Source organism: Phascolarctos cinereus, unplaced genomic scaffold, assembly GCF_003287225.1.
Source record: "Phascolarctos cinereus isolate Bilbo 61053 unplaced genomic scaffold, phaCin_HiC Scaffold_1;HRSCAF=81, whole genome shotgun sequence".
Taxonomy (NCBI): Eukaryota; Metazoa; Chordata; class Mammalia; order Diprotodontia; family Phascolarctidae; genus Phascolarctos; species Phascolarctos cinereus.
In genome coordinates, this window is record NW_027555514.1 from 266,924,701 (window position 1) to 266,996,789 (window position 72,089).

Here is a 72,089-nt window from a genome sequence, read left to right on the forward strand (position 1 = left end):
ATCCCTTCCCTGATCCATTCCACTGCCCCCAACAAAATTTCTTTGGAAATAAAGTAAAGCTGGAATGGTAGATGAGAGCTAGATTATGAACAATCTCAAATACTTGGCTAAGGGGTTTGGATGCTATCCTATAGGCAAAAGGGAGCCAACACAGGGCATTTGGGGAGTGAAATGATTAGTCCTGTGTTTTCAGAAAATTATTTTGTGAGCTTTGTGCATTATACATAGAATAATGGAGAGTATGGAGGCAAGGAGACCAGTACCACTAGGAAGCCAGTACCACAGTTGAGATCAGAGGCAATGAGATGGTGCTGGTATATTGCTGATTTGTATTTCTGGATATCTAATATGGCTTTAATTCTGCCCCACACTCCACCTGCTTCTTACTTTTAGAATGACCCTTTCACCTCAAATTCTTCAGTAGGGGCCTCTCTACTGGCTTCTGAACCCATTTTGTAGAAGACTAGAATACAACTCCTGGAAGGATCTGACTTCTACCCATTTATAAGTAGATCCAGGAGCAATAGTACAGGCAGCAGCTTAAGGAAAGGTAAAATTAATGACTGAACATCACTAGGATGTACCTCTTGGAGTTTTCAGAAAGTAGAATATAAGATTCAGGATGAGAGAAGTGATAATCTCACTGTGCTTTTGTGGAGATGATCATGATGATAAGGAAGCTCAAAACTATGTCACTGGAAAATTAGTTGAAAAAACTAGTATTATTGAACCTGGGGAAGAGAAAGCTACAGAATTGCACAGTAGAATAAGTAGCCAGCTAGTTAGCTATGGAATCCAGACAACCTAGGGTTCTGTCCCACATTCATGGGGGGGGTAGAAGAGGAGGAAGGGCAGGAGGAGGAGGAGGAGGAGAAGGAGAAGAAGAAGAAGAAGAAGAAGAAGAAGAAGAAGAAGAAGAAAGAAGAAGAAGAAGAAGAAGAAGAAGAAGAAGGAGGAGGAGGAGGAGGAGGAAGAGGAGGAGGGAGGAGGAGAAGACATAAACACACAAACATATAGGAGACATAAACACTGACTATATGAAAAGAAGACTTACCTTTGCCTGTTTGGCCCCATAAGAATAACTAGGATCAAATATCTAGAGCTTTTCTAAGACCATCTAGTCCATACATGAGAACATTGAGGCAGAAGGAAACTTCATGATTTGGCTATAGTTACCCAGTTAGTAAGTGATAGAGCTAGTATTTGAAATTAGATCCTTTGACTCCAAAGCTCTCTCCATGGCACTATGATTCATCAAATATTTGAACCAGATGTTTGACTTAAATTCTTAAATATGATCAATAATTAAACCAAATACAAAATGGAATGAGATACGTTGGAAAGAAATGCATTTCCTGTCATTGAGAGTGTTCATACAATCCCAGATTCTTTAATTTGGAAGCTATCTCAGGGGTCATGTTGTCCATTCCCCGAAGTATGAATCTTACCTACAAGATCTTAAACATGAGATCACAATTTCCATTGTAAATCCTCTGGAGATGAAAAATTCATTGTTTCTTCAGGTGAGTTCTTCCACTTCCAGAAAGCTCTCATGTTTAGGAAGCCCAAATTTGCTTCTTAGTAGCTTCCATCCATTGGTCTGTCTTCTGCCTTCTGGGACTAATTAAAGTAAGTTTACTGTCTTTTCTATGTGATAGCCCTTCAATTCTTTAATTCCTAAAATTGGCCCTTGCTTTAAGAGGTTTTCAAGCCCTTTCCTCGGCATTATGGTTATCTTTCTCTGAATGTGTTCCAGTTTGACAATGACATTCCTTAAAAATGATCCCAGGAGCATAATGCTCCAGATGTGGGCTGGCCTGACACTTTTATTGCCCTTTTTCTAGAAGCTTCACAGTCTGAGAATGCATTAGTTTTTTGACCACCATATCACACTGATAAATACTATTGGGCCAGAAATCCATTATATGATCCATCATATACAGAATTGCTTTCTAGCCACATCTCCCTCTTTGGAGAATTGTGAAGTTGCTTTTTTTCCACCCTCGTGAAGTGCTTTACAACTCACTGTGATTAACTTTCTTTCTAATATATTCAGTCAATCATTCTCTTGTTGCCATCTCTCTGTGTCCCAATTTTGTCATTCAGCATATTAGGAATCCCTCCCAGAATCGTACCACCTTCCAATTTGATAAACGCGATGTTTTGAAATCGAGGTAGGGAATAAATAGCACAGTGGAAAGAGGAGAGTACAGGCTTTGGAGCTAGAAGACTTGGCATGAAAAACGATCTCTGGCATGTGACCTGAGGGACTTTGGGAAGGCCACTTAAAGTCCCCAGGCCACAGTTTCCTGATTTGTAAAATAAAGGTGTTGTACTACACGCTATCTACAGTCCCATCCGGCTCCACATACACCCTAGTATGAACCTATTGGAAGTGGGAAGAAGGGTGAGTCAGGAAAGTGGGAATGACACAGGTTAACTGATACCATAAATCAATCAATGCATATTTATGGAGCACCTACTATGTGCCAAGTACTATGTTATACAGTGAGGATAAAAAACAAAAATGGAACAGTCTCTGCCCTCATGGAGACAAAATATGCATTTATATGCATACATATAAATCTATGTACCTAAAGACTCTATATAAAGTAATTTAAGATTACTTTAATTAAATTACTTTAAAGTAATTTAAGATTACTTGGGAGATTAGCAAAGGCTATAGAATATTGTAGTTGGAAAGGACCTTAGAGGTCATATAATACAACCCCCAAACCAATTCGCACAGACACACACCCTTTTAAATAACATCTCTGTTTATGCCTTCATCAAATCCTCCTTTAAAGTGTTGAACAAAACAAAAGCAGGGACAGAGCTCTGCAACATTCCAATCAAGACTTCCATCAAGGCTGATAGAGCTTCATCAATGAACACATTGGATCCAGGCATTCAAATAGGTCCGAATTCATCTAACTCTACTACCATGCAATCCATATTTCTCCATGTGTCAAAGACAATGCTAAATACATTGTTAAAGTTCAAATACATTATGAGGAATTACTTTGATTTTATGTCTAGTGACCCTATCAAAACAAAAGGAAGTTAACTTTTGCTTTGTTATTTATGAGCCTGTGTTGGCTAATAGTAAATCCCTTTCCAAGCAGTGGCTGGATGCCACCTCCCTTCCTACCAATGGGGTCATTAGTGATGATACTAGGTAGGAGGTTGGACTAGATTATTGCAGAGAGATATTCCATCTCTAAGATTCTGTATGTCTATGGTTTATCTGGAGTGGTAATAAATTATATCAAGCAATCCTTACTCTCCTGCCTGGTCCTTCTTCACTGTACTATATATTTCCTCATAAGGGATCTAGAGGATAGTTGAAATACCATCAATATACTCATATAAAATTTTTCTTCCATGCAAAATTAATTGGCCTGGATGTAAACTAAAATTAGTTCCACCTTCTATCCAACAAGCTAAGCAACCCAGATTATTCCAACTTTTGTGGCATCTCTGATCTCCTGCTAGGTGCTCTTTATTCAGCACTGGCAAATCTACTCTCTCCCAGCAGCCCACTGGGAGGGGTAAGCACCTTTTGCATTACCTGGGTTGACACTCCAGGGCTCCTGTGCATCTAAGCTTTTCGCCTACTTGCCCTAGCCTTTTGATAGCAGCACATCTCCATGGCAGCCACTAGGCAGATAAATCTCATTGTCCATTTGAGAACTATTTCTCTATTTAAAGTGATGCTATTTTTAACACAGCAGTTCACACTGTGGATGGTGTTTTCTTTTCATCTAATTAACAAGATTATAGGGTACAGACTGGGAGGGAATATAGAGATCATGTTCTCTAACTTGTCATCTTACTGATGAGGAAACTGAGGCTCACAGAGATAAAGTGATTTACCCAAGGTTGTTTGTGGCAAATTTGAGATCTGAACTCAGGCCCTCTCCTTCGCAATCCAGTCCTCTTTTCCTCTACATCAATTATCAACAACATTATTTTGTGTCTATTCTTCATCTAATGCACAGATAATAGGTGGGAGAATAAGCAAGGGAAGAAAGGATGGGTAGAGATAGACTCTTGGACCCTCCCTTCTGTCAGAAACCTAAAACCAGATTTCTGCTGAGACAAAGCAGGTGGCTGCCCAATTGGTGATATTTTAGGGCCACTAGAAAGCTCCCTCTCCCACTGACAACCAAAATATCTCTCCCACAGATGCCTGAAATTCTACCACATGAGTTCCTTCCGTTTTAAAGCAAATATTCTCCAGAATACTCTCAAAATTCAAATAATTCTGGAATGGATGGGTTGGGTGAGACAAACAAGGGCAGAAAAATACCATAGGGATGGGATGAAGGAAGTAGGAACCTGGATCTAGGCAAGGGTACAGGGTGATTGTACCACAGGGTGGGAAGGCATAAAGGCTGGTACATAGTGGGTACTTTATAAAGGCATTTTCATTGCTTGTCAGCTCCTTCAGAGTTGTGATTATTTCACTCTTGGCATCTGCATCCTCAGTGCCCAGCATACTTCTTGGAACACAGTGGGGCTTCATAAATACTCATTAATTTATTGATTGAGATAGAAAAAAATGTTGTACAAAGACTTTAGCATAGACAAATGTATTCATTCTCTAGTTCTAAGGGATAAGGGGAGGAGAGGTTAGATGGCAAAGCCATAAATAGTAATTCTGGAACCTTGGGCAAATTCAGTTGAATAGACATGGAATGGGGGAGAAAGCTGGCCCAGTTGTATGCTTCAGGAGTATGTCCCAAACCCGTGAGGAACAACAATATTACCCTAGATTTCTTAACCTCAGAAGGACATGGGGAGTAGGAAACAAGATGGGTGAGACTATAAGGCCAAATAAGTCCCAGGAGAGGGCGACCATGATGAAGGAATACCTGAAAACTCTTTTACTATGTGGTTACTACATAGAAAGCCCTGGGCAATGTAGCGGCAATACAAAAATTAAAAGTGAGACAATTCCTGCTCTCAAGAGGCTCACACTGGTAGAGAGAGAAAAAATCATGAAAGTCCAGGTTAAGGATAGATGGAAGGCCCAAAAGAGCTAGGGTTTTGATAGGGCAGTAGATGTTAAATTCCAAGGGTCTTCAGGTAATATAAGTAATTCAGATGACAGGGTATTAGTGTGGGTCATAGACATAGAGCTGATGGCAAAGATACCAACAAATGGTATCTAGGGATCAAGCAAAGGAACAAAATGGTCGGGCCATAAGGTTAAGGGTCAGTAGAGAACCTCAGGGTGTAGAGGGCTGGAAGGGTAAGAAGTATGCCTCCAGGATGATGGTATCCTTGGTCTTCTGGCCTAAAACTCCAGTTGTCCCTGCCTTGTTGCTGCTCTTGGGGGGTTAGGCTAGGAAGGAGGGAGTAGTAGGGAAAGACTGAAAGAAAAGGATAATATGAAAGGGCATAGAAATGAGAATCAGGGTATTCTTCAGATTAGGATAATATTTTAGTCAGTTCCAAGCTCTGGTCTCCCAAAGTGGTGATAGGCATGTTTGAAACAGAAATAATTTCTTCTGGCATACTTTGACTACTTTCTGTTTGGCCAAAAACTAGTCCTAATATGGAAATCTATAGTTCATTGGACAAATCCAAAGATGGCCTATGGAGTATATGTTTGGACTGGTCTCAAAGTCACCCTGATTCAGAATAACAAAAAACAGGGGTCATAACTGTAGTGCACTAAGTTTGAAAAGTTGCTTATTTACAGAGCATGATATAAGGTAAATTAATATAGTAGTATAGTATAGTATAATATAATATAATATAATATAATATAATATAATATAATATAATATAATATAATATAATATAATATAATATAATATAATATAATATAATATAATATAATGTAATATAATGTAATATAATGTAATATAATGATATAATATAATATAATATAATATAATATAAATAATATAATATAATATAATATAATATAATGTAAAATAATGTAATATAATGTAATATAATGTAATATAATGTAATATAATATAATATAATATAATATAATATAATATAATATAATATAATATAATATAATATAATATAATGTAATATAATGTGATATAATATGATATAATATGATATAATGATATAATATGATATGATATGATATGATATGATATGATATGATATGATATGATATGATAAGATATGATAAGATATGATACGATATGATATAATGCAATATACTATACTATAATATGATATGATGTGCTGTGATGTGATGTGATGTGATATGATACATGATACGATACAATATAATATAATACAATATACTATACTATACTATAATACAATATATAATGTTAAATCTACAAGGTACAATAGGGTAGATTTTAGGGTAAATTCTGAGTGTTTGAATCTGAGGATGAGAATTGGGCTTCCTTCCTGGAAGAGGAGGCCATTCCAGAACAATGAAGAATTCACAGTCTTGATTAGGAAATGTGTTTACTGGAACAGGGAAGGGGATGGAAGAAGTGTTTTTATAGTGCCCACTACACGTCAGGCACGATATTAGGTGCATTTTGCAAATATTATTGCATTTGTTCTACACAAGGCAAGATGTCGACAATGTAAAATCTGACAATGTGGAGCTCAACCAATCAACAAGAATTTATTAAGCACCAACACAATATGCCAGGCATTGCATGAGGTACTAGAGATTCAAATACAAAGAATGAAACAAGTCCTATTTTCAGTGCTTTCAGGATGACATTAAGAGCCAAAGAGAAGCTTTACTTGATTGGGTGGAAAATAACCTGTAACCAGCATCCTTTTATGTACTGATTGCTTCAGCCAAAGCAGACCACTTAACCTCACGGGATCACTTCCCTTGCTTTCCAATCCCTTCTCCCTTGCTCATGTTATTCTCTACAACACTAATTCTGCCACCACCCCTTCATCTTTAGCCATTGAAATTCTACCCATCCTTTAAGATGCAGTTTAAATTCCCTCTCTTCCATGAAAGCAACCTCTAGCCTCAATGATCTCCCAATTCCATTCCACAAACACTTATTGTGCTCTAGATATGGTGAGGCATTAGAAATACAAAGATTAAAATAATAGGTTCCTTCCTTTAAACCTTCGATGTTGACATTCAACATAAACACAGTGGAACGAAACACAAGGCAGAATGGAAGAGCAGCAAAGGAGAGATACAAAATGTTCCAGGACAGTGATTCTTAACCCAGGCACCATGGTCATGCTGTAAAAATATTTTGATAACTATATTTCAGTATAATTAGTCATCCTGGGTATTTTATTTTATACATTTAAAAGCATTATTCCAAGAAACGAGCCAAACTCCACCAAACTACCAGAGGGGTCCATGACATACACAAAAATGTTTATCTCTGCTCTAGGAAAATTTTAGGAAGGAGAGAATACCTTCAGCTAGAAGAATCAGGGAAAGCTTCAAGGAAAGGGTGGAACATTAGGTGAGCCTCAATAAAGGGAAGAATTCAGAAGGGCAGAGAAGAATCTTTCCCCATTCTAGTCCATCTTCTACTCAACTGTCAAACTGATTTTCTGAAAGTACAGGTCTGACCATGTCAATTTGCTAGTCAATATACCATTGTAGCTCCCTATTACCAGCAGGATCAAATATAAAATCCTTTGTTTGACTTTTAAAGTACTTGGTAACCTGATATCTTCCTACCCTTCCATATACTACATTCTACTCAATGCACTCAGAAATCTAGTGACACTGGCCTCCTTGCTGTTCTTCATACAAGATATTCCATTGCCCAATTCCACGTGTTCTCTCTGGTTGTGTCCCATGTCTAGAACTCTCTCTCACATCATCTCTGCCTCTTTACTTCCCTGGCTTTCTTTGAGTCTTGACTAGAGCACCACCTTCTGCAAAAAGCCTTTACCAGTCCTCCTTAATTATAATGTCTTCCCTCTGATATTATCCCCAATTTAGCCTGTGTGTATCTGGCTTGTACATAATTGCTTACATATTGCCTCCCTCATTAGATCACGAGCTCCTTGAGAATATGAAGTTATTTTTTGCCTTTCTCTGAACCCTCAGTGCTGAGCACAGTGCTTGGTATACAGTAAGTGCTTAATAAATGCTTGATGATTGGACTTGAGTGGATGAATGTATATAAGCAGGAGATGGAATGTCAAGTTAAGTGGTTAGCAGGCTAAAAGACCAATGGTCAGATATGTTGTGGTAGGTGTTGTCTTTCAGATATAGGTTAGACTGCATGGCTGCTGAGGTTTCTTGAAATTCTCAAATTCTGCAATTCTCTGCTAGTAAGCCAGTTTAGCTTAAATGTATTGCGTGTGGAGGAACAATGTAAAATTAGACTGAGAAGCTAGGTTTGGAACTATATCTTGGGGTTACAGACCAAGAAGTTTGTTTTTGATTCTAGAGGCAATAGCAAGCTACTGAAGAATTTGAGTGGCATGGTCAAAACTGTATCTTAGGAAAATGAACTGGGTCACTATCCCTCAAGTTGAAACTCTCATAGCATACTGTCTATTCCTCTTACGTACTTTTCATATTCAATATTTCCATATAATTATTTGTGCCCATGTCCTCATCCCTATTTCATTAGAGGTTCTATGATAGCAGGAAGTATACATTATTTACCTTTGTGACTCTCCCAAGACCTGGTAGAGTGTTTTGTCCATTTACAAGAATAGGCTTTTAATAAATGTTTGGTGAAGGAATAAATAAGCATCCAATGCTAGGTGTTCATAAGAGATTTCTGATTAACAATAACTGATATCTACATAGAATTTAAGGTTTACTAGCTGCTGTACATATGTTACTCTTGTGTCAGACACTCTTTCCTGACACATAGGTCTGAGGTACATTTGGAGGCCCTCCCACTTCTCTGGCTTATGGCCCCCACCCAGATGATCTGGGAGCTTTGCTTTCTGCCATTCACCCAAAGTCAAGCACCAGAAACTCTCTTAACTACATAGGCTCACAAGGCACAAAACAGTCACAAAAAAAGTTTTATTTACAAATTACTGGATATAAAAGGAATACATTATTTAAGCCTCTGAAGAATCCTGATAGCCCTTTTCCCATTTGGTAAACCCTTTCTTCAAAGATCTTCATGGTTTTTGTCATTTTCCATACTGCCCTCCAATTGGGATACAGCAGTGAGAAAATCTGGATTTTTTTTTCCTTCATATGAATGTCACCCTTCCCCCAGGATGCCTTTTCATCACTGAATTGCTTTGTCACAAGAAGTTTCTGCCCAGCATTTCCTGGTCACTTTTCCCCAGTAGACTTCTTCTCTTACTATAGGCAGAGAGGTTTGACCTGAAAGCCATCCCTTGTCCTCTGTAGCTTTTCCTCCTGTAGCTAAGCTCCTTGAGGGTATCTACAAATCTGGCCTTCTCCTGCAAATGGCACTTCTTTCCTTCCCAAGGGGACCAGCTCACCAGCTTCTGGATCACACAGAGACCACCCTAGGGCTTCTTGTTTAACTAAGTGGTTTTACAGCTTAGAGATGAACCTATGGACCAGACTGCCTTCAACCTTCTGGAACCTGATTTATACACCTGTGCACCCCTAATACAAGGATCTATGAGACTGTTGCTTTCTTGCAACACTCAGATGAGGTTTCTGTTTTCAAATCCAAAAAGACTTACTATGACTCTTTCCTCTTAATTCTTCAAGTGCCAGTGTGAGATCTCCCAATTGCATCAACTTTTCTCGGTAGTTGTTGTTTGCTTTTGGAGAGGAGGAACAGGATATTCAATTTTCATTGAAAAGAAGGAAAGGAGGAAATAGGGATGAGGACATGGACACAAATTATTATATGGCAATATTGAACATGAAAAGTACATAAGAGGAATAGACAACATGCTATGAGAGTTTCAACTTGAGGGACTGTTAGCCAGTTCATTTTCCTAAGATATATTTGCTCAATTTGCCTTTCTTTCACCCGTGAACCACTTCAGTTATTGGGACAGTTAAAATTACCCATCGACTTCTTTCTGAAAGCTCTTTAAAAAGAGGAGGCAAGAAAAGAATCACTTGCTTCTGGCAATGGAGAGGGAAATATAGAGCATTTGCCATACATAGGTTATCTTATTTAAATCCCACAACAACCCTGTGAAGTACTTACAGATATTGTTATATCCATCCGAGGTTCAGAGAAATTAAGTGATTTATTCACTCATGGAAATGACATTAGTGTTTGAGGTAGAATTCAAACCCAGGTCATTCTACACCCAACATTCTTTTCAGTATATCACAGCATCTCTTCTGCCTCCTTGAAACTTACAATATTTGGAATGGATGATCTACTTATTACAATACGTGGGAACATTCACAACTCTTCTTTCTCCTTTCTCATCCTATACATTTACCTTCCCTATTTCTCTCTCAGCAGTTCAGAGCCATTGTCAATAGCTATTTTACCTATTATGATAAGCTTTCCCAGGTCTAGTGACCATCTGTCTGATTCCCTCCCCTGCCCCCTTTTATTCTTCTCACTCAGGACTTGCAAGGTCCCAGGAGAGCAAAACTCCTACCAGAATACAAAAAACCCTGAGTTCTAGAAGCAATACAAAAAAACCAAAAACATTCTGCCCCAGAACAATGTTCTTTTCCCCAGGATTACTGTTCTCTTTTCATAACTGGTGATCAAATTAAGACTGGAATGTGAGGAAGAAGAGACTGGCAGAAAGGAAAATGCCAAAGACATCTTTTTTTCCCATAAACAACCACATAAAGCTAGAAGTTAACTGTGGAAAAAAAGAAAAGGAGGGAAAAAAAGCAAAAGACTTGGGTGCAATCTACAAAATTAGTTTACTGAGGTTAAAAAAGGGTTGTTTTTAGTGGAGTTTCCTATTATTGAATTTAAAAATTCATCTGCCCAGACAGAATCCATTTTGGCACCTTGCCACTTTATCCCTCCCAGTATTGCTTTCTGGCTGTTTCTGAACTTCTAAGACAGAACTAGGGTTATATATAGACATAAATATATATATACATATATGTATGTATGTATATGTATATATATATATGTATATATATATATATGTGTGTGTATGTATATACACACACATTGTCTATGTGTGTGTGTGTGTCTGTGCCTGTGTGTGTACATATATATATATATAGTGTGTATATATATACATATATATACATACACATACATACATACATACATACATACATACATACATACATACATATGGAGTGTGCTTATCTCTGGACGGTGGGCCAGAGCACCCTTGCTACACTATGATCCATCATCATGGCTGTAAAAAAAAAATAACTTAAACTTCATTTTTTTCCTGATGGTCCGTCAATTGTATCCTCTTTTTGTACAAATGCAACATTATTATTATTGCTTTTATCTTCATTATTATCATAGACTAATTTTGTCTTTGTATTCCCAGCACCAAGCAGAGTGACTTAGAGGGGGCTCTTAATAAATGTTGGAGTGAACCTTCATTATTAACAAGACAACAGTTGGGATTGAAGGTATCAACATGAAAAGGGAAAAAAAAAGACAACATAGAAACTCCTTGCTTATTGACAATGTACCCCACAAATTACAAATTTGGACTCCCAAGACATATGTGTACACGCGCATGCATGTGTGTGTGCAGTGCATGTGCGCATACATGCACATGTGTGTATGCAAGTATGCATGCATATATACACCATATATACATGTGTGTATACCCATATGTATACACGTGTGTATGTGTATATATGTGTGGAAGCATATATATCTGCCTATGTACAATGGACTGCAAAAATCTCATACACACATGTACACGCATACATACATACATACATACATACATACATACATACATACATACATGCACTCTTGACTGATCCTAGAAATTGAAGTGATAGGTGATAGATACATGGATTGATTGCTGGATAGATAGGTAGTAGAAAGATATATAGATAAATACATACATACATAGGTACATAGATAGATAAATAGATGATAAATACCTACATAGGTATGAAGATGATAAGATGAATACATGCATGCATGCATGTATAGACAGAGAAATAGATAAAGCTTTCATTAAGTGCTTACCATGAGCCAGGAACTGGGCTAAGGTACTAAGAGCTTAGGGTACAAATATAAGAAAGCCTTCAAATTGCTTACTTTCTAACTGAGGAAGGCAATACATAAAGTAGAAGAGGGATACAGCTACATTGGCATGATTTGATGACAAGAGAATTTCATGGAAACTCAGTTCCTAGCAAATATAAGGAAAAATTCAGCTATCAGAGTCAGGATACCCACAGGTGAAAGCCAAGGTTCTAGTTAGTGTGGGAGAGGAGGGGGAGAAGTGGAGATCAAGATAACAGCTGGAGTGTAGATTGCATGGGATAGGGATAGTTGGGAAGTAGTGTGGAGACCTGATTCCTAGCAAGAAAAAGCAATCATCTACCAGAGCTGGGAGCCCACATTTAAAGTCATGTTCCTTTAGCTTAAACTACTTGCCCCTCTTAAAATATGCTAGACCCTTAGCACCTCTACTGAGCCTTGAAGTAAGGGAAGGATTTCAACAAAGAGATATAGGAGGTATCCATTTTAGTCATGGCAGACAGCAGGTAGGAAGAGGCAGTGTAAGAATAGGTTATAGCAGTGGTATAGCCTAACTTAAAAGAGTTTTTGAAGGATAAAAAATGTGAACTGAATTAAAAGATAGGTTGGAGTCAGGTCAGGAAGGACCTTGAATGTCAAATTAAGGTTATAATTATTCTAAGATCATGGGGAGCCACTGGAATACATTGGTCTTAAGATTTATGGATGGGGGGGTCATTTAATCCAAAGCTTTCATTTTACAGATGAGAAAACTGAGACCCAAAGACATGATTTGTCCAAGATCACAAAAGTATTAAGCAGCAGATATGGAATTCAGATCCAGGTCCTCTTATTAAAAATCCAGTTTTCTTTGAGCAGATTTGTTCATCAGAATATTTGTTGGTAGACATGTAGAACAACAGTTGGAAAGGGGAAAGGTTACTGGCAGGAGGAATAGTCAAAAGGCTCGTAGGTCAGGGAGAACGAAAGTACGCGCTGTGCTGATGTCAGTGAAAGGAAAATGAAGTGATCAACATTCCAGGGATAAGATGTAGCAACTAAGTGGATATAAGAGGTGAACTAGAAGAGTCAAAGTGGATTTCCAGAGTTTAAGCCTGGATGACTATGTATAGAGGGTTATCATAATTTATTCATGCCTCAATGTAGATGAGTTGTAGAGCTCATCTAGATAGGATTTTGATAGAAAAGAGGAAAAGATATAGAGTGTGAGGATCCTGTATATAGGAGAACCTAGAGTGTCAACAAGAGTAAAAAAGTGAGCCAGGAGGCCAACAGCACCCAAAACAGATGCCATCTACTTCACCTTTTTGATAAATCCCAACCTCTTCTGTAGTATGAGTGATCAATAGGAGGAACCCATTGTCCCTCAATCAACCACAAAATTCCAAGAGTGGAGGTAATTTAGAAACCATCCAGTCTAAGATGTACATATGCCTATATATGTATATATAAGTACATATATTCATATATAGGTACAGCTTTCAAAGGAAAGATTTGAACAATGAACCAGCACTAGTTAAAAGGATAAAGTTCACTATCGTGGACACTGTATATAGGGTATAGATAGATATAAATAGATATATAAAATTACATATCTATATCTATCTCTTTTGAGATAACCCTTTTTTTATAGGCAATTGGGGTTAAGTGACTTGCCCAGGGTCACACAGCTAGTAAGTATCAAGTGTTTGGTCTGAGGCTGGATTTGAACTCAAGTCCTCCTGACTTCAGGGCCAGTGCTCTATCCCACTGCATCTTTTGAGATATTCTTAACAAAGGATCATTCAGCCTCTGCTTGAGGACCTCCAAGAATGGCTCACAAACCACACACACATCCATACAGAGAGAGAAAGAGAAAGAGCTGAAGGGGCTCTAACACCTTTATTTTGTAGGTTAGAAAAACTAAAGTTCACAGAATTTGAGTGCCAAAGGGATCCACAACACAAGAAAAGTTAATAACCCCTTCTCTAAACAATTCTCCTCCTGGTAAACCATTCTTGACAGACAAGAGAAGACAAGGCTGCTCTCTAAGTAAGTTCATAATAGTAAGTTTGGGGTATATTTATCAATTTCAACCATGGGGGCTGGAGAGATAGGAAGAAGTTTTCTCTTAAGAATGTCAGCCTTGTCAAGCTTGTAAGTGAGGGAATCTGAGTGTGGCAGCTCCAGTCGATGGAAATGATAGATTATTTATTTATTTATGCATTTTATTAAGGTCAGTGTATTCATTTCACAGTTGGGAAGGCTGATTTTTGACATTTTCAAAGGAGGGGTTGATTGGTTTGTGTCCATTTTCAAAAATCACCATGGCAAAGATCCATGGTAGAAGCAAACCTAGAGAAAAACAGTTTCTATCTCAGCTGTGCCTATCACCATTTTGAAAGGCATCTGGATCTGCTGGGAAAGGGCAGAAATATTAGCAAATATGAATAATAGCCAACACATACTTTTGTATACCTAAATGTAGTGCAACTGAGAAGCATCAGACCAGTATTTCTGTTGGATTATGTGTTCCATGCAAGTGAACAAAGCCTCTTAAATGTAAAAAGAAGCTTTAGTCTAGAACACTTTTTAGCTTACAAAAATCCTTCTCTATTCCTGGTCATGGAAAATGGAAAGACCTGTGTACCAATACAAAGAAGAAATACAATGAGAGGGTGTTCATGCTAATTCATTCCATGGTTGCCTTCTGTACTGATTTTCTGGATCAATGCATAAAATAAATATGGCTGTAAATATATGAAATGGTTCCTCTCAAAGATTAGATTTCTTGACCCAAGCCTCCAAACATTGGAGGAATTTGGAGCCTTGGACTGAATATGATGTGCCTGACCCAGAATCTATGATAAGAGAGCATGATTTGGAAGAGACATAGAAGTTCATTTAATTGAACACCTGCATTTTAAAAATGAGGAAATTTAGGTCCATGGAGGTCAAGTGACTTTCCCAAGGCCACACAATTGGTAATTATGCTGGGATTTGAACCCAGCTTTTCTGACTCCAGAACCAGTGCTATTTCTGCTATATAATGCCTACAATTATGGAAATCTTAGGAGAAGTGCTTTGGAGAGATCATAGGACACAAGTGAAAGGACTCTTAAAAAATTTATTTTTCTGCTAGCATATGGCTAAAAACCGACAAAGATAGTGAAGGCTATGTATAGATACAGGGAATTATTGCCAATGGTGTTCTATTACTGATTCCTACTCTCATACCTATTGATTCACACACACAATAATCCAATGTGCCATGCTTTATGAATTATTGATACTTCACTGCTACAAGGACCAATACTTTCATTGGGGATGGGAATTCCTTCCTCTGATGTAAATTGCAATATCTCTGTGACTTAGTGGATGGTCTCTGAGAGTTCCTGTGGCCAAGAAAAGTAATTAACTTTGTGCCAAACCGGTAATCAATGAGTTTCTCTAAACTTAGACAGGCCAATCTTTAGTAAAAAAAAAAAAGCATAAATTGTGTTGCCAAGCCCCTACTTGAAGATTTTACAGCATAGGAGGGCCTGTTAGACTTTATACTTCTTTATTATAGCTTTTGAGAACTCAGGGTCACCTCCACATTGTGATAAGGAAGCCGAGAATGACTTGAGTGGAGGTTTATTGATATAAAGTTATACACATTTAGCCAGGGAAAGTGTTTTCCTATAAAATAGCACTTCTCAGTGTTGACTACAGTTTCTGTAATAGCCTTAATAGATCTTGTGCTAAATCTACTTCTTGTTTAACCGAAAGAAGCTTTCAACTTTTATCTTAACAGCACATAGTAGGCAGGGAATAAATGTTTGCTGTTGAATTGAATCAAATCCTAAATTTATCTCAATTTATCAAAGTGCATTCTGGTTTGCATCTATTTAAAAATCATTTGGCATCAGAAAACCTCTGTTTAACTATTTAGATGGGAAACCCAAAAGCATTGAAGCTACTTTGTATGTGTGTCAGCACCATGGCCAGGGGTGGCAGCAAAGAGTAGCAATCCTCTATCGGCACCTTAGCCAGAGAAAAGGAGAGAACTGGCTATGGCCAGGCTGCATGGTGATAACTTTACTAGTTTGTGGAAATGATATATGGTGAGGAAATTTGAGGAAGAGGGAGAGTTTGGGTTACCGCTAGTAGTTTATGAAACTATCCACTATTGTGAAGCCTTTAAACAGAATTAGCTGTCAGAGACATGTTCAGACCTAGGTAATCCTGAGGCATAGATTGCACATGATTACAGGCACACCTCATTTTCCTTGCATTTCACCTTATTGTGCTTCACAGATAGTAAGTTTTCTAGTTGACGAGCATTTTTTTTAAATGTCAGTGTAAAGTAGTGCTTCCTTTTATCTCTCCCTAAATTCACAGAATCATAGATTTAGAGCTAGATAGGACCTTAGAGGATATCAAGTTTACCTCCCACATTTTACACATGAAGAAACTGAGAGGTGGAAAAGTTGTGACTGGTCCAGGATCACACAGGAAAGTTTCACACATGCAAACACACATATTTGTATATGTATATGTATATGTATATGTATATGTATATGTATATGTATATGTATATGTATATGTATATGTATATGTATATGTATATGTATATGTGTATGTGTATGTATGTGTATGTGTATGTATGTGTATGTGTATGTGTATGTGTGTATATGTGTGTGTATATATATGTGTGTATGTGTATATATATGTGTATACACACACACACACACACCACATATTTTCAAAGACCCAATGCCTTCCTTGATCCTTTCCATCTACACAGCCTCCCTTCCCCTCCCAGGAAAATTCATAGGATCATAAATTTAGGGCTGAAAGGGAGCTTCAAGTTCAATCCAATCATTTTACAAATGGGGAATCTGTAATGCAGGGAGGTTAACTGACATGTCCCTGAGTCACACAGCTAGTTAGGTGTCTCAGGTGGGATTTAAATACAGGTTTTCATTTTCAAGTGTAACTAGTCATCTTCCCATCCACCAATTTTCAGCAAAGTACATGGAAAAAAACCTCATCACTGTGCATACTTTCTTGGTGTGCTATAACTGTGCTTTAAAAAAAAAACACCTTGCTCCAGACTAGAAAGTTTCTCTTAATCTAGTATATATTTCCCTAGATTTATTTAGAAATTGAGAACTAGATATCTTGACTATGTCCATGTGGTCCCAAAAGAGAGGAGAAAAATGAGTTATCTCATTAATGTGGTCATGTAGAAAAGTAAACTGTATGTTTGGAGCTCTAGCTGGAGAGTTGCAAGCTGGCACTGACATTTCTTAAGGGGCCCTGGTCATGCTCACTTCACTTCCAGCTCAACTCACCACTTGACTTCTCTACCTCTCCATCTTCCCAGCTCTCCTTTCTACTTCACCTTTGTGTTTTTGTCTTCCTCTAATGTAATGTAAACTCACTGAGGTGAAAGATTATGTTATTTGCAATCTTCAGTACTTAGCACAGACCTGACACATAATAAGTTCTCATTCATTCTCTCTCTCTCTCTCTCTCTCTCTCTCTCTCTCTCTCTCTCTCTCTCTCTCTCTCTCTCTCTCTCTCTTTCTCCCCTTCCCTCCCTCCTCTCACTTTCTTTTTTTTTATTTGGTGACTTGCCCAGGGTCACACAGCTAGTAAGTATCAAGTGTCTGAGGCCAGATTTGAACTCAGAACCTCCTGACTCCAAGGCCAGAGCTCTATCCACTGTGCCACATAGCTGCCTCCCCCCCTTTGCCCCCCCACTCCTCCTTCAGAAAACCAGAAGGTCTTTCGAGAAACATTTTTGATGATGTTGCCAAATAAACATTTATTAATTACCTTTAATGTGCCAGGCTCTGTGTTAAGGGCTCTGGATAGCAAAACAAAAGTCAAGCTATCACTTGAGTTCATGGAGTTTTCATTCTAACAGAGAAGATATCATGTGCATATGCACACATATTACACACATATATAAGTATATAAGCATAAATATTTAACATGTGTCTGTATATAAATATCCATATGTAAGCATACATTTGCCTATGTACACATATACAGACTATATACAAAATGAGTTCTGTCTTCAGTGCTATTTAAGCCATCACATCACCATGAAATTCTACTTGCTTTAATGATAAGCAAAAAACATTTCTACCACCTCCCTCTGTAACCTATTCTAGCATTTAATAAGACCTGCTGTTTGAAAAGTCATCCTTAAAGCTAACCCAGACTTAGGCTGGCATCTGCATGCTCTATTCACAATGGAGATGGAAAATCTTTATTAATCCACTTCAGAAGCCTGGAGAGTATCCAGCACTACCATCTCCATACATTTTCAAATAGTCACTTCATTTAAAATGTATACTTTTTCATCAAGCTAAGTGAAACAGGTCAGTGGTCATGGGGATGATACCTGTTGAGCCACTGCCCACAGAACAAGATCATAGCTAATGAGGCCATTTTTGCTCAGCATCCTAAAGATAACATTGACTCTTCCTCCTCCTCCTCCTCCTCTTCCTCCTCCTCCTCCTCCTCCTCCTCCTCCTCCTCCTCCTCCTCCTCCTCCTCCTCCTCCTCCTCCTCCTCCTCCTCCTTCTTCTTCTTCTTCTTCTTCTTCTTCTTCTTCTTCTTCTTCTTCTTCTTCTTCTTCTTCTTCTTCTTCTTCTTCCCTTTGCCACTTTGGTAACAAGTTTCCAAAATGGTGCCTTAGATGCTAATGAAATAGCAATTTGTATAGGAAGGTTCACTTCCAGTACATTTTACAGCTCAAGAACCTTTCCTGTCATAAAGAGCAGTCTCATGTATATTGATAGGTTTTTGTAACCTAGTCTTTTTTGTAATTTAATAATAATTTTAAAAGCATTCATCAAAAACTCTGTAGTCTCGCCTGACATTTTTCACTTTTACATGGTGAGATACAGAAACAAATCAGCGTAATCAGCTGGCACAGATACAGTGAGGTATCTTCCTCAAGTCTCAAGGTACTGTGATGATAGGCACTGTATAAATACACAGGTAGAGAGACATAAACTGGTAGTTTCTCAAGGGGAATATAAATACGAATACCCAAAATAATATGATACCAACTGTCTCAAGTGATATCAAGGCTTTCTTCCTAGCTGCAGCTCTGACAGCATTCCACTCCCACTATAACCAGGGACAAAGGGACTTAGGAATAAGAAATAGGCAACCTAAATTAATCCAACATTTCCATTTTGATTGTAATATTCCAAATTTTAATAATCAACCTATTTAATGACCATTAGGGAAATACAGTACTTTCAAAGGTCAAGAAATTACACAAAATTACACAGAATCACTGATCTAGAGGTGGAAGGGATATTAGAAGCCTTCTAGTCCAAGCCTACCACTTACATCCTGCTCCTCATTTTACAGATAAGGATGCCAAAGCCCAGAGAAATTAAGTGGCTTGCCTACAGTCACACAGCTAGTGAGTTTCAGAGAGAAAGAATTTGAAATCAGGTCTTTTCACTAAGTTCCAAGTCTTTCTACTTCATACCATTGAGTCCAACTCCTTTATTTTATAGATGAGAAAGTTGGAGCTTGGAGAGGAGAGGCGATTTGTGCAAGTTCATATGGGCAAACCACAGTGATGAGATTGATTCTAGGCCTCTGACTCCAAATCTATAACTGATTCTAGATTGATTCTAGGCCTCTGACTCCAAATCTATAACTGATTCTACCATAAAATTTTAACTCTAGGATTTTGATGATGCAGTCAATAATATTTCATTGTGTCATTTTAGGGCAGCTAGGTGGCTCAGTGGAGCACCAGGCCTGGAGTCAAGAAGACTCATCTTCCTGAGTTCAAATCCAGTCTCAGACACTTTCTAGCTGTGTGACCCTGAGCAAGTTGCTTCATCTTGTTTGCTTTAGCTTCCTCATTTACAAAGTGGGCTAGAGGAGGAAATGGCAAACCACTTCAGTATCTTTGCCAAAAAAAAAAAAACCCAAAAGCAAATGGGGTCACTAAGAGTTAGATGCAACTAAAATTACTGAACAACAAAAATATATGCACACATACATACATACATATACACATTGTCAGTCTGATATATATGTATGTGTGCATACATACACACACATGTACATATATTGCAGTATAATAGGTTTCTTTTGCAATCCCATGTATTTTATTTTATGCATTTAAAATTATTATTCTGAGAAAGAGTCCAAAAGCTTCATTGGATTGCCAAAGGAGTTCATGACACAATTATTTTTAGCCCTAAAGTTTAAGTTACACATGGATGTTAACATTTCCTAAGAACTACCTGGGTTTCCTAAGAGTATATCTTGATTTTTTCCTTTTAATCTTGCCCTGGGATATCACTGGTTTAAGGAGTTCCAGGGAAGGAAACTCTCTACCAAGGCATATTTGCATTTGCTCTGAATATGATCTTCTCTGGGACTCTGAGAAGTTGAGAGACTTTCCCATGGTCACATAGCTGATATGTGCCAAGGGCAAGACTTGAACTCAGGCCTTCCTGACTCCCAGCTGGTATCTATCTGGGATGCCATACCTCACACAATGCATATTTAGATTACTAAGAAAAATACCCCTTGTCTAATGTTGCTACAACTAAATTATGCATCCTCTTTCTGAATAATGAAAGAATTTCGGTGGATTCCCAAAGCTCTGGGATGCCAGTTTTCTCTTCAATTTTAATTCTGTTGTGTTTTTCTTTGTCCCAAGCAGCCCAATTTCCTTTCACCTTGTCTGTGCTTCTACATGACAGCAAGATGCTTTGCCGTTGAGCCTCATGTCTTGACAGTGTTTTCCATCACCGTGTGAGAATTTTTTCATTTTCCCAGGCCCTTGAGATCAGCTCCAGCCCTTGTGTGGAGGATGGGTGTTAAAGACAGCTGAAGTGGGTAAAAGAAGCTGCCCAACACATCAAGGAGGAAGACATGAATGTTTTGCTATCCATGGCATCAGCCTCCCTGAAGTTTAGTATCACAAGTCACCTGTTCTTTGGGGCTCAGCTTGATCTTGTGGAAATGAGGAATGTTCCATCCTCTGAGCTCTGGGATGAGACTGCACCATCATTCAGTGAGCTCTGGGGGCCCATCAAAAAAAAAAAAAAGACGCAAGAGACCAAACCTGCTTTAATCGCAATAGTGGAACCCTCAGGAATAGCATTCCTGACAAGGTCTGACAGCCCCAGCCATCTCTTTCCTGGTCCATTTCGAAACTAAAATGCTGTGACTTTTTAATATATTAAATAATCCCCTCCACAGCCACTTGGACCATTTTCCACTTGGGTGATAATAATGGTCAGGTATGATTGTTTTGTTTGTCCTCTGTAAAGGTATCAACCAGTTTAAGGCTAGGGAATACAGCCATAAGGAATAACAGAGAAAGCTGCAATCTGAAGCCAATGTTGTCTTAAGCGCAAATTGTTCTAATTAGATGGAGACAGTAAAGGTAATTACACTATTGCATAGGTTAGTTATATTTTAAAAAAATAATAAACCTTACATTTTCTTTGTGTCATGGGCACTACACACAGTGTGTATGAGCAGTCTCTGAAAATATTATGAATAATAACTTCGCTGGGCTTGTAAGTCAGGAAAACCTTAGTTCACATACTGCCTCAGACACTAACAAGCTATGTGACCCCACTTAATCTCTCTCAGCCTCAGTTTCCTCAGTTGTAAAATGAAGGTGTTGGATTGAATACCTTCTGAAGTCCCCTCTAACTCTGTCTATGACCTACCTAAAGTTTATATGAACCTTTAATGTCTGTAAAACCCTGGAAATTCCCTTATTCCTATGGCCTTCTCACTGTGGAACATCCTTCCATCCCTGTGGTTAACATCACTTCTCCCCCTGGTGAGACCTTCCTGGGACCTCCATTTTGGGAGAGGCCCAAGTTAACTATCCTCTCTTCCTGTCCTAGTTTGCTTCTATGTGCACTTTGCCACCAAGCCCCTACTCAGGTATCTTCTTACCAAAGCCCTTTCAACCCCTTTTTATGTATTGTCTTCCCATATTAAAATGTAAACTCCTTGATGGCAAGGATGTCTTTCTTTTTCTAGCATTTATATCTCTAGCACTCAGCATAATGCCTGGGATGCGAACACTTAACAAACTCTTGTTGACCGAACACAACAGATTTCATCTTGTCATTCCCCTACTCAATAAATATCAGTGGTCCCTATTATTTCCAGGAACAAATTTAAAATCCTTTGTTGAGCTTTTAAAGTCATTCATAACCTGCTCCCCTTCTAGCTTTCCAGTCTTCTGATACTCTAATCCCCTTCATATACTCTAAGAGCCCACTACACTGGACTTCTTGCTGATCCTTGCACACAACACTCTATCTCCCAGGTTTTATTTTTTCACTGTCTGCCCCATGCCTGGAATACACTCTCTCCCTTACTCTACCTCCAGGCTCCCTTGCCTTCCTTCAGGACTAAGTTTGAATCCCATCTTCTACCAGAGGACTTTCTTGAGTATTCCTAACCCCCACTTCCTTGCCTTTTAAATGTCCTTATACTATGCACGTTGTTGCTCAAATGTTTTATCTTCCCATTAGAATGGGAGCTCCTCGAGAGCAAGGACTATCTTTTTGCTTTTCTTTGTATCCCCCAGTCCTTAACACAATGCCTCACACAAAGTAGACACAATAAATGTTTGTTGACCGACTTACCAACAACAACCCTATGAAGTATGTGATACTCTTATGACCATTTTCCAGATGAGAAAACTGAGACTATCACATAGCTAATAAGTATCTGACTCATGATACAAACTCAGATCTTTCTATCTCCAAGTCTCATGCTCTATGACTTTGCCTCCTAGTTGCCTCCATGATGATTAAAGATGACTTGAATACAACAGGTTAGAGGAAAAGTATTCATAGCATATGTGAACAGAAAAGTAGGAGGGCTGGTTACACAAGGAGACTGAAAGATACTGGAGCAAAGAGGCAGTGTTATATTGTGCAGAGATCTGGACTGGAATTTGAGGATTGGGGTTCATATGTTGACTTTGATGCATATTACTCATGTAACTTTATGCAGACCTCTGAACCTCCATGGTCCTTGATTTCCTCATCTGTAAAATGAAGGAGATGAAATTGATGGCCTCTGATATGCCTTCCAGCATTAGATAAGTGAGCCTATGAGCAGCCACTATGTCACACTGGTAGCCATGAAATCTTTTATCCTAGGCACAGGAGAAAGTCTCCTGTATATTGGGCAAACCATAGATTTCAAGAGGAAAGAGACCTTTTAGGTAATCTACTGTAGCCCCCTCATTTTATAGATAAAGAATCAAAGGTGCCAGGTCAATGTAGACACTGTAGGAGAACTGAGATGCAAAACCAGGTCTTCTGACTCAAAACCCAAAGTTCTTCCCATGGCACCATGCCTCCTTTCCTCTCTGGAGGAGTTATGGATGGGGATAGACAAGAAGCATGGATAGATCACAACTGCACTGATGACAGGAGTGCCCATTCTGATGAGACTGGAGCTAGCAAGGTTTCTAAGTAAAGTCGACATATTCCATTGAGTATATTGAGATGTTTGGTAGTTGCTTTGTTCGCCTTTTGTTCCTATGTTTCTCAGCATCCTAGCAGAAGGATAAAAGTATTAGCAAGAACACTTTGAAAAACAGGCTAGGAATTGAAATCCAGAGCTAATAGGAGTGTGTCCAGTACCTTGAGGATGCTCCAAGATGGCTTAGAAGGTGAGCTGCCAGTGTGTGCCTATTGTGCTGTGCTGTGGGAAACAAGACAAAAAAGGAACATTGGTATTATTCCTGGCTTAGACTGCAGCAAAATTAATCTTCATTTTATCCTGCTGAAGACAGTCAGTGAACAGAAATGTTTATATCAGAGGCATTCCGCTAGCCACCATGTCACTTTTGAATAAAACCTTTGTTTTCCCAGTGACATTTCCACCCAGAGGAATCCTCTGTGCTGGTCTTGGATAAGAAGCAATTCAATGTATGTAATCAAAAAATGCAAAACTTCCCCAGACACAAAAAGGGATTGTTAACTGCTTACTGGTGCTCGCAAGGAAAAGCAGGATGAAAACGACACCAACATTAAAAAAAATAGCTCGTGTTTCAGTACAGATCACCATTCTATTGTACACTGATGAAATCTGGTTTTAGCCTGAACAATGAATGTTCCCAACAATTGCAGTTCCCATAAATCCAATGGGAAACCAGAGGCAACAGCTCTTGGGTATAACAGCAGCTATTGGTGGTTATGTCTATGTAATGGGGGTACAAGTGGATAAAAGGTGAATATTTCAGTCTGTCAACCAACCAAGAAACTGGATATTTGAGAGAGAGAGAGAGAGAGAGAGAGAGAGAGAGAGAGAGAGAGAGAGGTAAGAAACAGAGACAAAGAAAGAAAAGGGAAAGAAAGAGAAACAGAGGCAGAGAGAGGAGTAGGGAGAGAGACAGAGAGCTGGAGATAGAGACAGAGACTGAGACACAAAGGCACACACACAGATAATTCTGCTGAATCACTGAGATACACCTAGGGGAAACTGGGGCCTTGCCCCTGGTCACCAAATTTAGAGCGTATTTACAAGTAACTTTCCATTGTTTAACACTATAGAAACAACACAGCTTAGTGCTTATTTAGCAAGAATAATTAATACTAATAGAAAACTATCAGATTAAAAACTAGTGTAAATCCTCTCTACCCCAATCCCTGTTCTTACTTAACCTAGCAATGGCCACATCTTGGGTCACCTGTCTCCAAGAATAGAGGATGTGGTCTATACCACTTGATTCAGGTGTGATTTTTGTCATTTTCCCTACAAACAGAAATTCCTACTTAGTTCTCTGATGAATTGACAGAAGAAATCAATGAGACCATTTGTTGAAAGATGGCTTTCATTACTGCCTATTTTGAATATGTGATTTCCAGTTAGAGGAATAAGAAACACTGGAAATATATGAAGGCCTTTAAAAGCCAAACAGAAGAGTTTACATTTGATACTGAAAGTTAATAGGGAGCCACTGAAGTTTGTTGAATCAGGGTGGGGGTGAGGGTGGTGGTGCCATGGTTAGCGTATATTGACAGCTGGGTGGAGGATGAACTAGAACAGGGAGAGATATGAATCAAGAGGATCAACCAACAGGCTATTGCAGTAGTCCCCAGATGAGGTGATAAAGGTCTGTACCAGGCTGATAGCAGCACTTTCTCCATAACTCGTCTTAGAGAATTTCCTAAGGTACCAAGTTAAGGGACTTGCCTAGTATCACACAGCCTGTCTGTGGCAGAGATAGCATTCGAATCCTGGGCTTCCTGACTCCAACACGAGTTCTATATCAACTGTACAAGTGTGCCTTGAATTTCATATGGTAGCAACAAAATTAGTGGAGAGAATGTATGGTCTAGAGGATACCAAACTAGTGTCAAGACAGGGACACTTGAGTGTACATGCTGCTTGCATTTTCAAACTCACAAAACCAAGTATGGAGACACACACACACACACACACACGCACACACACACACACACACACACACACACACACACAAAACCCTGTTTCCTGCCAGGAGCCACAGTAAATGTTTCAAATAGCCCACGAAATAGTTATAAAATTCCTAATTCCATTCCATCCCATTCAATTTAATTCAAATCAATATTTTTTGTCATTGTTTAGTCGTTTCAGCCATATCTGACTCTTCCTGAACCCATTTGAGGTTTTCTTGGCAAAGATACTGAAGCAGTTTGTCATTTCCTGCTCCATATGAGGAAAGGAGGCAAGCAGGGTTAAGTGACTTGCCCAGGGTCACACAACTAGTAAGTGTCTGAGGCCAGATTTGAGCTCATAAAAATGTCTTCCTGATTCCAGTTCTAGCACTCTATCCACTCGGCCACCCATCTGCCCAACAAAATACTTTTAAACTTATATTACTTGCTAAGCGCTAAGCACTGCAGATCTGGAGAAAAAAATGAAGTAGTCCCTGTCCTTAGGGAACTTAAACTCATAGATGGTCAGATTGCTAATAGGAGGGGAAGACATGGTAGTCTAGGAGAGACCATTCCCAAACACCTGAATTCTCCAAGCAGCTATGTGAATCAATCCTAGTTTGAGGAGTCTAGGGAGAAAACACTAAGCCACCCTGTGGCACCTCAGTCAGACTAAAATGATTTTCTTTCTTCTCTGACTTGCCATGAAAATACTGAAGAAGAAGTTTGAAAGATCCTGGAAAAGGAACTAGTAAATATGGCACTGATTTAGAATAGAGAGGAAAATGCTTATGTTGAAGGTGACAAGACTGAATGTGGGGGTGGGAAATGCTTTTGATCCATACCATTTAGGGTTTTCTCTTCCCAAATGAGCACAATTTCATTAGTCAAGGTCAGTTAGTGTTAAAAGCAGTACGATGGCCCGCTGGTGGCACGTCACTTATTTCTTATGTACTGGTACATTCAGAATGGGAAGATTATGCAATATGGAATTAGAATCTTCCCCAGTATCAGCATTTGTTCTGTTAACCTCTATAGTACCTTTTGAGGAAAGTAGGATGTGCAATCTCTCTCATTCTCTCTTGGTTCAGTCGAGATGGCATTCCTGTGAAAAGTGCCATATTTTAAAAATTGTTATTTACTGAAATGCAAAGGTGGCAAATTGGAAAAGTTACCCCAAACTGTGTAACACTCCACACAATTTACTGACATCATTGTCCTGCTTTGAAAAAACAAAACTGGGCTGTATACTCTATTTTCTCTCTTTCTAGGTTCTCCCACCTATTCTACAAAGCTCTCTATTTGTCAAGAACCTTAATTCTCAGGTCTGGTTCTGACACTGTGATTTTTTTTTCTTTTTTATTTCAGATGTAGAATAGAGAGAAATTTTTTTTTCTGGGTGGGTGGGTGGAGGACCCTGAAGAATAAAATTAGAATAGAAACATTGTGCAATGACCAACTTTGATGGACTTAGCTTTTCTCAGCAATACAATGATATAAGACAATTCCAAAGAACTCATGATGGAAAATGCTATCCATATCCAGAGAAAGAAATATGGAGTCTGAATGCACATCTGAGCATACTATTTTCATTTTTGGGGTTTTTTTTCTTTCTTGTGGTTTTCCCCTTTTCTTCTGATTCTTCTTTCACAACATGACTAATGTAGAAATACATGTAATATGATTGTACACATATAGCATATATCACATTGCATGCTGTCCTGGGGAGGGGGGAGGGAGAAAAATTTGGAACTCAAAATCTTATGAAAGTAAATGCTGAAAACTAGAAATACATAAATAAGTAAAAGAAAAAAGAAAATGAGAAATACATACATACATACATACATACATACATACATACATGCATACATACATACATAAAGGGAAAAATGAGTAAGATTAGAAATATTAGAAAATAAGATTACAAAGCCCAAGATTCTGGGTAAAGGAGGTCCAGATGAATTTAAAATTGCCACTTGAGTTCTTCCAAGGGAAATCACCCATGATAATAGTAGTGGTGTTAATAATAAGAATAACAATACACTCAGTGCACCTAAAGAAGATAAGCTTACATCCCAACACCTTTATTCAATTATACAAAGCAATCATTTTGCCTACCTACTCAATAGTGCACTTAAAATTTACGATCAATGAGCCTCAGTAACATTTGTCTCATTTCTATCTGAACATCATATAAGATAAGAAGAATTCTTGTTAATAAAATAAAAATGATAACTGACATGTCACTTTAACTCTATGCAAATAAGTTTCCTTATCTACAAAATGAGGGGATTATATTGGATTATATGCCTCTGAGGTTCTTCCAGCTCTTATCCCTATGACCACACTTGGCCTTAGTTTACTCATCCACAAAATGAAGGACAGGGGGTGGAGGGGTTCACTTCTGAGGGCTCTGCATCTCCAACTGTATGATCTTATGATCTACAAAATATTTATAGAGCATGTCTCACATGGTTATTGTGATATTTAAATGAGATAGAATAATATGTACATATCAATGAGTAGACCAGTATGGTAAGGCTGTAGAGTGTGTGGAGGGAGGAAAGGCATAAGAAGCCTGGAAAAGTAGGAAGGGACCAGGTAGTGAGGAGGTACAAATTTCTGAAAAGTATATATTTCATTCAGAAGGTACTAGGGAGCCACTGGAGTTTATCAAGTAAAAGGTTCACAAGATCAGACCTGCAGTTTAGCAAAATCACTTTAGAGTCTTTGTGGAGGATGAATTCCTGACCTAACAAAATAGAGAAGGCAAACAGCTGAATTTTCAGAGATGAAAAAGAATAGATATGTGATTTGATTGGGAAACTATATCAGTGATTCTACCTATACTGTAGAACTCAGTTGAAGTCATATATTTAAGCAAAAAGACTGGCCTTCTTCGTTCTGTGGATTTAAATCAAGCTGGTTCAAGAAAGAGAGGTAGAAATGAAGAGTCCTTTTTCTGCAATTAGACAGCATAGCTGTGGAGGTCTGGGATCTTTGGTGGTTTCCTGTCTGCATGAGTCTGATATTTCTTTTCTCCCAAGAAGCGATTTGAGAGGCCTGTCCCATGAGTGTCCCTAGGGGTGCAACCTGGACTTGCAACCAGGCATCAAGCTGCCTTGAGCCCTAGAAATTTCAGGGAGGTGGAGCCTGTGATGACTGTGTACCTCAAGGTTAGTAAAAGCTGCTTCGTTGATAGAAATAACTATAGCTGACATTTATACGATATTCTATAGCTTATAAAATACTTTCTATACATTATTACATCATTTGTTCCTCACAACAATCTTCTAAGATAGGAAGTTGACAGTGTGGTATAACAAAGTATCGGAACCTTGGAGTCAGAGACCCTCAGTTAAAATCCTGACTCTCTCAAGTTACAACCTTGTTGGGCCTCAGTTTCCTCATCTGAAAAATGAGGGGGCTGGATTAGATGGATGGTGTTGGATATTCCTTCCAGCTCTGAATCTATGATCCCATGATTCCTCCTTTGCTATGTGACCTGTACAGGTCTTTTCACTTTTCTAGACGTTGGTTTCCTCATCTATCAAGTGAAGTAGTTGGGCCAAATGGCCTTTAAGCCCTCTTCAATCTCTAAATCTAAACCCTTGGGAGAAGTACAGGCAATGGTGCTGCCATTTTGCAGATCTGGAAATTAACATGGAAAAGTTCATGGACATTTCCAAAGACATCCACAGAGTTAGCAGCAGAGCCACTATCTGAACATGGATATTTGGACTCCAGCACCAGGCTCCAAACTGACTCTTTCCATAATAGTGTAGCCACCTCTGCAACCATTCTGCTTCTTGTAAGGCATGTGTGGTAAAGCTTAGGAACCTGGCAAATGTTCATATGGATAGGACATATGCAAGTTGGATGTGCATAAGTCACGTTTTTATCATCCCAGCATGGCTAAATTGTCTCTGTTCATATTCCAAATCATTCCTTCAATTCTAAATGCCCTTGCAAAATTCAAAAGAAGAGTTTGATTGGGACATTCCATTTGTATGGGGAAAATGAGCCTGTAAATCATTTTTATGCCACTGATAGACTTGTGCTTTAAAAAAAAAAAATTTAATTGCCTTTCTTTGTTGTTTCTAAACACCATCTTGAAGTTGTTAATTCCTATTGTTTAAAATAATTCAGCACTGGTTGATTTTCCCTCCAAAAGTCTTGAGAATACAACACATATTTAAGTGATTATTTACAAAGGAAAATTCAGATTATTTTTCCATTGGGGTTAAGTGGGGAGGATTTTGGGTTATTCACTGACATATTTTTGGGCAAAAGATCATTATGTCAAAATGAGATGGCCTCATCTTTTCTAGAATTTATTTCTCAGCTATCATGAGACAAGATAGTAGAATGGAAAGAAATGTTATAACCTCTCCCTCCCAACACACACACACACACACACACACACACACACATACACACACACACACATACACATTTATTATATGTAAGACCTTTGGCAAGTTATTTAGGCTCTCTGAGACTCAGTTCTTTTTTTTTTTAAAGAAAATAATAGCATTTGCCTTGAAAGGCATTAAGAAATAATGAATGGAGAGCCAGTAGCAGAGTCATAGCATCATGATGACTTGGATTTGACAAATCATGGCCATTTGACCATTGGCAATTAATGTAACTTCTCATTGTTACAGGTAGACCTTAAGATGTAGAAAAGGGGCTGATCTGTTCTGATAGAAGGAGTTTCCTCACAGAATCATTCCCCAAACACACACACACACACACACACACACACACACACACACACACACCCCACTTTTCCTGTATATCTACCTAAAGGTGTCTTTATGAAAAACTAAAAAAAAATCTTCCTCCTCTAAATTTCACCTCTTTCTCACTTCTTGGCTTATTATATGACCAACTGAAGTCCTCTTGTACTCTTCTTTCACCCTTACCCCCACATCAATTCAATTGCTAAGTCCTATCTGATGATTTTGCCAAAGCAATACCTCATACGTACATCCCCTTCTTATTCTTTACCGGGCAGCCATATTATTTCAGATGTTCATTGACTTTTATCTGAACTATTAAAATGCATTGATCTCTTTTGCTTTTACATTGCCTTTAATTCCAAATATATCCTTCTTCCTTCCCCTCTCTAGAGAGCCATCCCTTGTCAATAATCAATAAACATTTATTAAGCTTCTACTATGTGTTCCAGGTACTGTACTAGTAGTGCCTTTCTAACAAAGAATAGGAAAGAAAGGGATAAAAGAAAAGCAGTTCAGTAAAACTAACCAGCCCATCCACTAAGTCTAAAAGTATTTGCAATGGTCCACAATCCCTAGTCCTCCATTTCTGGAAAGCAGAAATGGAGGGCTCACCTAGATCACTGAAATAGCCTAATAACTGGACCCCTAACATCAAATTTCTCCCCACTCCACTCTGCCAGGTAATTCTCCCTAACATACAGCTCTGAGCATGTGCTGTCAATGGTTCCCAATGTCTGTTGGATGTAGCCCAAAAGGTTGGACTGGCATTCACAAAACCCCATGCAATCTGTTTCCAACCTTATTTCATGCTGCTGCCATCCATACTCCAGCCAAAGCAGATTGGTAGTCATTTCCTGAATTCTGCCCATTATGCTCCCATCCTTTGCTCATTCTATGCCTTTCTACCAGGAATATTACCTCCCTACATCTCTACTTGTTGAAATCCTACTCATCTTTCCTGGCTTTGTTCAGATACTTCCCTTATCCAGCATAAAGTAATGCCTTCCTCTCTCATAATTTTGTATACACCAGCACCAAGCACAATACTTGTCACATAGTAGCCATTTAATGTTTGTTGAATGACTGATTCTCTTACATATTTATATTGATGCTCTTAGATATAATATTGATCATATCCTCAATGGCATCACCATCATCCTTATCATCATTGTCATCATCGTCATTTTTGTTATTATTATTTTGTGGCAGATATATCTAACCAACAAAACTGTAAGTCATTTGAGGACAAGAGCAATATCTTATTTGTTTTTTATTTTTCCCATTATTCTTTAATTCCTTACATTATAGTATGGACTTATATATTGATTGTTCACTTGAATCAACAAGGATTTACTAAATGACAGTATGTGCCAGGCATGGTGACAGGTATTTGGGATAAAAGTACAAAAATGAAGTGGCCTAGTGTTTATTAAAGTTTTTTGTAAAACTCTAAGGTTCAAAAGGAATCACTAATATGGGTACCTTTTCCCCTCATCTTCCCTTCCTTCAGTCTCTGGCTTCTCAGACCCAGATATCTGGGCAGGAAGAGCTCCATGATATTCACCTTGGTTTGATGAGCTGGGGATCACCAAATACAATCTTTCTGGTTGGATAGAGCCTCCTGTCTTACTGTCTTCCTTGCCAGCATATCCTAGGGTCCTCTGGGTCTTACCATCTGTGCTGTTGCTATGCCCTCCAGATGCTCTGTCATTGTCATCTGCAATGTTGATTGACCCTAACGAAACCTAGGCCTTGCCACCCACCCTGGAACTGCACCTATATGACTTATGAGACTTTCCATTTTCCCTAGAACAAAACACATTTATATATGAGGTCTCTAACCACCCTCCCCCACTTTAAATGTGAGTTCCTTGATAGCAGGGACTGCCTCATTTCTTCTGTTGGTATTGCCAGTATCTAACACAGCATTTGGGATACAGTAAGTGCTTAATAAATGCCTATCCATTCATTTATTCATTCTTTCATTTATTCATTATATCCAGTGTTCACATTTAGGTAGAAAAAAGGGAAAATGAGTCAACATTTTATTCATTTTAGTTTTATACCACATTGGATGTCTCCACAAAAGTTCTCTTTCAATGCCTCTTTATCCCCTGAAGATGACTCTGTGACCAGAAGCTATGCCAATGAAGTCCACGTTCTCAGTAGGTCTGCCAGGCTGGTGGTTCCAAGGCTGCCCAAAATACATCACCAGAAGCTTTATTCCAAGGTGATGGAATTTTTTAAGTTACAATTACTCAAAAAGGGCATATTACAGAGTAGAGGAAGATTTTGATCTGCTTCAAAAAGAACGCATACAGTGATAAAATTGAATCTGGCCTACTATCTTCCACTTGAGGGCCCTTGCATTGATTGTTTTCTGTGCTTGGAATGCAATCTTCCTCCACCGCTACCTCTTGGAATCCTTAATTTCCTTCAAGGATCAACTCTGTGCTCCACCCTACAACAAGGTTGGTTTGTGTGTGCATGAGTGCGTGCATGCGTGCGTGTGTGTGTGTGTGTGTGTGTGTGTGTGTGTGTGTGTGTGATTTCCCTCTATTTCTCCGCCACACACTCTATAGTCAAACAATTCTGGTCTATGAGCTCTCGCTTATACGATGCTCTATGCCCCATCTCTGGCCTTTGCAATGTCCTAGACTGCTCTTTTCTCCTCCCTCCTTTCCTCCTCCCCACCTCCTCCTTGCCTCTCTCTCTTTCCATTACATCTTTGTGAATTCCTTCCTTCCTTCAAGATTCAGCTCAAATACCAGCTTCTGCAAGAAGCCTTTCCAGTCTCCCCGACCGCGAGTGCTATCCCCGCTACAATTACATTGGACTTATTCTGAATACAGCTTGTATCTGCCTATATACAAGTACAAGTTGTCTCCTCCATCAGAATGCAGTGTCCTTAAGGGACCGAACTATTTTTGTTTTCTCATTGTATCCTCAACAGTAGCATAGGACCTGGCACATAATATATATCCTCAATAAATTCTTGCCAATTGATTTCTGATTATTAGTACTTTCTCATCCTCCTCAAGTTACTATGCACACACTTGTATGTTTAAATGTTGTAATCTTTCACTAATGGCAGATAGGTGGTGCAGTAGCTGGCCTGGAGTCAGGAAGACCTGAGTTCAAATCCAGCCTCAGACACTTACTAGTGGTGTGACCCTGGACAAGTTACTCAACCTGTTTGCCTTATTTTCTTATCTGTAAAATGAGCTGGAGAAAGAAATGGCAAACCCCTCCAGTATCTTTGCCAAGAAAACCCCAAAATAAGGTCTTAAAAAGTCAGATATGACTGAAAAAAAAATGACTGAAAAACAAAATCCACCATTAGAACATTAGCTCCTCTTTTCAAATTTGTTACTGGACCCCAAACACAAGTGCCTTACATATAATAAGCACTTAATAAATACTTCTAATATTGGCTAGAAATTCCAAATCTTTAAAGTATTATGAACTACTGTTTCACTGGATCACTGATCTCATCCTTCAGAGTATTCACTCCATTAGTAGTAATCACAACCCATTCATTTCCATCCTGCATAATCTGTGTCCACAAGCTTCCATATATTCTCCAGAAGAGCCTACTCCAACATACTGGAGGCCTCCTTCTAAACCCCTTTACATTTTGTGAGTGCCAATGAAGCAGACCTGTCCTGCCTGTCCATTCATGCCACAGGAACACAGATTTAAAGCTGGAAGGAACTTAAAGTTGCTTAATCTAACATCCTCATTTTCTCTCTGTTGTGTGCACACACAACACTCCATTTCCAGTTCCTGTGCATTTGTACTGGCCATTGCTCATGTCTTAAATACACTCCTCCCCTATCTTCCCCTCATGGAGACTTTATCTTCCTTTAGGATGCTGCTCACGGACCATCTTCTGCATGAAACCTTTTTGATCCTCAAGCTAGTGATACCCTCACTTCCAAATGACCTCGTATTTAACTGCTTCTATATATTTCTATTTCCTCACTTCACATTTGCTCTGTATGTCCTTGTCTCCCCCCATTAGATCACTGTGTATAGAGATTGTTTCATTCTTTGTACTTGTATTCCCAGAATCTGAGACATAGAACATGCTTAATAAATACTTGATGGATGAGCAAACTTCGTCCAAGACCACAGAGGCAGTAGCGTAACCATGATTTGCATTCAGGTCGTCTAGGTCATGGTATCATAGATTTAGAGATAGAGGGATCTTTTTTGGTCATGTAATCCAACCCCCTCACTTTACAGTTGAGGAAATTGAGGCCAGAGAGGTTAAGGAACTTGCCCATGTATTAAGAGGTGAGAGCAAGGTCTCGAACCCAGGTCCTCTCATTCTAAATCCCACACTCTTTCCCTTCCACTACATAGTAGTCACACTGTCTCTTTGTTCCTACATTTCCTCACTGATCATCATCTACTTTTGTGTATATTTCTCTACTGGGCTTGAACTACAACTTGCATCCAGATCTTTTCATTCCAATATCACACTCTCTCACTTGGGCCATATTACAAGCATGCAGTCCCTATCTCTGTTCATGCATTTCTTCATTGTTAGCCCTCTAAACTACTTCTTGTGTATATTTCTTCATTGGACACTCACAAAACCCCCAGGAGGTAGGTCTGGCAAGTGTTATTATCTACCTTTTTTCAGATGAAAAGACTTTTATCTGAAGAGACTCAGAGATATAGGTGAGATGGCATCCTTAGGGTCACCCAGTTAGCTAATAATAGCTGTGACAAGAACCCAGAACTGCCTTCTTCCCATTTCTTTCTGCTCTGTCATGTGGTTCTGGGGCCAATAACCCTTCCCCAGATGCCCTTGTGTTTGAAGCATTTCCTCTGCTGAGGAGGCAGAGAACATATCATTTTCCTCCTCCATATGTCCCTCCCCTGACCCTTTTCTTTTAATGAGGAAAGGGACTCGTCATTCAGCCTGAACATTTACTCTCTCTCCCGAGCTACCCATAGTTCCCCTAGGCAGATCATGAAATCTTTGTCTTGGGCTCCTTTTAATTATTGCTCTGATGGGCTAATGACCATCCTGCTGGAAGGAAAGATTATCTGGACCAGGGTGCCAATAGATGCACAAAGCATCTTAGACAAAGTAGCCAAGATCATTATTCATAATTGCTGTCCATGCTTTTGGAGCTGGCACATATGCAATGGAAACCTACCTCCAGAAGGCCTTCATCAATCTGTTCATGGTGGTGAGATACTCCTTTCAAATGGGAAATGCCTTTCACAGCTGAGTGGCCCAGGAAACTTGAACTTCTGCAGGTCAGCAGCTGCAAAGATAATTCATTTCTGGATATAACCCTGGAACTGTCATCTTGTTCAGAGGATTTCTCATTTCCTGCAATGTGGGTCACTGCTTATCACAATTTCTGTGTGGTTATCAGTTGCATGGAGGTGATATCTTGTGTTGTTAAAAATAAGTCTGGCCCATGTAAATATTCATAGGATCGGAGATGCAGAGCTGGAAGGAACCTTGGAGGCCACTGAGATCAATCCTCTCATTTTACAGATGAGGAAACTGAGGCACAGAGACATTAAGTGACTGGTATTTACTGTTTGTGTGACCCTGAATAAGGCATCTGATGACTTCTCTCAGCTTCAGCTACCTCCTCTACAAAATGGGGATACCAATAACACATAACACACAGGGGAGCTGTAAGGACAAAATAAACTAATATCTGTATTTTGCGAATCTTAAAGAGTTATACAAACGCTAGATGTTATCATTATTACCTAGGGTCGCACAATTTGTAAGTGTTCAGGGTAGGATAAAAACTCTGCTCTTCCTGACTCCAAATTCCAGCTTCCTTGCCTATGTTTCTCATGCTCCTGTTCCATATCCTTTACATTTATGCTTAACCTGTTGCTTTTAAGAGAAAGGAGATATATATATATATATATATATATATATATATATATATATATATATATATATATATATATATATATATAGATACATAGATATAGATATAGATATAGATATAGATATAGATATAGATATAGATATAGATATAGATATAGATATATAGATATAGATATAGATATAGATATTTGTCATGTCTATATCTTTTGGGGTTGTATACTTATTTTTTAAGGAAAAAACTTTGTGTTCCAAAAATAATAATCTGGGTTTTAGAGGCAGCTAGCAAGGTGGTAGAGTAAACAGAACTTTGGGCTTGGATCCAGCCTCAGAAACTTACTAGCAATGTGATCTTGGGCAAGTCACTTAACCTCTATTTGCCTCAGTTCTTCAACTATCAAATGAGGTGGAGAAGGAAATGGCAAACCACTCTAGTATCTCTGCCAAGAAAACCCCAAATGGAGTCACAAAGAGTTGGACATGAAATGACCAAACAATAATTATTAATATTTTAGTCCTGTTTCTGTCATTTATGAGTTATGAGCAAATCACTTATAGCTATCTGAGCCATAGTTTCCTCTTTTGTATGTGACATTTCTCTTGCCATGTGGCCACTCTCCAGTTCATCAGTGTTCAGGTGCATCTGTGTTTGGATCATCTATTCAAATTCAGTTTGATTTCTTGGCAAGGAATCCATCAGTCACTCAGTCAACAAACATTAAGTGAGTACTATGAATCAGGCACTGTGATAAGTAACAGTGGTACAGAAAGAGGTAGAAGACAATCTCTGCCCTCAAGGAGCTCACAAACTAATGGAAGGAAAGAAGGAGGACAGATGCTTTGGGGTTAAGGATGGTGGTAGGAGAAGTCCTGAAAAATCAGCTGCAAATGTGGGTTTATTATAAGATACACATATATAAGATGTGTGTGTATAAAACACATATATCAATATATATGTATATGAATATATGTTAAGATATAAATATATAGTATGTCTATAATCAGATCATAGATTTAAATCTGGAAGACACCTTAGGAACTATTAAGTCCAGATCCCTCATTTTATAGATGAAGAAACTGAAACTGAAATTCGAAGATTTGAAGTGATTTGCCCAAGGTCACATGGTAAATAAATTCCTAGGTCATGATTCAAAGTCAGGACTTTCTGTCTCCAAGTCTGACACCATACCAAGTATGGCACCTAACTACCTCTTGGAGCTGGTGATTTATATCTTTATGTGTCTATAAATCAGATTATATACATATGTGTGTGTGTAGACACATATACTTTCACCACAACTTTATATATCTCTTGTCCAAGGACTAAGCTAGCTAAGTATAGAGAGATTTATCACCTGTTGGGTATTTTTTTGTTTATCACAACATCTCTTGAATAGTTGTCTGTCATGTTTTGGCTGTGTGTGAAAAAAGATAGACCAAAAGATTAATGACAGGGAGGCTGGCAGACAGCCTGGCAGATAGAAAGAAAGAAAGAAAGAAAGAAAGAAAGAAAGAAAGAAAGAAAGAAAGAAAGAAAGAAAGAAAGAAAGAAAGAAAGAAGAAAGAAAGAAAAGAAAGAAAGAAGAAAGAAAGAAAGAAAGAAAAAAAGAAGAAAGGAAGAGAGAGAGAGAGAGAGACAAAGAAAGAAAGAAAGAGAGAAAGAAAGAAAGAAAGAAAGAAAGAAAGAAAGAAAGAAAGAAAGAAAAAGAAAGAGAGAGAATGAAAGAGAGAATGAAAGAGAGAGAGAGAGAGAGAGAGAGAGAGAGAGAGAGAGAGAGAGAGAGAGAGAGAGGAGGGAGGGAGGGAGGGAGGAGGGAGGAAGGAAGGAAGGAAGGAAGGAAGGAAGGAAGGAAGGAAGGAAGGAAGGAAAGAAAGATAAGATAAGATAAGATACAGATAGAGGAGATAGATATAGACAGACAGACAAAAGCAGGCAGACAGACAAACAGGTAGGTAGACAGACAGATAGTTGACAAAGAGAGATGAGAGATGTTTTAGAATTTTAAAATTGCCTAAAATTGAGGTCAGTTTAGAGATGAGTATCCAGACAGCTAAGTTCTTCCAAACCTTCCTCCTGTCTATTCCTCTGGCTAATTTTGCTGCTTTTAGCTATCTGAGGGCACACACAAAGTGACACCCATTTTTCATGCCTCTGATTACTGCAATAATTCCTATTATTCATTTATGGGCCAGAAAGCTCATTCTCTGGCTTATAGCTCTTTTGTAAACAAGACTGACTCCTTTGTGCACTGTCAGGCAATAGGCAGCAATAAACAGGAAATTCTTGTGAAGAAGAGTTAAATTTATGGCATGGTTGGACTCAAAGGAGTCCCAACATTGATTCAGTTTTTCTCTGCCAGATTAGACCACCGACCTAAATCACGTTCTAGGTAACTAACCCAGGAGAGTGTCTCAAAATTATTGTGTTCTCTCTTTTTTATTTTTTAGAATTTAAAGTCATTTGCCAAACTCTTACCAAATCTTCTGATACTTCATTAGCCTCAGCTAAACTACTTTAGAGTCTGTCACGTTCTCTGTGGACCAGTATTATGAGGTATGTGTTCTCATAGTCTTTTCAAATTCTGATATGTTCTTTAGAAATTTCTGCTTTGACCTGGTAAAACATCTTGAATAGTTTTTCTTCTTTGCAGAATTCTGAACTGTTTTTGCACTGTGCCACAAAGAATTAAGTTTGGATTTTTGGCTAATATATTTTAAATCCCAGAGATTTCTTTCAATATACATATCTATATTAGTAGGAGTTGATGCACCCATGTGTCATTCAGGATGTGTTCTATTGGTTTTTTCCTTGTGTCTGTGGATAGAGGCAGAATGTCATCACTGATAATGATCTGACCTAGAAACCAAGAAGACCTGAGTTCAAGTCTTACCACTGACATATACTGGTAGTATTACCCTGAGTAAGTCACTTACCATCCCAGTGTCCCAGGCAACTCTCAGAGACAGTAAGATACCTACATTGGTAGAGTTCCCTGTATCATTTAAATCATAGGTCCAGTCCCTGCTGAATATTTGAGAAGGAAAATTTGGTGTAGTAGATAATGAACCAATCTGGGTTCAAGACATAAGTTCAAGTCAAGGCTTTGACACAGTTGTGTAAGGACAAGCAAATCATTTCAACTTTCAGCTCTACAGACAACTCTTTCATATAAGACTAATTTGCGGAAGATTCAACAATCTATGTTGGTGGAGGGAGCTTCCACACCGAGAGTTCCCGAAACTAGTTAAATCACAGTTCTGAAACAATCATATAACCACTGTAATACTTTTCTTCTGCCCAGTTTTTAATAGTTTATGAAACATTTTGACAAGCTTTATCTCATTTAATCCTCACAAAAAAAAAGGTTCTGGGAGGAGGTAGGGAGAGCAAATAAGAGCAATTATCTTGCTTTTATAGATGAGGAAACAGGTTCATAGAAGTGGTCACTTGATGAAAGTCACATGACTAGTTAATGACTGTTTTTAGAAGAATCATAGAATCTCAGATACAGAGCTGGAAGGCACCTCAGAGGCCATCTAATTCCAACCCCTCCTTTTACAGATGAGGAAACTGAGGCCCAGGAGGTCAGAGGACTTGCCTGAATTCACACAAATAATGAGTATCAGAGATGGGATCTAAAGCTAGAAAGTCTCAAGTCCAGAGCCAGTGATCTTTCCATTGGAGCACACTGCCTCCAGCCCAGTTCTCTGACTCCTTGTCCAATGATCCCTTCAGCAAAGCCAGGCTTATTTGGGTTAGCTGCAGCCCATGAAATTTAAATACAGGGCAGAACAACAAAGACACAGCAGGGTAAGATATTTAGTTATTTCAGTCCTGCTGAATTCCTGGAGGTCATTACAGTATCCATCATCCATTCCATTGTTCAGAGCACATTTTAAATTAGAAACAGTTGCTAAGGCAATACTTGGTTATGTGCCCCAGTTGGTGAGTCAGGTAGAAAAGAAACATGATCCCTCCCTGTCAGGAGGTAAGAGTATCTTCACTCTCTTCCTGGCTGGTTAAGAAGAAAAGTTTGATACTGGAAAAGCAGTTAACTCACATTTGCAAGTGGTAAATATTCTCATGCTTATAGCCCGCCCCTGACAATGATGTAAAGATAATCACAAGCACTTACTGTGTGCCAGGCACTGTCCTAAGGATTTTACAAACATCACCACCTTAGATCCTCACAACAACCTTGGGAGGTAGGTTCTATTATTATCGTCCCCATTTTATAGCTGGGCAAACTGATTTTTAAGTGACTTGCCCAGGGTCACACTGCTGAGGCCAAATTTGTATTTGGGTCTTCCTAACTCTAGACCCAGCTCTCTCACCTAGCTGCCTACAACAATTTTGAAACTCTTATCAATCAGTCAGTCAACAAGCATTTATTAACCACCTACAATGTAGCAGGCAATGTGCTAAGTGCTGTGGATGCAAAGAAGGACAAAAGACAGTCTCTCCCCTACAGAAGGTAACAATCTAATGGTGATTGAGCATTGATGATCGACTCAATGACCAATCATGATTCCAGAATAAAGCATGATACCTACAACCTAACAGAGAAGAAAGCTGAAGATGAAAAATGAGCTATACATTTTTCCACTTGGCCAGTGTGGAAATTTGTTCGTTAGATGATGCATATTTGTTGCAAGGGGAAGCTGGGTGGCACAGTCGATAACGCACTGGGCTTGGAATCAGGAAGACTCATCATCATGAGTTCAGATCTGGCCTTAGACACTTACCAGCAGAATGACCCTGGGCAAGTCACTTAACCCTGTTTGCCTCAGTTTCCTCATCTGTAAAATGATCCTGAGAAGGAAATGGTAAACCATTCCAGTATCTCTGCCAAGAAAATGCCAAATGAGGTCACAAAGAGCTGGATACAACTTAACTCAACAACAATAACAATAAAATGTGTTGAAAAGGTTTTCCCTTTCTTTTTGTTTTTCAATGTTGGGGTGGAGGGGGACACAAGATGAGAGGGAGAGGAAACAACTATTCATTGAAAAATAATGTAATTTAATTCTAATTAAAGGGAATGATATATTGTTTAGTTGCAGGTTGAGGATTGTACCTTGTTAAGCTGCAAAAAAGAATAGTATATTGTTAAACTTAGAGGGGCAGCTAGGTGGCGCAGTGGATAGAGTTCCGACCCTGAAGTCACGAGGACCTGAGTTCAAATATGGCCTCAGACCAAACACTTGACACTGACTAGCTATGTGACCCTGGGCAAGTCACTTAACACCAATTGCCTAAAAAAAAAAATGTAAAAATCCAACTTAGAAAAGGGGCCCCAGTTAAAGTGGTGCAATAGATTGTGTGCCAGGCCTGGAAGTCAGGAAGACTCACCTTCCTGAGTTCAAATCTGGCCTTAGACACTTACTAGCTGTGTGACGCTAGACAAGTCATTTAATCTATTTGCCTCAGTTTCCTCATCTGGAAAATGAGCTGGAGAAGGAAGTGGCTAACCACTCCAGCATCTCTGCCGAGAAAACCCTGAATGGGGTCATGAAGAGTTGGACATGACTGAACAGCGACCCTTAGAGAAATAGATAATTAGAGAAATAGAGAACTTACCGAACTTAGAGAACTAGATAATAAATTCAGGGAAAGCTGATAGGATTTTGAGCTCAAGTGAGCTTTCAGAAAGGCAGTGTAGACAGCAGTGTGCGTTTGAAGTCAGAAGACCTACTAGGTTCAAGTCTTGGGTTTGCTACTTGGTATCTGTGTGACTCTGGGCAAATTGCTTAACCCCTCTGGGCTTTCATTTCTTTAGTTCTAAAATGAAAGGGTTAGACAGGATGACCTTTCTAAGACCCTTCCCAGCTCTAAATCAATAATTCTGTGCTCAATCAGTCCCATCTTTTCATATTACAAATGCAGAAGCTGAGGCCCTGACAACTAAAGAATTGAGGTTATCACGTAGTCAGAAGAATGAGCAGGAATATATGAGTTAGGTGTGAGCTCAGTGGAGTCACTATGACAGGAAGACTGAAGAAGAGGAAGAAGGCAGAGAGACAGAGACTCCAAGTCATCTGCAGCATGGTCCCCCAGACACAGCCAGAAGGTAAGAATTTCACTCTTCCCCTCTTCTGCATCATCCCAACTTTCATTTCCTTATTTTGTGAGCAAAGTCCACATTACTGATTCTCCATGGAAAATGTCAACATGCCATAAATAGGGATGATACGGGATTTTTGTGTTGTTCTGTTCTGTTCTCTTTTATATGGCTTGTGAAAAGTTGGAGCAAAGCCTCCTCAGGTCTGGTTTACAAAAGAGAATTTCAAACTATTCAAATGTGATCACCTGATTTCATATGCCACTTAATGCCACTTTTCTCATACTTGGATACATTTTAATAGGTGATACACACTTTTTCCCCTCCTCCAGATGAAAAACCACTCACTTTGTTAGGAATTCCTTCGGCATTTAAGGATCATCTGTTGAGATGTCTACTAAGGCATAGAAGGATTGCAATCTGCCTCAGTGGAAGGAGTCTCCACACCTAGGAAATCAGGCCTCCCTGAAACACTGATGCATTAGGAACCAGCCAGTACTCTATCCCAGGACTTTTCTAGCTAGTGATTTGCTGCATATTGGCCTCTTGGCTCCTTTGTTGAGTTTTTTGTTTGTTTGTTTTTGTTTTTGTTCTTGTTGTTTAGTTGTCTTTTCGTTGTGCCAGACTCTTCATGACCCCACTTGGGGTTTTCTTGGCAAAAATACTGGAGTGGTCTGCTATTTCCTTCTCCAGCTCATTTTACAGATGAAGAAACTGAGGCAGTTAAGTGACTTGCCCAGGGTCACACAGCTAATACGTGTCTGAGGCCAGATTTGAACTCAGGACGATGAGTCCTGCTGATTCCAAGCCCAGTGCTTTATGCATTATGGCCCGACCTAGTTTCCAGCAAAGATTAGCCATCATTCCTTTTTTGTCTTCTTTGATAACTCCTCAGCTTCTTTCTTATTTTGAGAGTCAGTGGGGTACAGTGGGAAAACTGCTGGGTTTGTAATCAGAGAAACTGAATTCAAACTGCAGCCTTCCTGCTTTTGCTGCATATGACCTTGAGAAAGTCATTTAATTTCTGATGGCCTATAAAGTCATCTTTAGTTATGATCTTCTGGCATCCGATGAGGAAAATAGTCAAATGATGCTCTCTATGGTTCCCTCCAGATATTGAGCTATGATTATGTGAGCCTCAGTTTCCTCATCTGTAAAATGAGCACGTTAGACTTGTTCTCTGAGGTCCCTTACAGCTCCAGTTTATGTTCCCTCAATATTCCTCAAGACTCTCTCTCCCTTTTTCCCTTTTCTCTGCATTCTCTTTCAGAAAAATGAGCCATGCTCTACACAGATACCTAAAACAAACCTTATTAAAATGTAATATTTGGTTGCACCCAGCTGGACCTCGATCTCATATCACAGTAAAAGAACACAGCTACTCAAAATAGATTCCTGAGCACTTTTAAAGTGGACCGTATACTGTCACATCTGTAGAGATTGGTTTCAGGCCCATTACAGGTTCCATTTGCAGAAATGCCCTAGCATGAAGGTGTATTAGTGTGAAAATTAAATGGGTCAAATTTTTTTTTAAAAAATTGGTGTACTTATATATAAACCTTACAACGTTTTACATCTTAAAAAAATCTTTTAAATTTGTAGCATGTGTTTTGCTGCAGTACTTTCTTTTACATGATTTGGCATTAAGTTCACCAGATTTTGACAAATAATCTTTAATTCTTCATCATTAAATTATCCTTTTAACACATTGGATATTACTTATATCTTTGAAGAGTAGACTTTCTAAGTCTAGCCTTGTGCAGTAAATAGACTTGGACATGAATAATCTACCATAACAAAAAAAGCTTTATTTTAGCCCATCGATTTTCAATGAGGTTTAAATCAAGTGAATTTCCAGTTCACTGAAGTATATTTATCTCTATCTCTTGCATATTTCTTAACTTTTTATGACATATGGCACAGTTCAAGATTATGCTGGTATTCCATTTTTATTTGGGTATTTCTTTGATTGTACAGTAATTCTGCTTCTCAGTACATCAACATATTTATTAACATTCATCATACTCTTAATGGGGATAAGACTTCCAGGCATATTAGATTGTAAAATTCACCCAAACACATTTTTGTGTTTTGAAGATGCTCACATCTTATAACTCACCCAAACTTCTGAAGGCAGTAGTTTGGGGAAATTCTTGAATGAAAAAGTTAATTTTTCCAGTAAAAATTACTTTTTTCTGATCCTCAGTACTCTAGTTTTGTATTGTCTTGACAGTGGCATACACTTTTTCTTCATAGCAAAGAATAAAAGTTATTAAGTCACTTAAACTCTCAATGGCCCAGGCAATTCTTTGAGTGTGAATTGCAGATATGCTAGAGATTTGAGGACTGGCTGTCATGTTGGGCTTTGTAAGTTAGAGGGACGAGAATCATCCTTAGAAGGTATTTGGCTCTATTGCTGTATTTGAGCCAAAAGACAGACTTGAGTCATGCCTAGAAATTCTAAAAGAGACGTAGTCTACAAGATACAGATTGAAAGGAAGGACTAGGCACTGCAAATGCTGAGTAGTACCAGCAATGGGAGATAGCATCGCATTAGATCCTCATAAAACCCCTGTGAGGTAGATGCTACTATTGCCCTCATTTTATAGTTTAAAGAAACTGAGGCAGAGGTTGAGTGATACCCAGAGTTACGCAGTTAGTAAGTGTCCGAGATCAGGTTTGAACACAGTTGATCCTGACTCCAGGCCCAGTGCGCTATCTACTGTGCAGAGGAAATACTGATTGATATTAGAAGAGGGAGTTATCTCATCTGGAAGTCTGCTGTAATCAATGAAATTTCACATCCAGTCCCTGTTACTATGTACAAGAATAGCACAGGAGAGAAAGGTCATGATCTATTGTTTTGGAGGGGATGGCCACATCAGTGGGAAGCTAGTTGGTACAGTGGATAGAGTGCCAGGCTTGGTACTATCTTTCTGAGTTCAGATCTGGCCTCAGATACTTGCTAGCTGTATGACACCGGGCAAGTCACTAAACCCTGTTTGCCTCAGTTTCCTCATCTGTCAAATGAGTTGGAGAAGGAAATGGCAAACCACTCCAGTATCTTGACCAAGAAAACCCCAAATGGGGCCATGAAGAGTTGCACATGGCTGAAAAATGACTGAACAACAAAGTTCAAATCAATGAGATTGCTGACAGACTAAAATATTGAAGTTCCCATGGTGCTTTAGAATCTTCCAGCTAGCTGATGCCTCATGATATTTGCCAGATCAGAAATCTGTTCTGATCTCTTATACCTTAATAGTCATAAGATGTTTTTCAAGTTAGTTGCACTCAACAAACATTTACTAAGCACTGGCTATGATACATACTGTGCTAGTTACTGAGAATAGAATGACAATAACAACATAGCGTCCTCCCCTCAAGAAACTTACATTCTACACATATAAGGTGGGTAAAAATGGTGCCAAGAATTTGTATAAATAGGCCTGGTGTGAGGAAATTTACAAGAAGAAGAAAGTATTAAAAAGCAGGGGTCATCTTGAAAAGTTTCAGAATGACAGTGCCTACTGATTTGAGAGCCTTGAAGTCATATGAGGATTCTGAGAAGCAGAAATAGAGAGAGAGTTCATTCTAGTCATGGGATGCTTGATGAGAGATTGGAGATGACAATATCATAAATTTGAGTCAGGAAAGGACTGTTAAGTGATACATTGATTTTTCTGAGTGGCTAGCAGTCCAGTTTGGGATATTATGTTGGTGATAGGGATCATAATGAATGGATGCATCCCCAACCACGTTCATGCTAAGCTAGGATTATAAGGCCATAGATTTAGGGCTAGAGGGGACCTTAGGAGTTATTTAGTCCAATTACCTCATTTTACAGGTGTCAAAACTGAGTCCCACAGAAGAGAAATTACTTAGGCTCCTAGATCCAAGGAACCCAGGTGGTTGCCTAGTAGATGAGGAAATTGACCTAGCCTTGGTTCCACCAGAGAGGTGATATGACTTCAGATCATAAGATGTATGAGTTCTAAGAGACCCCAGAGATCAGCTAGTTTTCCTAATTTTACAAATGAGGAAACTGAGGTCCATAGAGGTGAATTTACTTGTTCATGATCACAGACCTAACCAGTGGCAGAGCTAGTTTAGGATTTTCTTCCTCTAATTTCATGAGCTATGGCAGAGAAAGAATTTCAGAACAAGCATCCAATTCCATTTTGTTTTTCCTTCTCTCATCTCAGCCTCTTTTTTACAAATCTCATCTTGCAAGAAATATGTGCATCTCTCCTCTTGCCTGGGTTTGCCTCCCTCCCTTTTCTACTCAGGGGATCATTGCCTCGCTCAGAGAAGAGTTGAGCCATACCATTTCAACAAGCAGAATTCTATGAACTCAAATATCGTATTGAATCCTCAATGATTTTTTTTTATTATCGGCTCAATTCCTTCAGCTGTTCCAGTCTCCAACACTCCTGTGGTTGCTTCATGGGCAGAGCTCCATCACATGGGGTTTTTCCAGCCGAGCCAGCTCGGTGGGTGTATGGAAATATGCCACAGGGGTGTGAAGGAGGCTGCAAATTGAGCCCTGTATGATCACACCACCTAACAGCAAGATGGGCTGCCAGCATGCCTCCAGCATGTGTCTGCACTCCTAGGGAAAGGGACACTCAGTTGACAATGCATTGTCTGACTAACAGAGAGCTCATTCCCCACTGCTGTGAGCATGAACTCCTACTGTAACTATAATGAAGTTATTCCATACACATTATTACCATGTATTAAACATATGCAATACGGTTTAGATAGCAGGGCCCCAAATAACAACGGAACACTCACAAACATTAATGTGCTCACTTTGGCAAATAATCCTGTAAAAGTTCTATAAACAGGACTTGCCTTCAAAAGGATTCCAGAGGATTCTGGACCTAGAATATTTATCAGATCGACAATGATGCCAAAAAAAAAGAACTGGAGAAAGCATAGAACTGTGAAACATGAATATAAAGTGAATTATATTTTAGGGTGTTCCTCTCAGATACTAAGTACAATAAAAGCTTTCTTCCCTACCCCTCTTTAAAAAAATAAAAAGTCTACAGCTTTGGATAGAGATTGAATCACACTTTTTTTTTTACTTTATTATCGTTGGGTTTTTTCTTTTTCTTTTTTTTTTGTTTTCTTTTGCAACATGGTCAACAGGAAAATATTTTGCATATCTGCACATATATAACCTATATCAAATTGCTTGCCTTCTCAAGGCCAGAAGGGGAAGGAAGGGGTGAGAGAATACGGAACTCAAGATTTTAAAAGAGAATGTTAACTTTTATTTACATGTAATTGAAAAAATTAAAATTTAACTAAAAAAAAAGTCCATAGCTGTTTGAATTAGGAGGACCTATGTTCAAGTCTGGCATACACTGATTGTGTGATTTTGTGAGATTGTGATTAAAGTTAACTATGATTAACTTTAAATCAAAAAGCAGTGGCTCATCACAAGCTGAAGGAGGGAAGTCCGCCCTTACTTGCACTATTAAATCTGTTGTATTTGCACCAATAAAATCACGTCTGGAGCAAAGGGAAAAAAGAAGCTTTTAATTATTGGCACTGCTGCTCATCTATTTCATTTGCAGTGTGGTGTGTGGGAAAGGATATCGGAATTGGCAAAAGATTGGCAAGCGGATTTATTTACAAATGCTATTTTGGGTTCCAAATCCAGACTCAAGACAGTCTATTACTTTGTGGGTCTGTAGAAATACCAGAAAGGCAGGTTCTGTAAAAGCATGAAGAGAACTGCGAGTGGGGAAATTGGCAAATGCTTAGGGAGAAGTTAATGATCTAGAAAGGAGTTTTTTGGTTGTTTTAAATTATAAGAATCCCAAAGTATGATTAAAGTCCAATTAATATTTGAGAATTATAATCAAAGACCAGACAGCAAGTACCTACTATGGGCCAAAGACTGTGCTAAGTTCTGGGGATACAATAGAGCTCAGGTGCCATCTTATATCCTACAGGAAGCATATCCTGATTTCCCCCAGTTGTTCTTACTTCCTATCTCTTAAAACTGCTTAGTATTTATTTATCAGTATATATGCTACATCTTACTACTTCCCTTCATTTGCAATAGAAGGTAGCTTCCCTGAGTGCAGAAGCTCCGACAGAGAAAGAGCCACCTGTGAACAAGGTAAACCTGTGTTCACATCCTGCTACTGACTCATACTGGTAGTGTGACCTTAGATAAGCTACTTAACCTCACTCAGCCTTGACTTCCTCATGTGAAAAATAGGGTTAATAATTGGGCAGCTAGGTGGTGCAGTGGATAGAGCACTGGCCCTGGAGTCGGGAGCACCTGTGTTCAAACCTGGCCTCAGACACTTAACACTTACTAGCTCTGTGACCTTGAGCAAGTCACATAATCCCATTGCCTAGCCAAAAAAAAAAAGAAAAAGAAAAAGAAAAAGAAGGTTAATAGCAGCTATGTTATAGGGTTATTGTCAGGATTGCCTGAAATAACATATACAAAGCATATATAAATGCTAGCTGTGAAGATGATGTCAACGTTATTGTGGATGATGATTGGCCAACTGTTTTGTTATGATTATCTTAGCTTGATCTTCTGTTAAGATTAAGAATTAAAGGCGTCCTCTTGGCTCATTCATTCCCATGGGAAGCACCCTAGAAGGAGCTCAGAAGCTCCACTTGAATAGATCTCCCACCACCCTAGTTGCCCCCTGGTACCCCCTTTTGAGACTCAGTTCTAGCAGTAAACCACACTCTATGACAACCACTCTAACCTGCCAGTGTGGGTACAGATAAGGTGAGATAGATAGCCCCAGTCCGGGAAAAGAGAACACAGAAAGATTTAGGGTTTGACACCACACCCTACACAAACTATGTACTCAGCACTAGTATCTCTTCTGAGCTCCAGTCCCAAATCACTATTTACCTTTTGAACATTTTGAACTGGATGTCTTATGTTGGTCTTTATTTCAACATGCCTACAGTTAGAACTTATTTCCTTTCTCTCTAAATTCGCTGACAAACAACCCATTACTATTGAGGTCACCGCCATCCTCCAGCTACTCAGGTTCACAACCTAGTGTCATCTTCAAAGCCCTACTCTAATTCACCCCTCATATCTAGTCTAATGCCAAATATTTGTGTCTTTAACCTTCAAAACACTTCTCATACACATCCCTTTCTCTTTATCCACACAGCTGCCATCCTAACTGAGGCCCTACTCACCTTTTATCTGCTTATTGTAATAGACTTCCAGTTGATCTTCCTGCCTCAAGTCTCCAATCCGTCCTCCATCCAAGTACCAAAGAGAATTTCCTGATGTGTAGGTCTGTCCATGGTACTGCTGTACTCAAAAAAACTCTAGTGTTTCTTTACTACCTTCAGGAACATATATCAAAGCCTTTACTTGATATTTGAATACCTTCACAAGCTGGTTCCTTGCCTTTCTAATCATATACTTTAATATCCTCTATATGCAGTGGATACAGCACCCAGCCTGGAGTCAGGAAGACATGAATTCAAATCTGGCCTCAGATATGACCCTGGATAAGTCATTTCACCCTTTTTGCCTCAGTTTTCTCATCTGTCAAATGAGCTGGAGAAGGAAATGGCAAACCACTCCAGTATCTTTGCCAAGAAAACCCCATGTGGGGTCAAAAAGAGCTGAACATGACTGGAACAACTAAATCTAAAAAACCCACTCTATGGTCTACCTATATTGGCCTCTTATTGCAGTTCTTCACATAGGCTTCTCTCTTGCCCATCTCACTGGCTTTGTGCTGCTCATTAACCATCCTGAAATGTTCTCCCTCCTACCCTACACTTTTTGGAATGCCTGGCTTCCTTCAAATCCCATCCTCTACAGGAGGACTTTCCTAGTATTGCCAGTTATAAATACAGCCCTCCTTCCAAGATTTTGGACTAGGTAAAGAGGCCATTCTCTGCCTCATTTCTTACCTTGCTTTAACCATTGAATGGGTGTTGCCTCAGTCAAACTGAGACCCGTTAAAGCTCTCAGCTTAAAAAGGCCAAAGTCTTCCACTGCAACCGGGGCCATCCCTAGTCATCCTGATCTATATCTGCCCACTGAACCCAGATGGCTCCAGAGGAGAGAGTGAGGCTGGTGACTCTGCACAGCCCTCCCTCACTAAATCCAATTCACTTGCATGTCATGGCAGCATCTTCCTGATGCCACAGTCCTCTTCAAGAGCAAAGGACAAACAACAACACCAACTTCCCATCTACTACAGAATTCTGTAAGGTAATCCAATCCTCACCTCACTAGGGACTTCCTCCACCAAGCCCTAGCTCTTCACCCCAATCTTACTCCAGCCCTGGAATACATGTATTGGAAGTGCCCTCTGCCCATGTAGCCTCATCTCTCTGATTGTATGGCATCCTCTCCAACCTCCATCTAAGGAGGGTCTCCAGGCCACCCACATCTCATTCCTCTCTGGGCCTCCATCTAAGGAGGGTCTCCAGGCTAGCCTCTGGGTCACACTCTTGGATTTTCTCTACCATGCCCCCACACCTGGTACCTTCCTTTCACCCTCACTCCCTTTTTGGCTTCCCTTTATGTGCTGCCTTTCCACTATTAGAATGGAAGCTTCTTTTTTTTTTTCTTGGTGAGGCAATTGGGGCTAAGTGACTTGCCCAGGGTCACATAGCTAGTAAGTGTGCAGTGTCTGAGACCAGATTTGAACTCAGATCCTCTTGACTCCAAGGCTGGAGCTCTATCTACTGTGCCACCTAGCTGGCTTCTTGAGGGTTGGAACTGTCTTTCTACTTTTGTACACATAGCTGCTTAACTTGGTGCTTGGCACGTAATGACTAGTAAAGGCTTATTGACTCACTGACTATATATGTATCTGTTAATTTGAATGTCATTTCTCCTGTGAGAATGTATCTTTGCCAAGGGCAAATGCTATTCTCTGAACAGCATTTAGGATAGTATCAGGCACACAGCAAACACTGAATAAGTGCTAATTGATTGATTTATTGATTCAAAATAAATACAAATTTATTTTATGGATATGGGGGAGGATTGCAAATAATTTGGAGACCAAGAAAATCCTTGTGTAAGAAGTAACACCTGAGCTTGACTTTGAATGGATTTAGGGATTTTGAGACACAGAGAGTTGTGGAATAAATAAGGCATCCAAGCAGATAACCAGTGAAGGGAGAGAAAGGAGCAGAGGAAGAGGGTTCACTGGAGCCTAGATTTAGAGTTGGAAAGAATCTCAGAGGCCATCAATTCAACCCCCTCATTTTACCGATGGGGAAATTGAGGCACAGAATTAAGCAACTTGCCCAAAATCACACAGGTCATAAGCAACAAAGCTAGAAACCAGAGCCTCTAATTAAATCCAGCATCCTGCCCATTGCACTGATCTGTTCAAGGAGGGTTGTTTTTTTTTTATACTCTCAGTGTTCTCAATAAAATAGGTGAGGTCATCCCATGAGAGTCAGGTGGGAAAGCATGGAGTTGATGGTCTGAAAAAAAAGACTTGGAACAACAGCTCAGGGGAATGTGAGAGTGAGTCAATAAGAGGAAAGAGACAGTTGTGTAGCAATGGGAGCCCAATGGAAGTCATGGAACATAAATTTATCCTAGATTCAATCAGCACGATTTTGTGACTTCCACCAGCAAGGCTGAGCAGTGTCAGAGTAAGAGCAGAGGAGGCTAATAGAAGTTACCCAAGGCTGAGGGTAAGAAAAGCTGAAAACTGGGCCAAATCAAAGAGACAACAAATGCTTGGGTGGGAAACTGGGCACTGTCAAAGTAACTGGTCGTATTATTAATAATGGCAAAAGAATTAAAAAAGAGGCTAAAACAGAATTGACAGACTAGAAGACGCAGTGGATTTGGAATGAGAAGACAGGATTAAATATGAGCTCTGCCACTCTACCTGGGTGACCTTGAGTAAATCACTTAACATCTCGGGGCTTCATTTTCCTCCTCTGTAACATGAGGGTGTTGAACTAGAAATTAGATAAACCCTAAAGTTCCTTTATCTCTAAATCTTTGATCTGTGATGATTCAGTCATCCATCTGGGTCCTCTGTGCTTTTGAAAAGGTTGTCTCCCATCTGGGATGTACTGGGAAATGTTTAACAACTGGCTCTCCAGGGGAAAAAAAGTATAAACAACACAATTTCATTTTTTATTTTTATTTTATTTTATTTACATGCATTATTAACATTTTCCCTAGCATTTTCTTATGTTGAGACAATCAGGAAAACAGTAAATCAAGCCCTGATTTGTAGCACTTGTTGATTTCTGCATTGTACATGTTCATACTGCAAATTGAACATTGGCTCTCAAGAGCCATTTGAACTGGCTCCAACATACACCTCTGACGCCCGTCTTCACCCCATTCCCAGGATGCTTTCCTTCACCACCTTCAACTCTTGGGATCCCTAAATCCCCTAAAATTTCATCTGAAGAGCCATCTCTTACAAGAAACCTTTCTGATTTTCCCAGTAGTTTGCTCTCCCCTGGCCACAAATTTATTTTATATTTACTTACTCACATGCCTGTGGAGAGTGGATAGTATGCTGGATTTGGACTCAGAGGACCTATGTTCAATTATCAGCCCTTATCCTCTTTAGACCCAATTTCTTATATGTGAAATGCTGGAATTAAATTAGATGGCTTCCAAATCTCTTCCAGCTATGTTTCCCCACTAATTGGCTTTGTTGTTATTGTTGTTGTCATCATTCAGTCATGTCCAACTCTTCATGACCCAATTTGGGGTTTTCTTGGCAAAGACACTGGAGTGGTTTGTGATTTCCTTCAGCATGTCATGAGGAAACTGAGGCAAACAGGGTTAAGAGACTTGCCCAGGATCACATAGCTAGTATGTGCCTGAGGTCAGATTTGAACTCAGGAAGATAAGTCTTCCTGACTCCAGGCCTGGCACTTTATGCACTATGGCACCTCTTAGCTGTCTGAAGACAAGCAAAGATAAGTTAAAGGAGTAGGGAAGGTATCAGGGCAAGAGCTTATGGGGAGAAAGTAGAAATTCAGAGTTCAGGGTCTCAAAGGTGGAACAATTTCCAGAGCTAGTGAAATATGCAGTCACCATTGCTGAGGGGCTCAAGACACTTGAAGTATGTTGTTCAAAGTGTGATTAACATGGATATTGATATCTTTGAAAGGTCAGGGGAAAGGACAGAAAAAGAAAATTATGAACCTGTTACTTACATCATGGAACAAAGAGGAAGAGTGACCAGAAGGTTTATAGAGGACAGTGACAAGGATTAGAAGAGGATGCTTTGAATCTATGGCATAGACTTCAAAGCAGAAAGTTGTAGGGTGATGGGATTAGAGCAAGGGTCTGGAATTAGCACTGTTATATCAATAAGTATTTATTAAGCACTTGCTATGCACAACACATCATACTAAGATCTATAGAATACAAGAAGAAAAAAGATCGTTCTTTTCCTCAAGGAGCTTATGGTGTAATGGGAGAAGACAATAAATAAAAGGTGGTTACAAAAGGGTGAGAACATAGGGGAAAGATGAAAGTACTCAACATGAGGCCATCGTACTATGGGTGAACTATGGGTATAACCTGTAGAAGAATGAAGATATGTCTGTCCTGGGCCTTCTCCAAGGATGTGCTGGAGCCATCCTGAACAGCTTTTAATGGTGATTTCTAAATTTTCAGTGTGAATACTTAAAGCTTGGAAATCAGCAAAGGCTACAAATCAGGGCTTTATTTACTACTTTGTTAATTGTTTAGATTTAAGAAGGTGATGGAGAAAGTATTAATAATGTGTCCTCCATTCATTTTTCACTCTTTTTTTTGGAAAATAGCAGCTTCTCCTTCTGTTTTTCTGGTTTCTCTCAGAAGTTCCACTTTAAAGAGGACACTAGAGATACAGTTTGAATTTAGGAAATTACTGCATTTGTGTCATATCTCAATACTAGGCAATACATTTTTCAAGGTCAAGGACACTGCCTTACTCATCTTTTAATCCAGCGCAGTGCTTTGCATATAGTAAATTTTCAACAGATGTTTGCATTATTTCAAGAGTTGAGAATTTTCCAAATCTTCCCCATCTGCTCATGGATACCTTAATATTAGCTCAAGAATTTGAGCTTCCTTAACATTCAAAGCCTGATAACGCAAGTCCTGGAGTGGGAACGTTTTAAATTGCCATCAGTCACTCACAATTTTGCTTGAAGAGTTTTAGGACTGAGAGTGTGTATTGATAGGATGAATCCTTGTAGATCCCTAGAAACTGGGGAAAGAAAACAAAGCAATGCTGGAAGAATTTGCCTTTCACTTCATGATTTTGCCTAGAGCTGATGTTGGTTCTGGATTCAGTAGGCATGGGTACACAGAGGAATTCTCCCACCACTGCCAATTACCACTCGTTAGCCTAAGTCATGTTTCCATCACTTTTGCCTCAGTAATTCCATTACTGTACATAGACACAGGATCAAATTAGATAACTTTTGTAAAGCGCTTAGCACAGTGCCTGACATATAAGAGTTGCATCATAAATGCCCAATACATGCCATAATGGATATATCAATGACACTCTTGGTGATAGTAAAGAACTGGAGACAAATTGGGTTCCCATCAGTTTGAGGACTGGAGGGAAAAAATCTATGATATGTTAATGTAATAGAATAGTACTCTTTTTACTGATAACTTTTTTGATGGTAATATAAAAACAAAAGCAAACAGATTGATGACAGAGATAGATAAATGGATAGATAGACAGATGAATATAGATAGACAGACATATATAGATAGACAGACAGACAGATAAATAGACATACAGACAGATGATAGATAGATAGCTGTGTGGGTCAAAGGCAGTCATATTCGCCGGATCCTAGAACTTTAGAAATGGAAAGGACTTTAAAGATTACCTAATCCCAAAGGTTCAAGAGCAAAAAGAACACTAGAATGAGTTGCTGGTATTTCTAAGTTGCCCCTATCATTCCAAGGATGCAGGATAAATAACTGATCAGGAGTGGGCGAAGCAGGAAGGGGTTTCCAGTGCAGTCAATCAGTGGCCTCATGGGTCAGAATACTATTCCTTCTATATTTGTTCATTCTAATATCATCTCCTAGCTAAGCAAGACAACTAAGAGGTATCTATTAGGGAGTGTGTCCTAAGTTGAATCTTATATATCCATAAATTGGCAATAAGTACAGAGGAATGAAAGAGGAGGCAGATGTCAGTCTGTCAATAAGTATTTATTAAGTGCTTACAGTGTGAGTCACTGTGCTGAGTGTTGAATGTGTATACCAATAGGGATTTAGCCAATGACAATCTGAATACCTTATCTATATAGCTAGCTTTTGTTTCTGTTATTTCCTTCTGAAGTCAATTCATAGTATCATAGAGCTGGAAGGGACTCAGAATTTAGCCTGACCTTCTCATTTTCATGGTGAGGGAATGCACTCACTCAAAGTCACACACATAGTGACACTCAGTGTTTGAACCCAGCTTGCCTGGTTCAAGATCAATCACTCTTCCCACCATTCTCTCTCTCTTTCAAGATGTCTTGTCCCAAGGTGACCCAGCTAGTTGCCCTGATTCTCTGTTGTGTTGAAAAGCAAAATATGGATGAATCGGTCTTATAAGTCCTTTACAGAACTTGTTTCTATCGAAGTCTCTAGCTCAGAGTGTTGTCTTCGGTTCTGGGTGCCATAGTTGACCAAGGAGTTCAATCAACTGGATAGGGTCCATACAGGGGCAACTGGTGAGAGAATATATATTTACCTTTTACAAGAATCATTTAAAGAAACTGATATTATTTAGCCTGCAGAAGAGAAAATTCAAATATGATAGTAATCTTTAAGTATTTGAAGAAAGGTCAATGGAAGAAGTATTAGATTTGTTCTGCTTGGCCCCAGAGGTCAGAAACAAGATGCAATGGATGGAATATTCAGAGAGGCAACTTTAAGATTAACATAAGGAAAACCTTCCTAAGAATGAGAATAATCCCAAAGGGAAAAGAGTTCCCTTTGGACATAGTGGACTCTCTTTCACTAGACATCTATGAGCCATAAACCAGATTATCACTTGTAAAGTACTTTGTAGAGGAGAATAAATTTCAGATATGTTAGACTAAATGTTCATTGATATCACTTCCCAATACTAAAATTCTATGAATATATGATTTCTGAATGAAGTTTGTAGGCCATATATGACCATAACTTGTACCATTTCAAGGTTGAGAATAACTGAGTTCAAATCTCACCTCAGATGCTAATTAGCTGTGTGATCCTGCATGAGTCATCCTCTCCGTGCCTCAGTTTTCTCATTTATAAAACTGGGATCATAATAGCACCTATTTCATAGGATTGTTGGAAGGGTAAAATGAGATAAAATTTGCAAACACTTTGTAAATCTTAAAGTGCTATGTAAATGGTAGTAGTAGTTGTTGTTGTCACTTATTACTATCACTAACACTTGGTTTTCCATTTGCTGGTATCAGATTGAACAAGTTTGTTTGTTTTTTTTAACTTCCTCAGGAGGAAAAATAATATCCTCTACTTCACAGTCGTTTCTCTTTTCCTATTTCACTTTGTTTCCTGTTGCATGCTGGTTGGTTTTTCTTCTCTTTAACTTTTAGAGAAGAAAGTATCTCATTGGGAAACTGTCCAAACGTACTCGAGACATTAATTATTTACATCCAGTTGATATGGGCATTCCCCATCTGTTGTAAAGGGGAAGGAGATGCTTTACCAAATGTTTTGTTTCCCAGCTGAAAGAGAAACACGTCCCTAGATTCCCAGGTAGAGTTAATGAGCTCCACCAAGTTGGTCCAATAGGTCTCTGAGGGATGAAGAGGAATTTCTTCCTTACGTAAATTGTCTGAGCTTTGGGGATTTCCCACCCATGGTTTCAATTTATTGGGAGAAATTAGGAGTAGGTTACAGGAAACCAACATTAGATGCCTTACTGTTCCTAGAGAAGAAGAGGGGTGGATAGCTGTTAAGAAGTTAGAAAGAAAATGTTGCCTAGGCTCATTCCATGTGATGAGTAAATCCTGCTACCCCCATATTTATATTTTGTCTATTGGCCTTTGAACAACTATACTGTATTTTATCATCATAAAGAAACAATGCATTTTCCAAAGGAGGAAACTGGCTTTCCTTTTTGCTGTTTTTCAATTCATGGTGGTATCTGTAGGACATTTTGTTCATTGTATATTTTGTAGTGATCGCCGGGAAAGAAAATATTGCATTCAGCATTTTAGACAAAAGCTTGCAAGAAGTGATTTATATTAATTTAGATTATTCAATTCTAAGCATTTCTGCTAAAAGACAGAAGTCACAAGATAGGCACAGTACCCCATGATTCTGAAAATATTTCTCTAATTCAAGTCATAGAAAAGTTATAGTTATAGCTTTCCAGGACAACAGACAAAATTCCACAATGAATTAAAAGATCTTAGGGTAAAGTTAAGTTAATGATTTGCTTTATTAAATAGAACAATAGTCACTTAACTTTTGATTCCCTCCTGGACAATCATTTTCCTGAAACCATTCTATCCTTATTTGACTACTTCCTTTAAGGATTCTCCTTTCCAGGAAGTCAAAGGTGAACACAAGATATACTTCCATTAACTGAATTAATCAGAGACTTCTTCCTTATCTTAGTCTAATGATTACTCTAATCAAATATGAGATTAGTGAAGGGCCCCTTGTCTTTATCCAGTCACCACCTTAATTACTTATGGGACAAGTCCTTCCTGGACTTGTGTGAAGAAAGAGAAATAGGACATTGTTTCCAAATTGATAGTTAAAGAAAGACTGAGAAAGTCTCTTCCTGATCCAAAGTCCAAAGTCCAAAGGCTTCAGACTTGGATAATTTTAAAATGCTTCCTTAATGTTTCTAAAAGAGGGAGTGGGTGGGCTTAGATTGAAAGACACTTTAACTTCCCTTTTAGGGAATCAATTAGCAAGGCTATCGCTGACCCAAAAGACAGCCATTTTTGAGGTTCCTTAAACTATCATGGCCCTCTTGAATAAGAGAAAATTGAAAGGATGGTGTTCAATAATGTTTTTCAACTTTCTCCTCTTTGTGATATCATTCTCTTCCCATTGCTAGCATAATTTTGTCCAACTCTTCAGTTCCTAAAACCATCTTCTGCAGAACTTTAACCAAAAAGGGGTACTGAGAAACTGCCATCCTTGTCCATCTGCATGTGCCCTATGTCTGTCTTCACACACACACACACACACACACACACACACACACACAGATGCACACACACCTTCTTAAGAATAGAATTAATGCAGAAATCACCAGGTAAGTTCACCATGCCATAAAACAACCTCTGGAAGCTTACTTCACACCTGAACTACTCTCAGTTTGGAAGTACCCTCTACCCCTGTGGTCTCTCCCTGTGATTGTCAGGCTCTATGCCTTCTATGTTCTACACCAGGAACAATGTCTTCATTCCTTTCTAGGCTACACTTGACTCTTCACAGGATATTCTCATCCATGTTCCATTCTGGAGACCTTCACTCCTACCCCTTTTCAGCTCCCTTTGATTTCGCCTTTTCGAATGTAAGTCCCCTGAGAGCATTTGCATGCATTTGTATTCCTAGTACTGTACACAGTGCCTGGTGCACAGTAAGAGCTTGTGGTTGTGAGGTTTGTCCTTTATTCTCAAAGAGGACCATGACATGACAGAGATCATGACATGATTTGCATTGAACTGGATTTGAGTGAGGAACAGATGTGCAAAGTCACCAGCCTCACTTTCTCCTCCAGAGCCATCTGAGTCCAGTGGCCACATATTAATCAGGATGATTGGAGATGGTCCAGGATGCAGTGGGTGGGGGAGGAGTGGGGGAGGGGGGAGCCTTGGCCTTTTCAAGCTAAGGTCTTTCCAGGTTCTCACTTCGAGTGAACAGCTCATTCAGTGAATAAGCCTGTTGAAGAAGTGAGTCAAGGGATGGCCCCTTTAATCAATAAAAAAAAAAAACTGGAGGGGAAGACTTTCGAGTTGCTGGCCAAAAGAGAAACAATCACTGTTTATATTCACTCTGAGCCAGGAAAGCCCCAAAAGTAACCATTAAGTGGTGTTGGGCAGGGACCTATTGTTGTTCAATCGATGAGATCCAGAGTGAATTGGGTTTAAGGCATGGTATAAATGTGTATTGAGTTCTCTCTCTTTCCCCACATATACGTGGTATATATTTTGTTCCTACTCATATGTACACATGGCATTTTCTCCTAGCAGAGTACAAGCTCTTTAAGAACAAGGGCCATTTTGCTTTTTTATTTCTGTCTTTATATCAAAGAGAAAAGGACTTTATTCCTTTGGGTAAGATGGAGGACCACTAGACCTTGCCATCTCTCCTGCCACTGCATCATAATTCAAGTCTTGCCATCTGCTCTGCCTCTCTACACCCTACAACCCCCCAGCATTGTCATGTAACTTATTTATGTAAGCTGAGGACCTTGGGGCGTTACCATCCACCTTACTGCTATACCCTTATGACTTATGGGGTTTTGAAACAGCCTGACAGCTAAATTTTGCTTTATATACTATCTCACCCACTTAGAGTTGGCAGCAACTTGAGAGCAGAGACTACTGCTGTTTCTCTTTGTATTTACAGCACTAGCACAGTCCTTGATGCATGATAAATGCTTAGCAAATGTTTTCTTATTATCCTTATTCACTCATTCATTCATTCAGCCATTCATTCTTTCACTTATTCCCCATGATGGAACAGTGGATAGAAAGCTGATCTTAGAGGCAGGAAGTCCTGTCTGACATAAGCTGGTTGGGTGCTAACACATAGTAGGTACTCAACAAATGCAAGTTGAATTGAGTAAAATTTTCAATTCACTCATCCATCTTTGTTTGGCCCTTTCCTCTGCACTTCTTTTATAGTTTGTAACATAGATAACTATTTGTTTGCCCTAATACCATTATTAGATTATAAGCTCCTTGAGGCTAGGAACTATGTCTTATTTCATCTCTGTGCCCTCAATGCCTACAACAATGCATTGTGTATAGTTAGCACTTACTAAATGTTTATGGAATTGAATAGAATCATTCAAAGGTCAATAGCGCCATCCAAGTGGTCTAAACTATCAATTCCATCAGTGAATGGCTTTCAAGGCCCTCTCTCTGACTTTATTTCCCACTTCTGCCTAATTAACAATCTAGTCAGGCCAGTGACTGACACCTCATTCCCAGCTCTTGTCTTTGTTCTGGATGATTCCCTTGCTTGAGATACTCTCTCTTAACTTGATCCTTTATGAAAGTATTACCCATCCATCAAGATCAAGTTCAAGCCCCACATTCTCCATAATGGCCCATACCTTCAACTACACTAGACTAGCCCCCTTAGGTCCGCCTACTATCTGCACTTCTCTTACACTTCATATCAATCAATACCACACAGCTTAGCAATTGATGGCTCTCATTACTTTAAGTATTGTGAGCCTCATTTTAATGTAAAGGTAGTCAATCACAGTGTCTGGTTTTTCTCTTGTACTCTCTAATGTGCTTAACACAATGCTGATCATAGAGTAGACACTCAATAAATACTGATGGATAGGTCTTGTTTAGAAAATTAGGATCTCTCCTAGAAATGCAAATAATAATAACAATAATATACATTTCTATAGTGCTTAACATGCGTAATCATTTTTGATTCACAGTCCTGTGAAATATATTCAATTATATTAAAAATAGCCATTTTATATATGAGAAAACTGAAGCTGAGAGTTGTTAAGTGTCCAAGGTTAATGAACACAGATCTAACAGACTCCAGGTTCTATACTCTATCTGCCATACCATACCATGTAGGGAGGAGAAGGAAGGAAGGAAGGAGAGAGGGAGGAAGTAATAAAAGAAAGAGGAAGGAGAAAAGGAAGGAAAAGAGGGAGGGGAGGAGGGAAGAAGAAAGGAATATAAAACATTTCCCTTGACTACAACGTGACCTCCTTAAGGGAGGTGATGGACTTTTTGTCTTTCTTTGCATACTGACAATTAGAACAATGCCTGGCACATAGTAAATGCTTAATAAATGTGTGTTGCTTAACTGCCTGACAAAGTGAAATAAGCAAAATGAGGACAACAATATACACTCTAGCTAGAACAAAGTAAATCAAAAGACCAAATATTGAAATTGAACTCTTTGAAATTGTGATGACCAGGAGCAGCTGGGTGGCACAGTGGATAGTGCACTGGCCCTGAAGTCAGGAGGACCTGAGTTCAAATCCAGCCTCAGACCAAACACTTGACACTTACTAGCTGTGTGACCCTGGGCAAGTCACTTAACCCCAATTGACTTTAAAAAAAGAAATTATGATGACCAAATATGGCCCCCAAAAAAGGTATGAGAATTCACTTGCCTCTTCTTTTGGCAGAGGTGAGGGACTATGGGCGTAGAACAACACATAAAATGCCAGACTTGGCTGATGTAATGGAATTTTCTTTTATTCTTTTACTATAAGATATAGCTTTCTGGAAAGGGCAGGGGAAGGCATATATTAGGATATGAAAGTGATTTAAAAACAAAAGAAATCATTAGAAATTAATTTTGAAGTGCTTCCATTGTCCCACTTCCCAAAATAAGATGTTTAGCTGAGTAGCAGTTGGGAGTAGATTAAAGCACCTTGGAGAGCGCCAGTAAAAGTTGAGAGAAGAGTTACAGAGAGAAAGGCAAGGAAAGCCAAAAGCTTCTTTATTGTCACATAGTATTTGGAGCTGGAAGAGATCTTACAGACCATCTCTCCAACTCCTTTATTTTATAGAAGAGGGAACTGAGGCCTAAGGAAGTTAAGTAGTTTGCCCATAGTCAAATAGCTTAAAGTGATTAAGAGGATAATGAACTGGGAGCCTAGAGTTCAAATTCTGCCTCAGATGATTATTAGCTGTGACCTGTCACATTAGTAATGGGATCCCTCATCTTCTTTCTCTGTACCTCAATTTCTTCATCTGTCAGGTAGGCACAGTATTAAGAATGCCTGCATCCAAGTATTTTTCTGTGGCTCAAATAAGCTCCTATAAACCTTCAAGGGCTTTTTAAATGTCAGCTGTGATAATTAAGTAGTTGAGATTCTGGTGTTGATCTTCCAATTTCAAATCTCATATCCTTTCTGCTGCACAATTCCTCAGTGAAAATTGGGATTTTTAGATAATGTGATGAATCAAAGAATCTCTACAGGTGGTTGTTTGGCTTCTGTTTCTGCTGTAGACAAAAAGATAGCAGATTTAGGCTTCAGAAGCTCTCCGATCCTGTTGCCTCACTCACACAAACTCATATTTCCAAATTGTGCCCATGGTGAACCCCACATTCAGGATGTAACTAATAATTTTGATACTTGGGGCTCCTTGAAACACACCCAAGCAAACAGAACACAATGGGCCCTTGCTGGAACAAATCTCTTGAAATGCACCCTCAAAATGGTGTTTTCTAATTCATGATATGAAAACAATATAAGAAGTAATGAAGACAAACTCAGATGAGTTAAAGGAGGAATTCATTACAATAGGGGGATCTAACTGCCAAAAGTGTTTGTGTTCCATTGTCAGGATAGGGATAGGGGCTAAAACTGTAATTTTATGGACATAGGGAACTTCCAGGTGAGAAAATTCCAGTTACCAATGCAGACTGACAACTTCTCTGCAACTTAGAGTCTTAAAGAATTGCTTAGTGCACTGAAAAGTGAATGACTTGCCCAGAATCACTTAGGCAATATCAGAGACAGAAGTTAAAATCATTTCTTCCTGTCTTTATGGCCAGCTCTCTACTCTCTATCTACTATACCATGTTTATCTCTCTCTGTCTCTCTCTCTCTGTCTCTCTGTCTTTCTGTCTCTCTCTGTCTCTCTTTTTCTATCTCTGTGTGTGTGTGTGTGTGTCTCTCTCTGTCTTTGCTTCTCTCTGTCTCTCTGCCTCTGTCTCTGTCTCTCTCTCCCATCTCTTCTCCTCTTCTCTCTTCTCTCCTGTTTCTTTCTTTCTCTCCTTCCTTCCTTCTTCCTTCCTTCTTCCTTCCTTCCTTCCTTCCTTCCTTCCTTCCTTCCTTCCTTCCTTCCTTCCTTCCTTCCTTCCTTCCTTCCTTCCTTCCTTCCTTCCTTCCTTCCTTTCTTTCTTTCTTTCTTTCTTTCTTTCTTTCTTTCTTTCTTTCTTTCTTTCCTTTCTTTCTTTCTTTCTTTCTTTCTTTCTTTCTTTCTTTCCTTCTTTATTTCCTTTTTGTCTCTCTCCCTCTCTCTTTCCCTCTCTCTCCATCTCTCTATGTACTTTTCTCTTTACTTTGTCTCTCTCTTTCTGTTTCGCCCTCCTCACTCGCTGTCTCTTGCTGTCTCTCTGTCTCTTTCTGTCTGTCTCTCTCTGTGTCTATCTGTCTCCTTTCTGCTCTCTTTCCCTATCTTCCACTCTCTCTATCACCTCCTTTTCTGTGTGGGCATATCTATCTTGTCCAGACCTGTGACATCATTGGTATAGAGAATTCCTGGTAAGAAAGCTCCCTCTATCAACACCAGCTCTCTATCCACTATAATCACTTTTATCACATTATTTCATCCTCTAAATTCCAATCCCCTGGGAAAAGAACATTTATCCCACCCTAGTTATACCTCCCCCTATATTGAGAAGGGAATGTAAAAATATCTTCCTTCCTTTCTCTTCCCTTTGGTTCCAAACAGCAACCCTTGCTCCTAAGCTCAGACTAGCACATATGGGCTAGAGTTCAGCATTTCTCTGGGTTAAATAGGCTTTTTTTGTGGTAGGACTTGGAAATCAAGGATTGTTTATGACAGTTTTATGGGGAAATGCATTCCAAGCTCCAAACAAACTGCTTACAACTGAATTTTTGAAACCTTTCTCATTGCTAAGCAGAGACCTTGCCTAGACTTTTTGGGCACCAAACGTCCCTCTGACAGATAACCACCTCATCTTGAATGGGAAATTGTTGTCACCTGGCTAGGGACCTTGTGGATGTGTGCCCACACTTTTGTAACCTATGTTGGCACTGAAGTTATGTGGCTGCCTTTCTATGGCCAAGGTGAAGATTACTTGGAGTTATCCCTCACTGGAGGTTGCAGGAACGATTTACATATAGGTCCTGGCAGGAATTGCCTGGGGACTCAAGGGAAATCTGGAGAGAGAATTGGTAACTCGTTTACATTCTCTTCTTGTTTCTCAGCAGCCCTCCTTCAATATGGTCTGTTCCTAGCTGTGTGGAGACCTCAGTAATGGCCAAGCCTCTTTATCTTTCTTCTCTTCATCTGGGATGAGGCTAGGCATCTGTGATCCATACTCCTCCCTTCCCTCCCCCTCCTCAACATTATTCCAAAAGCAATGATAGTGTTGAGCTAGGTCAGACATATATTATATAAATTACTGCCAAGAGGTGTATTGTTTTAGGAGGTTATGTTTAGGTATATGTGTATGTGTGTATTTCTCTGGCAACTTAAGAAGCTATTGAGTAGGTGGAAACAAAGCCCAGATCTCTCTCTCTCTCTTCATATAGTTTGTGACCACCTCTGGATAGAATAGCAAAATATGTGTCATGGGCATATCAGGCAGAAATAACTAGACTGCTCTCACTAAGTCTGAAGCCTTCCCAAGTTGAATGAGAGATGTGAATATTTCCTTCTCACTCCTTCAAGGTCCCTTCCCGCTCCCTCTATTTCATTCTGTACTGCAAAGATGATGAAAAATTGTATATAATGATGTTCTAGGAAGATGACTGGGTTATTAGAACATTCAGCCACCCTCTGATATTTTTTTCCTCTTTTCACTAACTCTTTGGGTCCCAAGCAATCATTATCCATCCTAATCATTCCAGGATAAACCAATAGGTTTTTAGTAGCCATTCAACATTCTTCTTTGAAGGGAAATGTCTGGTCTTATTTATTATAACAACATAATGTGATTTTGAAAGAGACAGCCTATTGAAAGATTGTGTTTTGGCTAAGGAAAACAGAAACAGCATTTTTTTTTTAATATGGAGAGGATGTCATACTATCTGTATTATGTTTATAGAAGAATAGTAAGGGGGGCATATAAATGGAGGGGCCATTCATTAGTGCATTCTTCTGCCGAGAACTTTGTCTAATACCCCCTGGCTGCTGGCAAAGATTCTTGTCCGCTGTCTTGTTGAGAGAGAGAAAAAGAAAAAAAAAAGAAATCCATTCTGCCCATTTCAACTTTGGTGTCTTGTTCACATTCTAATCTCCCTCTACCACCTCCAAGTATAGAGGGTAGGACTGTTTTTATTTTATTTTATTTTTTGCTGAGTCAAGACTTTTGCTATTAAAAAAAAAATTCCATTCTCCTACCAATTATGATGAGATAATAGGTTATCCTGGCAGACTCATTTAAGTAACTTTTCAGGTATTCTCCTTGCAAGGAGAAATGTGCTCACACTTATCAGAAATGCAAATGTGGCATTTATTCAGCTTGATGTGAATAGTTTAGCACCGGGCAACCACAGCAGTGCCAGTTGGAATGCATTTCCGATTCCAAAAATTCACTCTTTCTCCCAGCTAATATGACATTCTTTAGAGGAAAAAAAATGTGCTTTTGCTTCAGTGCCAGGCAACAAAAATGCCCCTTTGGTGGGGCTTTTTATTTTCACTGAAAACCTGTTATTGTGTGCAGTTCATCAGGACAGAGTAGCAATAAAAGGACTTGATGCCCACATCGCTTTCATGATGGCCCAGTTCTAAGAGCGCTGACATACAGGTCAATCAATGTTTGGGATGACAGTGGGTGTTATTCTCCAGAGAGGACAGCAGTATAATAATAATGTTTATTGGCCATCATTTTCAATGATTTCATGCCATCCTTTAGGAGATGAATGAACAGAGCTTGGCTGCAGGCATCTATGTAAATAAATTACACATTAAGAGCCAGTGAGTTGCAATCATCTTTCTTAGAGAATGCACTAAATAGTTGCAATCAGTGAAATAGATGACAAATTGTGTTAAAGATGCTTTTCAGATATGGTGTCACTGTGGCTGAAATGAGATGGTGTGTGTGTGTGTGTGTGTGTGTGTGTGTGTGTTGAGGAATAAGGGGAGACAAATGAGAGTTGAGATAAATCTCATTGTTTTCTTAGGTATGTGTTAGCACACAAGACCTCACTGGAAATAACTGATTGGGCATTTTGCCTTTCCTACGTGAAAAGATATATTATTGACAAAGGGACAACAATGTCTAAAGTCTTTAATAACATATTACTGTTCTTCTTGCTACAGTGTTAAAGTTAAGGTCTCAAAACCAGTTGTGCCTCCCCCACCTTCTCATCATAGGGCCTCTTTCTGCAATGACCACTTAAATTATTGAGATCTCTTAGAATTAAGATTGATTGGTGAAGCTGGGTGGTGGGAGTGAAATGACTTGGATAGACAATACAGTGAAATGGAAAACATTGGCTTTGTTGGAAAGTATATGGATTTGAACCCCACTTTTGTTACCGACTACCTTGGCGGCTTTGGGTAAGCCTCAATGAATCCTAAATCTGTACTTGAAGACCTCCAAGGAGGTAGGACTAATTAAATCCCAAGAGGGCCATTTTTGGTTTTGGACAGCTCCAATGGTAGGAAGTCAGTTGGTTTTCTGATATCAAGCCCAAGTCTGCCTGTCTACAATCTCTAGCCATTGCTGTTGGTTTTACTCTCCAGCCCAACCAGAATGAATCCAGTCCCTCTTCCACATAACAGTAACTCTAACACCCTCCAACCCAGAGTCTTCCCTTCTCCAGGTTAACCCTCTCTGATTCCTTGACCAATTCTCATATGACATGTACTGAAGGCCTTTCAGAACTGTGGCTACTTTCCTCTAGAAATTTTTTACCTGATCAACATCTTTTTTAAACTGTGGCACATAGAATGGAATATGATGCTCTACCAGTCTAATCAGAGCATAGTGCAGGGGGATTGTCACCTCCTTGTTTCTGGAAGTGACGTTTCCTTTAGTGTAGCCCAAGATAGTTTTAATATTACTGGCTGCCACATCATACATCTAACTCATATTGAACTTTTAAGCCAATAAAAGCAGCGGATATTTTCCCAAAAAATGTCATCCCACATCCTGTGCTTGTGAGGCTGATTTTTTATATAAGATTTAGCATAAGACTTTACATTCATATCCTACTGAATTTTACCTTATTAGGTTCAGTCCACTGATCAAGCCTGTCAAGATCTTATTGGATCCTGACTCAATCATCCAATGTGATAGTTATGTGATGAGTATACTATCTTTGCCTTTATTCAAGTCGTAGATAAAAATATTTGTCAACATTAGGCCACTCACAGTTGCCTAGGGTACCCCAATAGAGACTTCCTGCCAAGCATAGGCAGGCATAGAGAATGGGTGGGGTATCCCCCAAGTTAAGACCGGAGCTCTATGCACACTTATGCTGCCATGCTGCCATTATGACATTAACAATTACATTTTGTATCCAGCCACTTTCAGATCTATCTAATTATATGATTATATGATACATATCATTCTGTCTTCTCCAAAAGAATGATATGAAATATTTTAACATAGTTTTGCTAAAATCTAATTACATTCTATTCTTTATATACTAGCTTATTAAAAGGAAATAAATTAATTGGATATGACCTGTTCTTGATGAAACCATGTCTCTGCAACTATTGCTTCCTTTTCTAGATGTTTACTAATCATTGTTTTAATCTTTTCCTTCTCTTCTTCCTCCTCCTCCTCCTCCTTCTCCTCCTTCTTTTTCCTTTTCCCCTTCCCCTTCTCCTCCCCCTTCTCTTCCTCCCTTTCCAATATTTGCCCTTCCTTATTCTGACTCCTTCACCTGTATAGCCCTTGGTAAATCACATAATCTCTTTAGGTTAGATTAGATGACCTGTTAGGTCCTTTTCAGCTTTAAGTCTATGGCCCTGTGACTGTGGATCTACAAAATCTTTGGGTTTCAATTTCTTCATCTGTACAATGAAGGGGTCAACTCATGAGATCTTAGCTCTAAACCAGCACATCCAAAATTTAACTCATTATCATTTCCTCCCTCCCCAAAAAAACCCCTCCTCTCTTCCCTGTTGCTGTTGAGGCAAATATGTAAATATTTATAAATATTACATAGGTAAATATGTAAAAATTCTGTGAATATGTTGAAGGCACCACCATTCTTCTAGTCCCCCAGGCTCACAACCTAAGTGTCATCCTCAACTCCTCAGTTCCTCTCACCCGCTTATTGAATTTGTATCCGAGGCCTATTGGTTTTACATGTAACATCTCTCGAAAATACCCTCTTCTCTCCTCTGCCACCACCCTGGTGCAGTCCTTCATCCCCTCATTCCTGAAGTATTATAACTGCCTATGGTTGGGTCTGCCTACCTCAAATTTCTCTCCACTCTGATCCACCCTCCATTTAGCTACCAAAGTGATCCTGCAGTTTTAAGTTTTAACCATGTCACTTCCCCAACCCTTACCCCACTCCAGTGGCTTCCTAGCACTGCCAGGATCAATAAAAAATCCTTCAGTTCTCAAAGCATTCGTAACATGTTCTCCCTACACCTTTTTCAGATGTATATCTCACATCTCCTCCCGAGTCCTCTGTAGTCCATGAACACTGGCCTCCTTCTTCTTCCTTAAACAAGACATGCCATCAACTGTGGGCATTTTCACTGGCTACCCCATGCCTGGAACCTCATGCCTGGAATACTCTCCCTCCTCTCTTTTGGCTCCAGGATTCCCTGGCTCCCTTCAATTCCTAGCTAAAATCTCACCTTCTACGAGAAGCTTTTCAAAGTCCCCCTTTAATTCTATTGCCTTTCCTCTATTGACCATTTCAGATTTACCCTGTATATATCTTGTTTGCACATAGTTTGCACATTGTCTCCTTGACACATATTGAAACTCCTTGAGAAGGAACTGTCTCTTACCTTTCTTTGTATCCCTAGTACTTACAGATCACAGAAACTAAATACTGTAAATATTCATTGACTGCCTGCCTAATTCTTTGACCCTTCATTTTTCCACTGGGACTAGCCCTGGTCCCAAAATTACATTGCTCTATATTTTCCCACATGTTTTCTTCCAAGTCCAATGACATGGCTAAAAGACAATGAAATACAGCTGCCCCATCACCCCCTTCTTGCCTGGCAAAGAGTGACTGATTTTTCCCTCTCAGGTTCATGCTACCTTGTATGGCCCTTACTGGAACAGAGCTCATTCAGTGTCTGTGTAAAAAGCTCTGCTTGCATTTGGCTTCCAATATTGTCATTTTGTCATACTCAAATGATATTTGAGTGAAATGTAAAGATAGGATAATGAGGCATCTGATAGAATGTAGGTTCATTTGACAAGGCTTCTTTAACAGATCGATACATTCTTAATGCTTTAAACCTAAGACGTTTATTGTTCAGACTACCCACTCCTCATGTTTTCCACATGCTTTTTACTCCCTTTTATAAAAAGTAATGGCTTGTTTCTTTAGGAATAAAAAGAAAAATGTCTTTAGGCTACCCCTTTGTATTTTGTCTCAATGCAACTAATATCTTTCATAATCCTAGAGGCATTATCAAAAGAAGGTGCAGGATCTGTTTTCTTTTCTTTTCTTTTCACAAAAAAGGCTTCACCCTCCTCTTTTTCTTGTTATACAAATTGTATTTTTTTTTAGTTTCCCTATCTTTGTGCTTGTCTCCAGACTGAATATGCAACCTTTTGGTTTTCTAGACTCTTATTTATGATGCCTCAAATGAGGGCTCAGGCAGAAAACAAAGCTGAAGACTTGCTCTTCTCTTTAGCCATTTCCAAAGAAACATGGAATTATACAGTCTTTCTAGGCAAGAGGAGCTATGTTAGGCCCACTAAGGCATTCATGTTTCTGCCCATTAAGAATGAGAAAAGAGACATGCAGTTAAAATTGGCTAAGTGCTGCATACTGTATAATGCAATCTAGTTTACAGTAATGAAAGAGGCTTTTTTGCATGTTAAGTGGTAATTGAGTTGCATTGGAAAAGGAAATGGAATACTCAGTGTTTCTGTCTTGCCAAGTCATACTTTATATATGGCAGCTTAAAGGTATTAATTCCAATTTAGGTAATTGACATATACTTCCAAAGCATGCATACCATTCCTCTAGACAGTGAACATCTACATGGAGTAAATCTTCTCCTGACCTCTGCCTCCCCTCTAGGTTCTTCTGGGTCTAACATAGCAATGATTAGGCTCTTAGCACCATACTTCTGTGTGTGTGTGTGTGTGTGTGTGTGTGTGTGTGTGTGTGCATGCAGCTTTTTCCCCTTTAAACAACATTTGCCCAAGATGTATGCAAGGGGGGGAGAAATTTCACCTCCTTCCTTCCCTTCAGTGAGTTATCCTTTTGCATTAATGCCCCTCAAATGGATCTGACCAAAGGAGATCGTATCATCAGAAAATATATAGCCTTTGAGATGGTTGGAGTAAAGATGGAGAGGAGTATCTGACCTAGAAGATGGAGACCTGAGTGCAAGCTACAGGGAGCTGATTCCTAAGAGGATGATAGCAGCTAGGCACATAACTCTGAGTTCAGTGGGAAATTAGAAAAATGAGGCTGACAAAGGTAGGATTTCATGGCTACAGACTATGCAGCAGAGGAGGAGAGGGAATGATTTCACAATGTTTTAAGTAGTGATGTTCCAAGAGACAAAAAGCCTTTTCTACCTCTTTTCTATGTTTAACACATCTTTCATTATTATTTGTATATGGCATTGAGTAGTGACTGTTCGGGGATGTGTACAGAAACACCTTGGCACAAAGACTGTAATATTAGGGGTAGTATCAAGAAGTTTGACAGAAGAATGGAACTGCTGATTCCATTGCTATTGGAAACTTCCAGGTGAGAAACTTCCAGGCCGGCACCCTATTTGCAATTTATAGTCTCAGAACATTGCCTAGAGCACCTGACAATTAAATAACTTGACCAGAGTCTCACAGGTGTCACAGATGCAAATTGTCCCCAGATCTTCCTGGCTTCAAGGTTAGCCCTGACCACTGTGCACACTGCCTTTCATTCGAGAGTTTGATCAAATTACTTAACCTCAATGTGCCTCAGGTGACACCCCCAAGATTTGACTTGTAAGTCACCATTGGGTTGTGATCTGGAGGTAGAGGGAGTTCTTCCTGTTGGGGAAGTCATCCAGGAGTGGGGAAACTGTGGCCCTGAGGCCTCATGTGCCTGCTAGGTCCTCAAGTGTGGCCCTTTGACTGAATCCAAACTTCACAGAACAAATCCCCTTAATAAAAATACTGAAGTTCAATCCTCACACCACCATTTCTTTGATCTGGTAAGTGTAAACACCCTTAGATGGAGTGACATCAATTAGGACGGAGGGATATTTTAGATAGAGGATCAAGGGCACTCTTGAGCATCTTTCAAATCATACCATGTTACTAGTACTAGTTAACAAAGTAGTTAAGGGTGGGGCCAACACAATTCATTTTTTCTTTATATATATAAGAATTCTCTCTCTATATATATATAAGAAAGTGTCTTATCTTATTTAATACCATTTAATTCATGCTTAAGGATAATAACTTTACTCATAAACCTGAAAGCCTTGAGGAAATAGTCAAACCCATGTAAAAGTACAGGTTCAGATAGCCTCATTTCTGATCTCCGGCAGCATAGAATCAGGTGACTTTCCATCAAGTCCCAGAGATTCATCCCAGGACATGTCAGGTTTACTTTATGTATTGAGGTCCTAGCTCTGATATTTACTACATTGTGACCCTGAGCAATCTTTCTAGGCCTTCGTTTTTTCATCTGTAAAATGAAGAGTTTGGACTAGTAGGCTTATACCCCAAAGAGAACAAAGAAAGAAGGAAATATGTATGAAATACATCCAAAATATTTAAAGTAGCTCTTTTTGTGGTGGCAAGGAATTGGAAACTAAAAGATATGCCCATCATTTGGGGAATTAACAAATTAGGACACGAATATGGTTGCTGTTTAATTATTTCAGCTGTG